We start from the raw sequence: 72,089 nt of genomic DNA on the forward strand, positions 1-72,089 counted from the left end.
TTGCCCCTAAACTTTTACGTAATTATGATTTTTCCCATGGGATCGGAAATTAAACTTTATTCCTTTTTCTTATGTTTCATGACATGATGAACATTTTTCCCTTCTATGGCAACATCAAATTCTTGCTCTAACATGCACTTATGAACAATAATATTTTTTACCGATTATGCCGTTTCACTCGTTTTCACTGAAAAACGCTTAGCAAAAATCGTTTAACATAATTCTAAGCTTCATATTCTATCATGAAACATCAAAATACAGACTTTTCATCTATGGGTAATTTTCCAAATATAAACCCTAGCTCGAATTAATGGTAATATTAGCTTAAGCAAGTTACCGGGATTCTAAAAATGTAAAGAACATGAAAAACGAGGCTACAACGGACTTACTATGAAGCCTGGAAGATGAAAAAACCCTAGCCATGGTTTTCCCTTGCTACATTCGGCCATGGAGAAAAGAAATAAAGAAGATGATAGCTTATTTCATGTTATTTTGTCTTTTTTCATTAATTAAGGCATTTTACTAAAATGCCCTTAAATAACTTACTTACTAACCATGTCTATTTTTGTCCATCGAACTTTCATGATCTAATTACTATTTAAGGACCTCTACCTTAAACCCCCATTTCAATTAAATACTTTATGAACTAGAACACATATTTAGCAACTTTTGCTAATAAGCCCTAATAGACAAATTAAACATGCAATCAATAAAATTTCTTATCAATAGTCTAACACATGCATCCAATCAATCGGTAAATCATGATAATTCATCGTAATAAACTTTTCTATTTCAAATTTGTGGTTTCGCAACCACTATTTTGTTTAGCCCCTATTTCAGGATGTTACAAGTAGTGTATGCATTAGCCACCCATTTTTTTAGCAAGGTGAATAATAATATTGCCCATGTCTTGCATCCAACACATGTTCCATTCAGAAATTGGCATATCTGTCAATCCCATCATCTGTGACATCTTTGCTTTAGTCTTCCTCTTACTACGCCTTTAGGTGTCCCCTAATGCTTTTTTCCTTGTTCGGCTTCTTGATTTTTCTCTAATTGGATTTTAACGAATTGGTTGTACATGTTGTCTCCAATTACACTCCTCGTCGATCGTGTGAATGGTTCAACAGGAGACATAGGAACTTTTTCTTGTCTGTATAGGTGTGACACCCCTAAAGTGACCCTAGTCGGAAATTGGTTTCGGGACCACGAAACCGAGTCTTATAAATAATTAAAGGTTATATTCTGTGTTTATGATGTGAGTAAATGCTTGGGTGATAGTTTCATACTTCAATTTGGTTAGTGTATGTGAAAATTATTAGTAGGGACTTATGTGAGACAATTTAGAAATATGCTAGGCAAGTGCTAAAGTGGCCTATTAGTATATGTGGGAAAGTGCTTGTCCTTGCATGTCAAATTAGCCAAACTATAGGTAGTGGCCGGCCATGCTACAAATTATATAATCAAATATGAATTTTCTATTAACTTTAATTAGCTAGATGCCATATTATCATGGGTAAATGCAATAAAATAAAGAAAGAATAATTAAAGGAAGGAAATGGGTGAAAGGAACAAAGTCTTCATCCATGTTTCTTCCTAGCCGATTCTAAAGGAAGCAAAGAACAACCATTCGGTGATCTTGAACTCAAGAATAAGGTGAGTAGTTCATGCTAATTCTTGAAATTTTAGTATATTTTGAGTTAGTTCTTAAGTTCCTTGCTTAACCCATGACAAAATTTTGAGTTGGGTAATGTCTTAAGCTTTCGGCCATAGTAGAAATTAAGGGGTTAGATTGTTGTTTTTTTTTGTGGTTATTTGAAGTTTAACTAGTTAATACTTAAGTGTTGGTATTTGTATATGAAATAGATGAATGTGAAATGGTTGAGTTACTTGAACAATTCGGCTTTGTAATTGATTTTTTTAGTATAGACCTTGAGTAATGCTAGACATAGATTTTGGTTTTGATAGTGCTTATATGAGTTTAATTAATTCAATTTTGATAATATAATGATAGCTTAAGATAAACAACATTCGGCTATGAATTTTTGTGTTGAATCGAAAATGGATGCTAGTTGAGCTATGAACAAGTACTTAATAACGAAGAGAATATAAGCTTAATGCTAAAGTAGCATTCAACCTCGGAGTAAGTTAAATTAGTAGGAAAATAAATTTTGAGATGGAAAATTTTGTGTTTGACTAAAGAAAAGAAATCGTTGAAGAGTGTTTGTGAACATGGTAAGTGAATTCGGTTAGTGAGCAAATGAAATAAAAAAAAATTTTGGAATTTGATTTTTGTTTTGGGTATGTATGACCAAGTATATTCGGCTACAATAATAATATAATTACATGATGTTATATTATGATTATTGAGCTTATGTATGTGGGTGCATGTATATCTAGTAATATAATGACATTTGGCTTTGATAGTCGATTGATAAGTTATTACTTTAATTACAAGAGCATTTGGTGAAAGTAACATTTGTGTATGAACATATATTAGTTATGAAATCGGTAGGTTTAAGACTAATTGTGGTAATGATAATATATTAAAATGAGATGGATATTTCATTACCGAATGTGAATAATAAGTAAACACTATTGATCAGAATATTAAACATCTCTATCTATACTTATTTAGCTCAAGAGCAAGTGGGGTCAAAGTTGGATAAAGGAAAGGAAAAAGTGATCGAATAGCCGCCGAAATCGTTCGACAACATCCGAGGTAAGTTTTAAGTGATTAAACGTTGAGTAAATTCAATTATAATAGGACATGATGAGTTGATTTAATAAGATATGATGTGGCCATGATATGTTCTAAGCTCAAATGGTAAGTTCTTAAGTGTTTGAGCTTGGGAATTTAAGGGTAATTTGAAATAGTCTGCTTAGGACAGCAGCAGTAACGTGAATTTAGAAAATCACCATAAATTTATGGATTTGAATTAGAGGCAGAATGAGACATGAAATTAAAGATTAATGAGTCTAGTTTCTTATAAAAGAAACCGTGTAAGCAAAGGAATTTCCGATAATGAGATACTTAAAGTTGTGTGAGACAGCGCAGAATGACACTGTAATCCTCTGTTCTGTTTTTAGAAAATCATTATAAATTGTACAAAAATGGTTATAAGATAAAATTTATATGCTTAGACTCCTTAATGAGTCTAGTTTCAAATTAAATCAAATACAACACATTTTTAATTCTGTAAAATGAGAAATTTGATTCGTAGTGAAGAGTGGTCAGATTAGTCAAACAGTGAAACAGGGGAAACTTTAAGAAAAATCTGGTATTGATTGGCCAAACCTAAAATTCTGGAAATTTTATGGATGGAAGATATACGAGTCTATATTCAGGAAAAATTAACAGAAAGTGATTTGGAGTTTTGTAGCTCCAGTTATAAATAATTTAGTGACTATTGCTCAGGAAAAACAGCTTGTGCTGAATTTGAGATTGTGTTGTAAACCTTGATAACTTGTTTTAGTTGCTCATAAGCTATTGATTAAACCCATACGTGAATTCTAAATTGTGATATTGGAAAATGATAGATGTAGATTCAGCCAAGACAGTGTGTATACGTGAAAGTATATGTGGTATGTGAAGTATATTTGGATAATTGTGATGTGAATACATGAAAATCTATATTTTGATTTAGGATTCTATGTGATGGATGTGAACATATATATATGTGATAAGGCCTAATGGCCGATGTGATGAATGTGAAAGTGTATATATGTGATAAGGCCTAATAGCCGATGTGATGAATGTGAAAGTGTATATATGTGATAAGGCCTGATAGCCGATGTGATGAATGTGAAAGTGTATATATGTGATAAGGCCTGATAGCCGATGTGATGAATGTGAAAGTGTATATATGTGATAAGGCCTAATGGCCGATGTGATGAATGTGAAAGTGTATATATGTGATAAGGCCTAATAGCCGATGTGATGAATGTGAAAGTGTATATATGTGATAAGGCCGAATGGCCAATGTGATGAATGTGAAAGTGTATATATGTGATAGGGCCGAGTGGCCAACGTGATGGATCTGAAAGTGTATAAATGTGATAAGTCCCGAAGGGCATTTGTGTCAGTACTATATCCGGGTTAAAACCCCGCAGGCTTTATGCGAGAATATTATCATTGATTAATGTCCGTAAGCTTCGTGCTCGTACTATATCCGAGCTCTAAAGACCCAATGACAACGTGTGGGGATTTTGTCCGGGTAAGACCCGATAACTTCGTGTGGAGATTATGTCCGGGTAAGACTTCGTAATAAGAATTGCTTATAAATATATTCAATGTGAAAGGTTAAACAGGTATGTACTCCAAGTTTATATGTGAGCTTGATTTGCACTAAATCATAAGGTAGTTATGTGACGCATACGAGAGCAATCTATGAGACTATTCCTATGATTATGTGACATCGGATCAGAGTGAGAGGTTATGTGAAATCATACGATATATCTATGTCACATGAGCTCACTTTTATGTGAAAGTTTATCTGCCTATTGTATATGATGAGATGTGCATATTCGGTAAAAGGGATGGTATGCCCGAAGGAAGAGTGAAATAAAAATACGAACAACTATGTTATAATTTGATTGTTATCTGTTGACACTGCTTAAAACTTACTAAGCATTGTAATGCTTACTCCATTTACTCTATTTCCTCTGTTTTATAGATCTCATTGCGAAGCTACAGGCTCGGGGATCGTCAGCAACTAGTCACACTATCACTATCCACTGTTTGGTACTGCTATGTTTTGGATTATCTTATGGCATGTATAAAATAGACTAGTGGCGGAAGAATATTTTGGTTAATGTATATAGCCATGCGAAAATGGCTTATATATGTTTGAGCATAATGTTATAATCATTTGGTATGGAATGGTTAATCACTATCATAAATTGTGCTATTTATGCTAAAAGGGCTAGTTGAATCATGGAAACTATGAAATAAGTAAAGTCTACCTTAAAGGCAGATGCTGGCAGCAGCAGTGATGTAGATTTGGAAAATCACTAAAAATAGTAGGATTGGAATTAAATAATTAATAAATTATGTAAACGAACCTTGATGAATCTATTTTCATAATAAAGTAACGAAACGATCATATGGACAGTATGTTAAGAGATATTCAGGTTCTCGTGAGACAGGGCCAGAACGGTTTCTGGATTCCCTGTTCCGAATTTTGAAATTCATTATAAATTAACCAGAGATAATTAGGAGTCATGCCATACATGTATAGATTCCTCTCTGAGTCTAGTTTCTATAGAAACAAACGGCATCAGTATTGAAGATCTGTGCAGGGAGATATCCAAGTCGTAATGCGCAAAGGTCAGTGTAGTCGATCCCTATAACATGGGAGACTTTGACTAATAAACTGTACTAATTGGCCCGACCAAAACTTCTAGAAAAAAATATGTAGATGGGAATATGAGTCTAGTTTCAGGAAAAAATTATGAAACTGATTTTCGAGTTGTGAAACTCAAGATATGATTTTTAAGGTGACAGTGTCGCAGTTAGCCAACTGCCTGGAAAATTTTAAAATGGACTGCGATAGTAAGCGAATTTAGTCTGTGAACCCCTCGTGTCCGACTCCGGCAACGGTCTCGGGTACGGGGTGTTACAATAGGGATGTAATCAAGTGCAAAAAATACATACTTTGCTTGTGACTCTGTATGCACTTCAACATCTCTTCGTAGATCTAATGGCCGATGCAAATTTGACCTTTCTATAAAATCAAGTAAAGCATAACAGCCCTATATGCGATGAAGTCAAAAGTATTGTCTGTAGGTGCTAGGTGAGTGCAAATAAATTACATCCATATTTTCGCCATTAGAAACCTGATGGTTATGTTGGATTTTAGGGGCACCCCGATGTTGGCATGGTGAGTCTACTCGCCACGACCCTCCATCAAATAATTAATTATTCCCTCCATATCTAGCTCCTCAAATGTGAATAAATCTATATTTTCAAGATAATCATAGGAATAATATGAGAAATCATAAAATCTGCATATTTCATGGGACGCAATTAGCACTTCTTTTCCCTAAATAGTGACGTGGGTAATTGTATCACCCTGCTTTCTACAATTCTCTCGATTTTCAATGCGACATCAAATTCATAAACTATTGCATCAATCATCGGTTCGGTTGGGGTTGTGCAAAAGTTATTACAACTGTGGTATCACACCAAATCCCAAATCTCATCTATGGGAGACATGGTGAGGTCGAATTCACGTTCTTGAGTTAATGATAGGCCACTCATTTAGAGATACTACCTCTCCACTTCTGAATTTGAGAAGCGATTGGCATAGAAGTTTATTGGTGCCTCGATAATGCATTGTTGTTTCCTTAATGTCATCATGACAAAATAACATCAATCCTAATGATAAAATTAATGAAAGAAAAAGTTAGAGTGTGAAACCTCAGGTTGTTGCTGACAAAGATCATTCTTTCAACCTATATGGAACATAGGTTTGGAGTAATAGAAGATGGGTAAACAATGAATCAAAGAAGAGGAGAAATAAGGAGAGGTTATTTGTAGGATTTGAATATTAGAGATGTTGAAGATCGAAACTACAACTTGAGATGAAGGTGTGGCGACTAAAGCGAAGTTTTTTTCTCTTTTTGGGTGTTTAAAAGTTGTATGTTTAGGGTTAAGGTCGGTAGGTATAAACAGAACTTTCGACAAGCTTTTAGCCGAATGATGGGCCCAACCCTACTAAAAAACATCGGTATGTCGCGCCATGGCATGTATATGGCTCGACAAGACGAAAAAATTATCCAAGTTGGCTATGAGATTGTTGTGTTGTCCCATAGAGATTGTATGTCCCGCCGTGACGACTAATTTCTAGGGTTTTGCCTTTGGAATGGCCGTGTTGCTCCATGGCCTTGGTGTGTTGCAACATGAACTTCCTTTCACTCCTTCGAGATGTGTTGAAGTCCTCCAATCATTTTTTTTTTCTTCAATTGGTTTCTATCTCTTCTATTGCTTTCGGAGACATGTTTTCTTTTAATTCTAACATGCAATTTAACAATAGAGTTCTAAAATCTAACTAAAAAATAATAATTCTCCTAATTTACAATATATACAACTTAATTTGCTTCTATTTGGGCAGATCTATGTGATGTTATTAAACTCGTCTAGTGTATGGTTCTAATATTCCTCAAATTCCCATGCCTCACCTTTCGATTCTGATATAACTCTACATTCTAAGGCTTGCTTCTCGACTTCGGATACAAAAGTACCTCCAAAGTATTGTTTCGATCATCGTCCATTCACTAGGAAGTTTCTGCCATCTTTGGTCATCAGTTCCACAATGCCATGGGGAAAATATTCAGTGTACCATAAATGGTCTTGTCAATCTTGACCGTAATTTTCTTGGAAAGAGTTTTAATCTAGAGTTTAAGAGTAGTACCTACTAATATGAGTCTCAAGGCCAATTTTAGGCTCATAGATGTGATGAGCTTCCACTACCTCAAAGCTTAAAAACAAGGTCAAAGGTCAAGCAAATCAAACAAAGATTCAAACAAATCCAGTATGTGAGGATGAATCTTTTCGAGGAAACGATGGATGATACATCCACGGAATGGGTTAAATGTATTAAAGTCAATTCAACCAAGTTGTCAATTTTTAAGTTAAAAAGATTAGTCAACTTGTGAAATATTTTTGGATGGGATCTAGGCATTTATTGTAACAACTTGTTTCTCAATGGTGTCAGAAATAGTGGTTTCGAGGCCACAAAACCGATGAGTGAATTCGTAAATATTATTATTTAATATTTACGAGTCAAATAAAGTATTATAATCAATTTTTATTTGATAATTTATGTTATTTGAACAAATAATTAGGTTCAAATTGTAAATCAATAAAGTTAAGTGGTTTTGGAAAATGAGGTTTCGGGATCTTATTTCTATAAACCAAGCCTATAAATATTTTATTAAATATTTACGGAGTGTTTTTTTGGTTATATTAAGATTTAGTTAAGAAATTTTAACGTTTAAATAGTTAATTAAGCAAAAAGGACTATATCGTAAAAGATTCAAAAGTTGAATTCTATATGTTAAAGGGGTTAAATGGCTATGAAACCTTAAATTAAAGGACTTAATGGGTAATTATACCTTTTTAGATAATAGTGGACAGTCATGGAAAACAAAATTTCATAGTTTCATTTAAATTATTTAAGGGCATTTTGATAATTTGGTTATTAAAGGGTTAAAAACAAAAGAAAATAAAAGTAAAGCTATTCACTTTCTTCTCCAGCCATGTAGCAGCTTATAAACAGCCAATAAAATACATTTTTGAGCTTTAACTTCAAGCTCTTGCATGTAAGACCTTCTAAGCTTGATTTCTCGTAATTTTTACGTTTTTGTAATCGTTTTCTTGAAATCTATCTATGGTTTACCTCTATTTTGAAATGGTTATGGTTCATAAAATTTTCCATTGATGTTTGTGAGTATTTTTTATGTTGAATGAAAGCTTGGTAGCCATGGTTTTTAGATAGGACTGGTTTATAAAATGATTTTTGATAGTTTTGCGTTTAAGGACCAAATTGAAAATCTATAAAATTTCACTCAAAATTTCTAAAATTATGCATTTTATGGAATTAATAAAATGTATTATTGAGATCAGAATAAAAACGGAGTCCGTATTTGAAATTTTTGTTAGTTTCTATTTTAGGGATTAAATTATAAAGATTTTAAATTTGAGGGTAATTATGAAAAGTTTACCAAAAAGAGTTATATGCATAATTCTGAATATTAAATGAATTTATAATTTATGATTGGTATTAATTATCATTTAGATCTAGAACCAAAACAAAATCGAGGAAAACAAAAAAACTACGATTTATCCTTGACTTTTGGTTTACTATCATTTTGGTGCCAAGTAAGTTCGTAGTCCTTAAACTTTAACTTTATTTATTTATTTATTTATTTATCTATTTTAGTTAACTTAATAGTTACTCGATATCTAATTTTATGTATTCAAGTGATTAATAGCTTGAATGAAATAATATAGACTGATATATGTAAATGTTTATAAAATAGACCATAGAATTTAACATAAATGATTAATGCAAAAGATTGAATTGTGAATGGATGAATTGTGGAATTATACAACTACGTATGTAATGTTGGTATAACCAGCTAGTGCTGGGCACACATTTGACATCGTTAGTTTATCCGACTAGCGCTAGGCGCAAGACGTTGTCGATTTATCCTACTAATGCAGTGCAAACCTATCGTCATCTATCTGACTAGCACTGGGCGTAAACTTTTTTACAGTTTATTTGTCAGGCACCGAGTGCCAATAACATGTTGAAGAGGACGATATACAAGGAATATATCAATGAAAAAGGGTCGAAAAGGATACTAAAGTAAAGGTCGATATTTCATTCTTCAACCAGTCGCTATTCATGTAACATATTTCGGTGTGAAATTTAATATAAGTTTGAATATGAGACGAACGTTTTGATTAGTATGGTATGATAATGAATATTAATACTATGGTGTGATTATATGTATTGTATTTCTATAAATATGTTTTCAAGTTATTATTGTAGTGCATTTAGAGAATTAAATGGTGATATGAGTATTTTCTGATTAACCGAAGTTATTTCATTTGGTTCAATAGGTAATTAAGGTTGAAACAAAAATATATATTATTAGCTATGCTATTATAGAAATGAAATATATGAAGATGAAGTGCGAAATGTAATGTTAATGCAAGTGCAGTATATGATGAATATGGTAGAGGAAGTTCAAACTTTGATATGTTTTATGCCATGTTTTAGTGAAGTTTATAAGTTCAATGATTCACCAACAAACTCTATAAGTTATTGTGTATAAGAAAAGCATTTAGCTAATAAGGAAATTAATCTATCTTTACTTGTTTTATCTAATGTATATGGTAAGTTTAAGTTCTATTATACGAGCTTACTAAGTATTACTTACTTATGTACTTGATTTTCTTTGTTCCAGTAGGTCATCAGAAAGCTCAATTGGTTGGATGAAATCTCATCAGAGCATGATCGCACTATCCAAACCTTGTTTTGGTATATTTTTGCTATATAACTTCCAGGTTATAGATGACATGTATAGGACTGGTTATAAAGGGAGTTTTTTATTATGTTATTTAGTCAAAATGGTATGGTTATACCCTTTTGTGTATATGTGTTTGATTGGACTCGTACTGTTTTGGCATGTTTGTGTCTTTTGGTAACTTTAAGTACTATGTAAATATGTGGCTAGATACAAGTTTATATAGGTAGTGGAAATGGTTCAATGGTATGTGTGAATATAGAGATATTTGTTTAGGTTATAATGTATGTTTGAATGAATTGGATAGGTTGTGATTGAGGTGCCATAAGAATAACACATTGGTTAGATATAGGATGAGCATGAAATTGGTATGTTTTTAGATGTTTGATGTATGTTTTAAACATGTGAAGGATGGTTGCATTAGTGTATCTTGGTGTGCAGGGTTTGTGTTTGAAATGGCTTTTAAGGGCAACACATGCTGCACAAAGCCTGAGAAACGGGCTGCCACACGGTCATGTGCCACACACGGTCACCTCACATGGTCATGTGTCTTTTAAATTTTAGGTGCAGGTTTCACACGGCCGTGTGACCATATTTCGAATATAGGCACGGTCTAACACACGATTTATGACATGACCATGTGACACAAATCAGTGAGTTACACGATTTAAGACACGAGCTGGGACACGGTCGTGTGTCCCTTAGTTTGAATGTCCACATGGCCTGGGTTAAGCCACACGGTCGTGTAACCTTTGTTTCTGCAAATTTTCAATTTTGCCCTGAAGTTTCTATTTTGATTCGAATAAGTTCTTGATTGTTCCCAAACTATTTTTAGGGCCAGTTAAGCCCGATTTAAGGCCCCTAAAAGTACTTATATCATATTTAAATTATGTTATCAAATATAAATATGTGAATTGCATGTTGGTTCATGTTGCAATGTTTAAGGGTCTGCTTTACTGTAATGCTTCGTAACCCTAATATGATATCAAAGACAGGTTAGGGTGTTACATTTCTAGATTAAAATGTCTTGATAGAATTCAAATATCTATCTCTTGGTTTCAAAACACATTTTGAATCACTCAATTTCGAGTTCAAGAACTCCAGTAATGACTATTTTAGTGAAGACTGCGTGAGCAAAATTTCTAGACAGGGTTACTACGGAAATTACGAGTTTCAGGTTTTTAATTCGAGTTTAAATCATATTAGATTCGGGTTTTAGGCTTAATTTCTATTACATATAACCCCAATATTGTATTTATCAATTCTTATTATTTTATTTTATTTTTATTCCAAATTTTTTATAATTATTAAGTATTATAAGTTATTTAGGAGTTTTACATCAACGAGAAAGTTTAATGTAAAACTATTTCTTATTTAGGTTAATTATAGTTCTAGTATATTAACGATATGGATTCGTCTAGACTCATACTACTTAAGGTTTTCCCATCATTGTCCTGAGACATGCAAAGAACCCCATTGGATAATAACCTTCCTTCAGTTCCTCTTCAGAGGATGCCATGGCCATAGACTTTTCCTTTCAAATTCCGTGTTTAAAGTCTTAATGGATCCCTTTAAACAATACTGTGAAGATAGACACAAACTCGCTTCACAGACCATTCATGCATAACACAAATTACACTCATTTTCTAACAGATCATACCTCATAACACACATCTGAGACACGTATATGTGACTGAACCTAAACTTCTCAGATACTATATCATAGCACGCATTCTATTTCAACAATCACTCATACAGCTACATTACCATCATACTACACTTTTCTAGCTTTGCTTTCATTATTCAATCAGTTTCTACAGAAATATTTCATGCAAGAGCTAGCATAAAGATTCACCTGACAACCACAAATAACAGTTTGAACTCTAGATCCAACTTTCATCAAGATACTACAGCAACCCCTACTTATGAAACAAAGAAACATAATTCAAGCTCGTTCGAGTAACCATACTATTATTTCAAACCTAGATGAACCCCATACAAAGCCTTACTCCTTCATCTTACATTTCATGCACTCGTTCAGACCCACTACATAGCACAACATGCAGAGTCATAAAACTGCACAACATGCAGAGTCATAAAACTTACCTTGACATGGAGCAACCATTGATAAAATCTGAGATCTCAACTTCAGCTTAGATAAATGTCTTATGTTCCTCAAGCCTCAGGTAACCTTATCTTAGAAGGAAAATAGAGAGAACTCCCCTTTCCTAACTTGAACATCTATTAATAATCTAAATCCTTATTGGAACTTGACAAATGTCACATCATTATTGAATGTCTTATCAAAAGTCTACAACTTCTGAGAACCCTAATTGAGTATTTACTTATCTTTTAAATATTCTAATTCACATTTAGTTGGTTCCTGACTATCTTACCTTGCAATTTAACTTGCACATTATCACAACTAATCGGTCACACCATAATCCTGGCTCGAACTTAAACTCTCAATACCATTTTACGCGATCGCTTGTCTTATTCCAACTAATATAGCCACCTGTCAAGGAACCTTTATTAATTTAACCACATATTTGTATACCCCCACTCTCTTCACCAAAAAAGGCACTTAAGCAAAGCCTACTCTGCCCATCATATTACCTTAAGACCATGCGCCAAACCTTGTACTCGTTTGAATTGGGGTGTTACAACTCTCTTCCACTTAAAAGAATTTAGACCTCAAAATTTTCATCTCAACTGGAATTCAATTACCTGGATCCAATTGGTTATAAACGCCAGACACATGTCAGTGACGATACAAATTCCCTTTCATACACCTCAAATTTTCCTTCTCAATGGCATACTCCTTAAAAGTCTTATTAAAAAGATGTCATTATATTATTTCATTGAATGAAATCAAAATTTTGGTGGTTAAACACTCGAGCGTAGACATCACACTCCTACCTTTTTTACAAATGTCAAACCTACATTGGAGAATTCAAATAATTTCTCACGAATTGACTTCTTGAGCAGATTTATATCTATCAAACAGAGACTCCAACCCCTCTTTAAACACTTTTGCTAAACTCTTAATTTTTCTTAACAGCTTTTCTAATTCCTCAATCTACCTGCATCTTCTTTGATTCCATATTTTCTTAAAGGTAATCATATCTCCTTTTCTTTTCCATACTTTTTTTATTATTTACATACAAGAATGTCGAGGATGGATGTTCACAATAAAGGTCGTACCCAGAGTAGCCGAGTTTAACCCATAAAAATCACACCATTTTCAAACCCCCTAAACTTGAAAACATTCTTCCATGATTTTTAACAGCCCGAGGCTTCCGTCGTCCTAACTTGCTTATGATATTGAAATACCTTCAAGGTGTCGTCTAAGTGACAACACCCAAGGCTTTATCCTTCCCCTTATTCTATTAGAGGTTGGATTCCACTTACCCTTACACCCCTTTTTTTGCTCAGTTTTGACTGAGTATGGTATTGCACTGGGACAACTATCAACGTTATCTTGGTAGATTCAAGTAGTTTATTTCATCGATTGTTGCCCATGAAACTTGCCACCCCTCTTAAGAGTTCTCCAAAGATTTTATCAATTGAAAATTACTAGACAAGAAGCTAGTGTTGGTTCCACCCACTTCAGTGTTCGCCAAGGTTATAACCCAATCATTCAAAATAATCTCTCCAATCTAGGTTAGAAAAAGAAAATTTTTATAAGGGTCATTTGCAAGCTCGATGATGGATTTCATTTTCCTATTTTCTGGTCACTTCCCTAGGAATCCATTTGCTCTCAACTCCAGCCTGTGGACGCGAAGATTACCAACAAGTAATTCAAGTGTCTAAACAGGAGACGTATTCTTGAGTTGGTAGAATTAGCTAGGGGCAAAAACATTGTTCAGTACTGCCTACGAAATGAAAGTCCCAATGGCTAGTGAAATATTGACCTCATCAGTTGGTTTGACAACTAAAATGTGCCTTCAACTTCAAAAGCTTGGCCATTAAATAGCAATACTATTTTAGCACAGACTTTAACTAGGTGTACAGGGGAACCCCCATTCTATTTTTATGAATTTTGTGGGATTTTTTCCCGCAATTGGCTTATTACTCCTAATATTCATCCTCCTACTTCTTCTTTTTCAAGCAAGGCAAACACTTACATTAATGGTGCAGGGCTCAATCAAAAATCTCACACTTCAATCATCTCGACACTGAATATGGATATCAAAGCTATCTTGGAGAAATATAGTGCTAAGGAGAGTGCTTTAGTTGCTCCTTTTAAGAAACCAGTTACTAAGAAGTACCAAAAGAGGCCTAGAGCTAGTGAAGATGCTTTCGTTGTTAAGAAGAGTGAGCCCCCTCAGCCAAAGTGGCGTAGACTTAGGAAGGGATTTCCTGACCCAAAGGTCCCTTCTCCTACTATCACATCATTGTCTATTGTGACATCATTGTCTATTGTGACATCAGTCCTAATGGAGTTCGCCCGTACTGCAAACTCACTTGCTCAAAACACGTGTCCTTCACCTGTTAGCATCCCATCAAGAACATTACCATTGGATTCACCTATGATCTCCAAAACTCTGAACCACAACCCTCTCCCACTATTGAGAATGATAATTTTTTTCCTTGGCGTGACCTTTATGCTTCAAGGTCATCCTCTGTTTTTCTAAATTCCATATTCTAGAGCCAAAACAACATGATCCATTAGCAAATAAAAGAGGTCTTCCAACTTTACATTGTGCCCAAGTCAGACTCATCTCCTTTCTCACAAATGGCCAAATCTACCCATGTTTTATCTGTGGAATATGGGCTATTGAGTAGAACTCTTCCGGAGTTCAACAATTACCACAAAGTAAAGGTTGCCAGCTTGGAAAAGTCAAGTAAATCAAAAAGTGAGACAATATAGGAGTTACGTTACAATGAACAGGTCCTTAAAAGAAAAGTTAAACGTCTCAACTCATGCATCATAGCTTGGAAGCTCAAAGATAAGAACCCAAACAATAAGTGCAAACTGTTAGAGAGTAAGGTGAAGTCATTAGAGAAGGGCAAGTCCTCTTTAAGAGATCAACTCCAAGCCTAGAAGCTACACTATGAGGCCAAATTGGATAGCCTTTGTCAATCCAATGATGAAGCCTTCCGAAAGTACCAAGAGGACACAACCAAGAGCTTGACCAAGGCAATGCCAAAGTTAAAGGCTAACTTGGTTCTCCACGTCCAAGTGGTTGCCGCTCCCATGGACTTGAGCCAGGTAGACTTCGACTTTCTTAAGGATATCTCTACAAATTCATTAGGCTTCGATGTTTACAATCCCAATGGTGAAGTGTGGGAAGACTTCCAGTCAAAGTGGAAAAAAATTACTAGTTTCTTCATCCCTAACTCGCCCAAAATAAAGGGTGAAAAAAGTCCCGAGAAGCTCAATGACTCAGAGAAAATTCTAGAGGAAGTGGAACAAATAAAGGAGCTCCTCTTACCAAACCCGCCGCATCCATAGAACATCTCACTGAGGGAGAGGACTAAATTTCTCTTTATTATGTCTTTCTTCTTATTATCCTTTATCTCATGTAACATCCCTTTTTGTTCATATTAATGAATCGATCATTTATCTCTTTTTTATCTTTTTTTTATTATCATTTTTCTTCATTAAGCCATTTTTAACACATTGATCTCATGATAAGATAGTTATCAACATACTTGAGGAGCTCTACCAGGTTCAGCGTACTATGCATACAGAACTTCTTCATATTCATAATCTGAGAACCGACTAAATCAGGCTCTGATATCAAACTTGAAACACTCGCCACCTAATCAGATTGATCGAACCCAAACCTTTAGTATTACGGCACAAATACAATCACAAGATTGATGCACTAATGTAGTTTAAATATAATGATAACTTAATTGCAAATTTCAAACTAAAATACATAAGTAAATACAAATACAACACGAGGTAATTAAATTACAATGATATCCAAATTGAAACCCAAATTTATTACAAATACCCAAGTATGGATTTCTAAGGAGAATTTTAATCTTTGGACCCCCCACCAAGCTCGTTCTGTATGCATAATAACTTGATACACCGCTTCTTGGCGTAATCCTAGCATCGTCCCTCTTAGTGCAGATCCAAAACATCACACCTGTAACATAACACATATAGAAGTTCATAAGAACTTAGTGAGGGCAACATCTTTTACCTGGGTCATATTCACATATAGCAACCGATATTTTAGTCCGACAATCTCATCGTTCTTAACCTTTAACTTTTCCTTTGGCGAATATTTCCTCAAAGTCTATTTTCTTATACACGTCTGTTGCCATACCTTATTCTGAGACTATTTCCTTCTCTTCATTGTCTCTGATACTTTACTTAAACTCTCTAAATCTCTGAGCCATCACCTCATCGTGAATCAAGGAGAAGCCCATACATAGGTAACAGGTACGTCCTTTGAATGTACAAAGGTACGTCTTTGTTCAAAACCCATCTCAATACTAGTTCATTAGTTCACCGTATCTCTTCAATTCACTATCTCCAACCGAGCCTTAGTCTTTTTGGCCTACCTTACTATATACTCTATATGTACAATTCATACTTCTGACTTCCCTGTTTATGTTTAAGGGCAATACAAAGCTCGCCAATTACTTAGCACAGAACTCGTCACAAGGATGTCCTTCGTAGTTCAATACTGAAAGCCTTTCTAGAACACGCCACTAGAGCAACCCATCTGGAGTGCGCCATAAAAGTTATTCTTGCAGGACTCGCCACAAAAGTCGTTCATTCATAATCTATCACAAAGGCTTTCATGTCAGAATTTGCTACACAGGTTGTTTATTTACGGGTCGCCGCTAAGGTGATTCTTAAGAGTGCGCCACAAAGGCGTTCCTCCTGGAGTTTTCCATAAAAGAATTCCTTTTATAATCTGCCACAAAGGCGTTCTTTCCATATTATGCCACAAGGTGTTCCTTTTATATTGCAAAAAATGCATTCCTCTCTTATTACACCACAAAGACGTTCCTTTCCAAGTGTGTTTATGATATGGATTCGTCTAGACTCATACTACGTAAGGTTTGCCCATCATTATCCTGAAACACACAGGGAACACCATTGGGTAATAACCTTCCTTTCCTCTTCAGAGGGTGCCATCGCCATGGACTTTTCCTTTTAGAATTCGTGTTTAAAGTCTCGATAGCCCCTTTTAAATAATATCGTGGAGATAAACATAGACTCGCTTCACAGACCATTCGTGCATGACACAAATCACACTCATATTTTTGACAAATCATACCTCATAACACATCTGAGACACACATATGTAACCAAACCTAAACTTCTCAGATTCCATATCATAGCACGCATTCTATTCAACAATCACTCGTATAGCTACATTACCATCATACTATATCTTTCTAGCTTTGGTTTCATTATTCAATCAATTTCTACAGAAATATTTCATGAAAGAGTCAGCTTAAAGAGTCACCTGACTGATAATCACATATAGCAATTTAAACTCTAAATCCAACCTTCATCAAGGTATTGCAGTAACCACGGTTTATAAAATAGAGAAACACTATTAAAGCTCATTCAAGTAACCATACTATCATTTTAGACCCAGATGAACCTTATACAAAGCCTTACTCCTTCATTTTACTATTCATGCATTCATTCAGACCCACTCTTACATAGCACAACATGCAGACTCATAAAATTTACCTTGATAGAGAGTAATCACAGATAAAATCCAGGATCTCTATTTCAACTTAAATAAATTCCTTATGTTCCTCAAGTCTTAGATAACATTATCTTAGAAGAAAGAAGAAAAGAACTCCCCTTTCCCAAATTGAACATCTATTTTAATAATCTAAATCTTTATTATAACTTGACAAATGTCACACCATTACTGAACTATCTTATAAAAAGTCTACAACTTTTGAGAAACTTAATTAAGTATTGTAACACCCCAAATTCGGCCTAGAACTTAGGCCCGAATCTAGCGTGTCACATTGAAGTGTTTTTCGAAAACCATGTTTTCATTAAAACCCTTCTTAAAATTTCAAACTTCTCGTCATTTAAAACTTGTATAAAATCTCAGTTTGCGTTTGTTTATTTTCAATCGAGGTTTATTAAAAAGTTATTACCTTCAAAACCTTATTGTTTTGGAAGCTTAATTTAAAGCAAATGATTTACGAAAACGTGATACTTAGAAATTGAGGTGCGGAAACTAGCGTAAAAAAACAGTTATTGTTTTGGAAAACCATGTTCTACTTCTAGCAGATATAAATCACAATCACATCAAAACCCAAATTTAAAATCTGGAAATTATAGAGGCCTTATTACAACCCGAATCAAAATCAAATTGCTTAAGTAAATGAGCAAAACAGAATAAAACATGTATAGTTGTGTTGCCCTCTCCGTGTCCCTCGCAGCTCTAAACCGTCTAACTTTGGGGATTACCTGAAAGGTTAAAACGGGGTGAATTTACAAAAACTCAGTGCGTAATCCCCTATCATTCAGTCAGTAATATAAGTAGTAACAATTTGGGCCTAAGCCCTTTTCAGTAACAGAACTATGTGGCTTTAGCCCAAAACAGTAAAAGTGTAGTGTGGGTCATCTTAGCCCATTACAGTATCAGAATTAGAAATAGAATACATGTGGGCCTAAACCCAATACAGTGACAAAATCAGTAATAGAAATGCAACAATTCAATCATGCAACCCATCCCAATCCAGCCAACACACCACCCCTACCAACCAACACACCATGTGGGGATAAAATCAACCCACCCAACTAACACACCAATATTAGCACAGATTGCGGTACTAATCAGTATCGCAACAAAGCTGCTAGTAACCAGAATAGCTAAGAGCTGTAAACAGGATAGCTATAAGCTATAAATAGAATGGCTACAAGCCATAAGTACAGTAATATGATTGGCACAAAGCCATCAGTAGAAGTGATATGATCGGCACACGGCCATTAGTAACGGTAATATGATCAGCACAAAGTCACTAGTAGCATCGCAGCAAAGATGCCAGTAACAGTATCGTAGCAAAACTACCAGTAATAGTATAAGTGGCCAAGCCACCAGTAACAGTTATTGTGGCAGAGCCATCAGTACAGTACTTCCTCCATAATAGTATCATAACAGTATCCCAACCCCATGCAGTATGTCGTTATGCAAAATGCCATGCTTAGAATCAGTCATACAAATCACAGATAAATCAGTCATACCAATCACAGACAAATCAGCCATTTAAATCACAAACAAATCATTATTTACATCACGGACAAATCAATCATTTACACTCGAGGGGCAAAATAGTCATTTACCCTCTAGGGGCATTACAATCATTTTACAAATATTAGGGTCTCGGTACTTATTACGACCTCCTAAAAGGTCTATCGTCACTTTGAGCATCTCAGATAACCTACACAGCCAGAACAGTGTATATGGGCCCAAGTGGGCCTACACGCTCGTGTGGCCCATTTAGTTCAGATTCACATACGGCATCACGAGCCTCATAAACCAACCTATCAATGATCACTTACCGAGGATTTTACCTGTGGGGGCCCACAAGCCCATTAAGCCCACGCGGCCCATTTCAACCCACTGAAGCCCATAACATCCCTAGCCATGCAAACGTCACAGCCCATTTCGGCCCATCACATACATTTTATTCGTGTGGCCCATAAGCCCACTAGGCCCACACAGCCCATTTCGGCCCAATGAGGCCCAGAACAGCCCAAGACCACGAGAGTGCTCATGGTGGCCTCTACAGACTAACGCCCATGTTCGTAGGCTCAGTTCACGACACGCACGATCGCATGCTCGTGTGGCATCATAGCCATATTTCTGAATTTTCGATATTTTATCGATCTACAGTCATAGCAGTGTAACAACACATACTTTCAACTTTTCAGCTGATCATTAAATACCGCATACAAATACACACCTGATTGCAACAACGAAGAGTGCGAATAATCTGGAGCACAAAACCTATAACCAACACAATACAAGATTACGCATGCTCTTAATCCATAAACTTTATTTACTAAACCACAAAAACTCACCTTGCTAGATCTAACAGATACTAGCGCCTCACTGCTGATCAAGGGCGTATCCCCCTCCTAACATGATTCGGTAGATCAAAAGTTGTTAAAAAAAACCATACATTCGGCCCCCAAGAGAAAGAAAAGGGAAAACCGAAGCTTTTTAATAGAGCCAAAAGAAATTTAACTAAGAACGAAATAATAAAGTGGTTGTAACACCCCCTTACCAATAAAACAAATGTATTTCGATAATAGTTAGTCAGGAAGATTCGGCCCGAAACAAGAAGAACAAAGAGATTTGAGAAGGAGAGAGTATGAGAATTCGGCCTAACAAATAAAGGAAAAATAGAATTAGAAAAGAAGTAGAGATGAAAGTAAAAGAAAGGGTCGACTATAGCAGAAAATGATTAAAGAAGAGATGAGTAGGAAGTTTCAAGCAGAGAAAAAACAGTATTCGATTTCTTTTAGAGAAAGAAAGAAAAACTAAAGTTAAAAAGGAGAGACAAAACGGCAACATACAAAAGAGCTAGCCAAGAAAACCACTCTAGCACTTCGGATATACCAAACAAAAGCCCCTAGTCGAATTTCCAAGAGCAAGAAACCTATTTTGGCACAACTTCTCAAGCCTCCAAACTCCTTGAAAATCTCCACCTCCCTCTCCTTGATTTTCTCCCCTTATCCCTCATTGATATCCTCTACAACCAACTCACAAGACCAATTCAAACTCTCCAACAACAGAGTTCAAATCCAACACCAACTCTGCTTCCTCATGAACAAAATATATAATCTCATTTGCATACAGTAAGACTCAAACTCTAGTCCCCTACTAGAAATAGCACGCCAACTTGCCACCAAACCATCCCCTATCTTTGCGTCATAAAATAACCACAAATAATTATAAATCCTGTAAGCTAACATCCAAGTTCCCTTAAAAACCCAAAAATTAAAATTTTTCCAAAGGCCAGACTTGAGCCAGGCTTCTCAAGCACTCACAAATACGCTCAAATCACTTAGCCACTCAACCAAACATGCAATTTGTGTTACTCACTTGCACACTAAAATATCTAAAAGTAGTCTCCTATCCTCTTCCAAGCTCAAGGCTCAATACTTCTAGGCCCAAAATTCGAGGCATTACAAGTATTCACTTATCTTTTAAGTATTCTGATTCACATTTAGTTAGTTCCTGACTAGTTTACCTTGCAACTTAACTTACACAGTACCACAATAATTGGTCGCACCATAACTCTAGCGCGAAATCAAACTCTCAATACCATTTTACGTGACTGCTGGTCTTATTCCAACTAATATAGCCACTTGATAAGGAACCTTTATTAACTTAACTACATTATTTTATACGCCAGCTCTATTCGTCGAAAAAAGGCACTTAGGTGAAGCCTTCTCCGCCCATCATATTACCGTAAAACTATACATCAAACCTTATACTCGCCAAAACCGGGGTGTTACACAACAATTGCAGAGACAACATTTTCACTTGTTTATGGGGCAGAAGCAGTGATCCCTACTAAGATAATCCTGCGATCTCACAAAACAACTTATTTTGAGGAAAGTTCCAACCAGGAGGTCATTCAACTCAACTTAGATCTCATCGATGAAGTTAGGGAGACAACAGATATTAGAAATGTTGCATGAGCCAAGTTGCTCGATATTATAATTCCAAAGTCAAGAATAAGCAGTTTCAAGTAGGTGATCTTGTTTTAAAAAATACTGAAGCCAGTTTTCTAACACCGCAATAAGGAAAAATGACCCCAAATCGGGAAGGACCTTATAGAGTGGTAGAAAAGATAGCCTATGGAGCTTACAAAATAGCAAAAAATGGAGAGCCATATTCTACCACATACATGGCATGCACGCCACTTAAAGATATATTATGTATGAATGATCTATCATTTTTTTTAATAAAGATACATTTGCAAATGTTGTCTACTTTAACTATCATGAAAAATTCTCTTTGAGATAGCTAATTTAACATCGCTACTCCAAACAGCTTGTTGATTTAATATCGTAGTTGATATTATTAGGGTTCGTTGATTCAAGATCGCAACCTAAGTTCATTCAATTCAAAATCATGACCAATTTTATTCGTGTTAGCTTATTTAATATTCCTACTGCAAACATCTCGCTGATTTAATATCTCAATTGATATTATTAAGGTTCGCTGATTCAAGATCGCAACCTAAGTTCATTAGATTCAAAATCATGAACAATTTTATTCGAGTTAGCTAATTTAATATCGTTACTATGAACAGATCATTGATTTAATATCGTGGTTGATATTATTAAGGTTCACTGATTCAAGAAAGCAACCTAAGTTCATTTAATTTCAAGATCATGAATAATTTTATTTTAGTCAATTGATTTAAAATCACTTCTCCAAACAGCTAGCTGATTTAAGATCGCAACTAATATTATTAATGTTTGTTGATTTAATATTGCAACCTAAATTCATTCAATTTAAGATCACGAAAATCCTATCCAATTTAGTCGTCTCTATGTTATATTTGTTGACTCATTTGTGATGACAACTTGATTATGCAGTTTGCTAAAATAAGTTTACAATTAAACATCACATCGTTTCAATACAAAATAAACATGGATTTTTCATTTTAAATAAAAAAGAGACAAGTACAATAAAAATAATAAAATTAGGAGTTAGTGCTGGTATCTTGGGGTTCAACGACCCATTCATCCTCTCCTTCACCTTCTCCTTCTCCTTCATTTCCATCCTCTTCATGTCCAGTAATGGGAGCTACATTTGTTTCAGCAGGATTCTCAGTAAAGTAAAGCTCGCTGAAATTTTTCCATTTTTCTACAAATTCCTCCCAAGCTACTCCAAAAGGGAAGTGAATATCAAAATCCAACGAAACACCTGTGAGGTGACTAAGGGCGTCAAAGTTTACCCCGCGAGCAGTGAAGGGACCACTTATTACTTGGGCATGCAATAGGAAGTTAGACTTCAAATATGGTAAGTACTCTTGAAAGCTTTGCATGGTTTCATTTTTATACTTCTCCAAAGCCTCTTCGTGCTCCTTCCTCATATTAGCCATGGTAACCTTTTGTTGCTCATCTATCTTCTTCATGATTGCTTCCAAGACATCCTTATCAGCTCGCTTACCTACGATCTCTCTATGTAACTTTGCAATATCTTTCTTAGCAAGGGTGAGACGCTCATGTAGCCTTCTATTCTGCTCCACTAGCTTTTTGTTTTCTTCATCCAAATTATTATGTACTTTGTGAACCTTTTTTAGTGCTCCCGTAGTAGACTGATAAGCATTTTCCATCTCTTTCTTCTTTGCTTCTACTTCGCCAATACCTTCAGCGAGCCCTACACTATACATGTCAACCTCAGCCAAAATCACTTGGAGAGGCAGTATAAGCTCTTATAAAGAGGACTTCATTGTACAGCTGGATGAGCTAGAAAGGCAAACATGCTCTTTTGCTTCCTCAGACATAGCATTTTTCCACTTCTTACTCACCTCATTAGGACTGTAAGGAAACTTTTGTATGCTGAGATGCTTGCGCCATAGAAACAATTTTCCCAACTTACCACCAGAAGCCGTGAACTTCGTGGAACCACCAAGAGGGAAATAATCAACAATTACCCCGAATGTATCATCAGTTGGTGGTATTGATGGTGGTTGAGGATTAGCAGGAGAGTTGGGATGAGATGGAATTGTAGCAAAGACTATAGCAATAAGGGCCACATCGCTAGATATTGCAACACGATCTTTTTCTTTCTTTCAACAAAGCTCCCTTGTTGGACTACCCTCATCTTCTACTCAGTACGATGTTAGCAGTTCTTGTAATAGTCTTCAATTTCTTTCTACTGTTCGCACTCACTTCCCTAACAGCAATACCAAAGGGACCACCTCGCACATTCTGCATAAAAGATTGTACGTCCATGTATTCACCGATCTCTCTAGATAAACTAATAGATTCTTTTAAACTTTCTTCAACACCGCGAACTGTGTCTGCATTACCAACAAGTGTATTATCAACATCAATAGTTAGCATAAGGCGATTCACACCATTTTCTAGATCCCTTGAAGGTTTCGAAGACCACAAATGAGGCTTTAATTTACAAAAGCTATAAAAATAATTCTTAGGTTCCTCTTTTCTCTCTAACAGTAAAAGCCCCAAGTAATCAGTAGCTCCGTGTGGCCATGCGAACTGTGCGAGTAGCACTCTAATGGTGTTTGCATCATTATCAGCATCAACTTACCTCCATCCATTGGGACTTAGATTTAAGAGGCAGTGCTGAAACACGTTTCTGACAATTAGCACTTCCTCCAAATCTAGTACATAACCATTGCGAAGTATGTAATATTGTCCCTAACCTACTTCAGACATAATCTATCGCTTCTTCATACATATACCCTTACTAGATATCGACCATTCAGTTGGAAAGTCAAAGCCACCATTAAGCTTGTATTTAACCTGTATGTACTTGCAATAGTTTAGGTGAAGGTTCGAATACCAGTTTGAAATTATTGATTCTACATCTTCATGAGTAGAAAAATAAAATAAACCTACTGAACCCCCTCAATTGCACGCTTTCTTTTGGTACAAGTTCTGAAAAATGGTGATTAATGACATTTACTCCCGCTGACTGCATTCAATGAAATATGTCATTGCGAGCCATCACGAAAAGCTAGATAACTATCCCGAAGTTATCATGTATTCATCGAGAATATGAAAGGAGTAAAGTGGTAAATGGAAACATGCCTCTATCACATGCAGTGGGAGTAAAAAAACTCTTATCGGTGGTATCGCTCAATCGATTTAATCCTTCAGTGATTGAGAAGTTGGAAGCAAAGTTGGGTATTTGAATCCCCCGAGCAACCAAAACATGATTCATTTATTCTTCCTTCATAGTGCAAACATAAGTCTTTGCTTCCACCGGAGTACTCACTTCACGACGTTGTGAAGGGATGTCCTAAGTAGCACGACTGCTTCCTCTAGTCCTAACTATTGTATTCTAATAAACCTAAAAAAAATCGCAAGAATTATGGAAATTTTAAGGAAATTATCTCTGAAATTGTTCTTCTCAAAAATGGTTTCTCCTCCAAAATCTCGAATTCAAACAGTGTAATTTTTAGGGCTCAGGTAACTTCTTTTTAAAAGGGTTTTTGCACTTTAACGATTCATGTATCCGAGAATAAGGGCGCAATTAGTTACGTACAGTTGTACCACTTCTTAATACGTGGCGAAGTGTACGTTACAAGTTAAAACATAAGGTGTATCTAATAAGCTTCTCCTTCTATGACCTCTCATCTCATAAAATCAGGTTCAAAGAAAGTCACTTTATAACTCTTCTTCGAACTAGGTAGGGGAAAATTTGTTATGATACTCACTATTACTGATCTGTTACCCGACTGGGTCTTGACCCATACTCTACATGATTCGCACTTCAAGTTCGCATACCCTTCTATGAGACTACACGATGTAGGTTCGCATCATCATATAGGAAAACCCACATCGTATAATTCTATGAGACCGCACGATGTATGTTCACACCATCATAACGGCAAACCCACATTGTATAAACACGTGTTAACCCTAGAGTAAGGTACGTGTCGACGTGCATTGTAACCTACCTACGATGTCACATATATGAACGGTAACCATATCATATAAATATAGTTTAACCCATATGAAAAGGACTCTCTAAAACGCTCAACAAGTATTTTATTTTTTATTATATTATTACATTTATATTTGAATTTTATTTTATTTTTATTTCATTATTTTTATATACTTATATGAGTTCAACTTTTAAAAAAATTCACCAAAAAAAAAACTTTAAAAATTTTCTTATATTTTTCTTTATTAATATTTGTATGTAAACTATTAAATTACTTTATTTTAATAAAACCAGTACATATATCCACCAAAACAATGTTCTATAGGCCCCATGGGCATCTTTGTCTCCTTTATGAACTTTCAATGATCATATTTTCAATCCATAAAAAGCAAAATTTCCACCCTAACAAAGCACCGCTTTAATGGCCCCTCCACCTTACTTTGTCTTTCGTTCTTTCATCTCTTAATGGAGGCAACAAGCACAACTCTTCCCAGGCAACCAAAAGAAAAGAAACAATTCAAGTACACAATCGTCACCGCGTTCATAAGTTTAGATAATAGTTAGTACTTTTGCTCTTCTACAATTCTACATCACAGAGATAGAAGTAGAAACAATAAGTCCGGTTGAGTCAACTAGTAGCAAATTCGAGTCATTTCCAATGTCTATTTTAGCAGACAAACACCAAGGAAATGCAATAAGATTGTCAGTGTTAGCCAAAGATTCTACACGAAGAGATTGAAATTTAAGAAAAAATTTATTGAATTGTTCAAATAAGTGAAGTGGAGTCTCTTGACTTTGTGAAATATTACAACAGATCAGGAACATTATATATATATATTAACCACGTTATAACTTACAGGAATTTACACTTAATAACAATAAAGAGCAACAAGTCTTTGCAGTTTTAAGAAAACAGAATAAACATTCTTTAGTGCAGTCACAAGAAAATAAGGGAATAAGTGTTTCCCTTAAATTAGAAAACTCACCAGAAACTCAAGATAGGAAATTAATGTCCAAGTCAATGTAGCCATTTGCGTCGGGTGGAACCAACTCACTCATCTCTTGTGCTTTCGAAGACTCATCTTTGAATTCCAAAGGAGAGTTTCCATTCGGGACATTGTTTTGATTCTTTTTGTTTGCTGAACCGAATGTGGTGGCAATAATGGCTTCTCTTTGACTACCCAAACTGTGACGATTTTTGTGATGAGAAGTACCTTTTACCTTGTCTCCCTGACTTGAACTGACTGGACCACTGCAGCTCTTCCTTCGACCTAGCTTTGGGGACTTTGCACGAGTTGGTGGCATCTGACATCCACACAAAGCAGCATATCAAAATTTAAATAGTGAATTAGCTGTTTGAACCAGGCTAAATGTCATATAAAGATTAATACAAATCTGCAGTATACCTTTTTCAGTTCAACTTTTGGTGGTGGTCCCTCATGGTAGAAGCTTGGCATGGGGCTTGCCTTGAATGTCAAACTCTTTCTGAATTGCTTGATGGCTGCCTCCATCTCTTCCTTGAAAATTTTCAAAACTTTTTATCAGGAAAAAAGCAAAAAGGAAATAACAGAATTACCATTCTTGGGGTTATTTCGAACTATAATCATCTGCCTCAAACAGTAAATTAAAACTAGTAGACAAAAGAGAGATGTGTAAGTAGCATGGTGAGCTGTTGCACCTTAGTCCTTGCTTCACTTTGGGTTTTCTCAGCTTCCAGAGCTTGGTGTTTCTCCTCCAGTTTTGAATAGAACTACAAGAAAACAACAAAGTGAGACAAGGATTTGCAAATGCACATGCATTTGGATGCTAAAGTTAAGGCAGATGCATTTTAGCATGTCAAAGTCAAGACAATACCTCCTTCCTTTTCTCTGCACGTTCAGAACATCGAAATGTAGGTGCTGATGCAACAGTTGACTTCGGCTTGGCAGTCTGGGAAGACACCAAAGTGCTTTGTACAGTCAAGGGATAACATCAGTGATTATCGTCAGAGAGATGATCTCATGCTTTGCCATGGGCATGCAGTGTCCATGTCCAATCTAAAAGCATTTTTCACAATTTTATAACTATAAACATTTCCATTTAATTATAGGTTAGTGCTCGTAATTTGACAAGCTTTTCCGTCAATTGAACAAATCTTTTAACAATTACGACAGCAACATGTGTGGACATGTTAGAATATGATATCAAGAATTCAAAATCCCCCTTTTTCAAACAGAAGAAACCCTACATATAAGAAAGTATATGAATGCACAGGAGGACTGCATGTCAAAGACATATAAAACCAAACACGTATAGAAAAAGCATGTATGAACTTAAATCCAGGAAGAAAGAGGATACAGAGAAGTAACAGAATAAGATTCATCATCATCAGAATGCTTCTTGTTATTAGGTTGCAGAGGCTTCCTCAAGACCAATTGGGGCTGCTGCCAAACATATAGACGCTTCATGAGCAACTATGAGGGAATGAAACAAAGAAAAGGAAAATCTTGAGTAGTTGATCAATCTAGATTTTCTGCTGAATACATTATTACCTTTTCGAGCCATGATTTCCATTTCGAATTTATACTTCAAAAGAAAAAAGAACAGAAAGGACAAGCTACTAATCGAGGCACAGTGTGATTGCTTCACGTTTCCATTAGGAACAATTACAGAAAAATGATGTCAATAGAAATCAAAGTTCCAGAGGAGAAGTTTGTAGTTATTATCAATTTATGCAGCTTCTAATACATTTAAAACATCATAAAGCCTGTGCCTTAAGTAAAATTTATTACTATGCACTCAAATGAACCATGGACTTTAAAGAAAAAGATATCTTTATGAAGAAAGTTACCTGATTCTGTTTTCTTGTGTTTAGATGAAGTGCACAATTTATGCTAGAAGATTTGTTCAAACCAGTTCCAGCATTAGCTTCAGACACAGCAGGACGAGGTCCAGATGAAGCACGCTTTTCAGTTGCAAGGGCAAATGGCTGCGGAACAGTGTGCTTCGTTCGAACATTTGCTGCAGCAGGTTTTGATACATGTTTGGATACTCTCGTTTTATTATTCTTTGTTCTGGCAGTTTCATGTTTGACCTCATCCTCAGGCAGGCCAGCGTATAGATTGGAGTTTAACATGCTCTGCTCTTCCTTGGCATTCTCAATTTGACTTTGTTCAGATTTCACAACTGAATCTTCAGTAGTGCATTCCTTCACCTCATATTCTTTTGCTTCGGTGCCTTCATCTGTACCTTGGAGCTCGGGATCCCCATCCGTATATGACCGCATGGCATTGTGATGACTATGAAATGTTTCATCATTTGAAACACCATTCGAGTAAACTATAGCACAATCTGATTGCTTGTCCATGCAGATGTTTGTAACTTCTACACCCATTGAGCTGCACATTTCAATCGCAACATCCGCATTGCCATAAGAATCTCTATATTGATGCTAATTTACATAAAACCATCAACAAGTTCAATCACCATTTAGATTGATAGAAAACATGCTATTTCAGAGCAATCAACCAATAATCTTTAGACGCAGCTGGCACATAAATTTGCTTCTAGAAAGATGATCTCAATCATCCCAACGAAACATGGAATAGAAGGAATAGTATAGATATATATCATTAAGATTTGGTTTATGCGGCCACTCTTAAAAGTTAGAATTTAGATGGTCTGGATTCAAATCTCAACATCTACAATCCTTTCCATTGTACAAAAAAGAAAAAATCATTTGCATTTATTAAAAAGGCGTGCTTTGTCCATAATTATCATAAGAGTCCAATTAACCAACTCAATTAAATAAATAAACAACAATCATAGGTCAAAAGCCATACCAAAATATCAAAACATAGGAAAAAGAATAGAGAACACGATTTGGAGTTCTGTCAGAGCAAAATCATTTGAATTTAGAATCAAAGGAAATCCAAAATTTCAGATTGGTTCCAAAATCAACACTGTTCACACCAAGACTGTAATACGTAATCATATATAACACTAAAGAAAATTAATATACTACCTAGTTAAAACACAGATATGCACTTCAAGGCTACTGGAGAATCAAAAGAAGAATAGAATCTGAAATGCTATGCATAAACAAATCTGGGTTTCTTAAAACAATCCAAAATTTCAACTCAAGTAAACTGGCATTTCACATCATAGTTATTAAAATTCAAATCTAACACAAACCAACATTCCATATCCCTCAAAAAACTTTTAGATTATTGTAAATACTGTAAAACAAAACAAAGGTGTAATACCCCCAAATCAAAAAGAAGTTGAGATCAAACAAAGAAACCGTCCCAAACAAACAAACAAACAAAAGAACTCACATTTTTTTTTCACATGCATGCAATCAATGTGGTAAATTACTTACACTTATGGTCCGATCTAATGAACAAACTGAAACCACTTTGCTTTTGTCTTATCGCTCTGTCTCAGTGTTGTGGGTTTTGGTATATGTTTGAGAATGTTTATTGATTGAAGTATTGTTAATAAATGAAAGCTGGTTCGTCGGTGTTAACGTTGTAACTTAACGCTGTTATTTGACTTTCCAGAGAAAAAGAAAAGAGGGTTCTTTAGGCAAAACAATAAGAAGGAGAAGAAAGGTGTCTCAAAGGAAATTATGTAATCTTTTCGAAAGACATATTTCCCTAAATTTTGGCTTTTCATTTGGATGCCTCCGTTGTTGGACTGACTGCTTACTTTGAAATGATTTTTTTTTAATTAAAACTGAAATAACCGGCTCCTAAAATCTCTTTTTTATTATTATTTTCGTATTTTTATTTTGAATTAACATGCACATTCAACCTTGAGGTCACGTATTTAGTTAGACAAAAAAAATGTTAGGTATTTAATTGAGTCTTGAAGTAAAGTTTAGGTACCTAATTGGATAAAAAATTTAGATACCATTTAAATTTGAAGCCAAATTCAGGTACCCAAAATATATATTTAACCTTTTAAACTTAATTTATATTATTTTTATGTTTTCATTTTTTATATTTTGATTAATTAATTATTGACATATATTTTTTAATATTTTTAGATTGGTTGAATCTTCTATTCGGTATATTTTTTTAAACCATGACTACTTCTTGTGTTTTGTTAATACTTTCTAAAATCTATAATTAATAAAAATGAAAATCGAAGGAACAATGTAAACCTAACAAAAACTTTTCTTTAATTTCTTTAATTTGGAGACTTGGCAAGAAGAGATTATTACTATTAATTAATAGAATTTAATTTTAATTAGAACGATAAATTCTTTTAATTTTTATTTTTGGTTCTAATTTTTATTATATTGGTCCTTAATTTTTTTTTAAATTTAGTTAAGTTATTATTTTTGTGGATAAAAAAAGTTGTTTAGATTTTTAAAATTTTAAAAGGATTGATATGAAATCTCAAAGTGTACTTCACTATTGACGCGATATTTTTTTTATTTTTTGATTTATGAAGTGCACTTGGATTATCACACAGACTATCACATTAGCATTGTTAAAATGTTAACGGTACAATCAATTATTTTGTCCAAAAACAATAATTTTATTGAATTTTGAAAAGTAATGACTAAAGTGTTGAAAGTTTTATATATTTCAAAGAATTGCGCAAGTTTTGCATTACCTTGAGACCCTTATTTATAAATTATTATATTTAGTAAGAATCAAGTTGAGAGGGTGGGACCGAAAAGACTAATGTAATGTATATTTGAGTCCTTTTGTTTTTGAAATTACTTTTTCCTGAATTTTTTGAGAGTTTAAGAAAAGTGATTTTCTTTGACTTATAATACCTATATTTAGCGAAAGTTAAAAATAACTTAACTCAATGAAGCTATTTTTAGTTAAGTCTTCAAACTATTTTTAACTAATTCAATAAACTTACTTTTGTTATATTTAGCTAATGAAACTCCTGTAAATACCCTGACAGCCTTCAAAATCTTTCAACCAATTTATTCTCCACATTCACTTTCAAACACTTCCTATTTTCCCAAAAGTTTCCTTTTACAATTTTAGCTAGTTAATAGAAATGTTTGTTAAACTCTGGGAATACGTAAATCCACAAAGTACAAAGATATTCATGCCTCAGACAATAATTCTAATTTTCTAAACCTTTTATTTCTAACACAAAATTCAAAATGACAAAAAAATAAATATTAAGTAGTAAATTTATCCTTATGCTTTAATTATAATACTAGCATTAAAAAAATCAATTCCAAATTCTTATCTAATATAGCAATATGAAATTACAGATATTAGGAAACAATTCAACGTGTCATAGTTTATATATAATTATTTGACAATTTAATAATTTATTATGTGTATTTATATTTCAGTTTTGAAAATTCAATATTAAATAATTTTTAACTATTTATTAATACATATTTATTAAAATTTAGGAAACTTTATGCATTTATTTTAGGCAATTTACATTTGCACAAAAAATATTTTACCCTTAAAATCTATTTAAGATAAAGATTTAAATAAAAATAAACATAAAAACAATTCACACAAATTAAAAGCAAAGAATTCAAATTCCCAATTTTCTGCAGAACTTTTTTGTTTACAGACTTAAATTATCTGAAAGTAATACATTTTAGGGGTTATAGTTTTGGCAGATTAGTTGGTAAGTTTAGTTGATATATGAACATAATGGAGTTGTCAGTCAGATTTGTCCAAAAGATGTTCATATCTTAACCAAAAAGTCATGAAAGAGAAGCTGAAAAATAATTGATGAGGTCCCCCCAATCCATCTTTGATTTTTCCTGCTTAACCCCTTTTGATAAAGGCCTAACACCCTCTCTTATTAATTTGATTTCATAACCACTCCTTTATTAGCTTTACATTTCCCAATCTGACCCATATACCCTACTAGTGTGGTGAATAAGCGGGCTCCTTGCTTGGCCACCAAATTTGTCTCATATCTCTTCTACTTTCAATTCCCAATCAACCTCTCTTTCCTTGCATCAAAATTTACTCTTTTTTACCCATAAATATGCGATACAATAGAAATATACATTACATTCCCAACCTCAAATCTTAAAAGTAAATATTGTTGAAAAATATAGATATAAACTTTAGACATAAATTGTAAAATAGATATGAACGATAAAAAAACCTACTCATTTCTCATGCAATTTAATAGATATAATATATACTTATATCTTAACTTGATAGAACAATAATTAAAGTTCTTATTAAACATCCGTTTGGGATAAATTTAAATCATCATACCCCATCTCCCACCCCAATCTTGTATGAAAATGGTACACTTATAAATGATAAGAAACTAAAAATTGACATATGGCAGTCTGGAATTAAATAAAGGAAAGAAAATAAGCATGATCCACCTTTTTAATTTATTTTTAATGGTGTTTCACAAAATATATTTCTATAATATGTATTTCCAATTTTCTTGTATTTAATAATTAAAAAATTCAACTTATAATTTTTCATTCAAAAATTTTAAAAAATATTTTAAAGCTCATCAATACTTTTAGAAATTAAATATACTATTTAAAATGAAATAGATATCTAAAAATATAAACAATGTTACAACAAATTATTTATTGGTCACGTTATTTAAATTTAATTAATAATTTAGATTTACTAATTAACAATTAAAATTAAATTACAAACTACATATAAAAATAGAATTTCACAAATCTACTATTATATTATTTGTATTTTAAAATATTATTTATTTAATATCAATTATCATGTTTTAAAAATTAAATTTTTATATTTTTATATTTTAATTTCATAACTATATTATTAATAAAACATTACAAAATTGTTAAAATTTTGAGAAATAGTTAAAAAGTAATTTAATTAATCATGGTTAAGAAAACTAGTATACTTGTTTTGGCTTCACTTGTTGATATTTACATGTCATTTGCTCTATCACATGCACAAACTTAGGTGGTCTCTATTTCACGAAAAATTACCTAGGGAAAATGTTTTGCGGTTGTTTCCTACAAAATACCTTGGTCAAAGAAAAATTATTTATCAGTCAATAGAAAATAAACTCATTTTCTTAAAAAAAATGATTTTTCCTTTTGAAAAAACGCAAATTATTTTTCAAAAAATAAATTTTGATGGGTAACTTAATTTTTATATAAAATTTAATCTTAAATAAAGCAAAATATTACTAAATTAATAATCAAATTTAAAATTTAACAATATTAAAATCAAATGTTATAATTTTTAATATTATTAAACATACCTATAAATTATTAATTTAATAAAATTATTTAATTTTATAATTTTATTTTAATAATAAATTTTAACATGGAATTTTTTAAATTTTAAGTAATATTCTTAATATTTTATTGAAAATTTATTAAACTTTTAATAATAAATATATTTTAAAAATCATAGATATTTCATAATAAATATTTTATAGCAAAAAATATGAATATTTTAAATATATAAATACGGGTATTTGTTTAAATCTTACTTAATTTCATTTATCTCTTCTAGCTCTAATGTGTCACTATCCACTCTCATATATGATATATGTAACTTCAAATTAAGTTTTAACTAAATATTGGTTATTGCTAAGTCTATATTATTATATGTGTTCATGGACTGACCCGGAAGGGCTTCAAGCTGGGGTTATGTATTATATTAGTATACTTTATATTTTATTTTATTTTGTAGATAGGAGATGAGAATAAAATTTAAAAATATTTGTGAACAAACTTTGGTTGTGGAGCAGAGTCTCCATATACGTAGGTTTGGTAGACTAAAAGTTGTTTTTGTTTATTGCTTGCCTCAATTGATCTCTAGGTATGTTATTGTGGTTGGTCAAGAGACTTGTGGGGAAGGATTGGTATTCTTTGCAATTTCCTTTTATGATTATGTCTCCCACATATTTGCATAATTCATTCATATATAGCAACTTCCTTTCTTTTTCACTTTGCAAAGTCTCCTCCATTCCATTTGAACCAAACCTATGAAACATGGATCAATATTTTCATCCTCTACTTGGATTAAATTTGTTATTGTTATCAAAACAAAGAAAAAAATATTACAAGATTCAAATCTAAAATTTATTAAATATCTTCCATTTTGATATAGTAATAAAGTGTATTTTTGCCTTAAAAACAAATTAAGCCATTGTTCATAACAACAATAGCAATCTAATTCATATTTATTTTAGAGATTATATACGCTTGATTTTTTTTTACTGAAAATTGATTAATCAAATATATAACTAAGTAAAAATAACACAAGTGTCACATTTATCAAACTCAAATACCAAAATTAAACTCATTTCAAATTAATATTTATTTTGAATTTTTTAAAAATAATATTAAAATTTTAGATGACATTTATGGATGTATTATTGATTATTAGGTTAAGTATGGTATTAAGAGGAGAAAGTAGGGGCAATTTTAGATGATTAAATTAATGGAGAAGATGTGAGCAGTGAAACAATGAGATTAGGTGTGGAGGAAAAGGAAGGGTGTGATTTAAGGCATGATAAAAATTTGAGATATCATACTGTGGGCGCCTAGGTCAATGATAGATCACTAAACATACCAACGGCTACGATTGATGAATCTCACCTCTTATCATCATCCACTCCTTATCTTAAAATTATTACTCAATAAATATTTTTCAATTCCAACTTATCATTTTAAAATTAAAATTTCATAATTCAGCCTCTTTACTTTTTCACAATCCATTCATCAACCTATCAAAACACAATTTTTTTATTCACTTTTTTTTTGTAAAAGATTTTTAGAAAGAGAATGAAATCCTTCCTCTCCGCCAAAACAAGTTTGGGGCTTTCCGCCATTGGCCCTTGCAAACCAAATTGGTGTCTTACACTTTTAATTTGTTTATAATGGTTGGATTAATATTCGGTTTTGTATATTTAATTTTGCATTTTTATAAAATAAACAACAACTGATATCAATAAGTGTTAGATAATTACATTTTAAAAAAAGAACACGTGTTCGAAACTTTAAAAACAAGACAATTAAAACTTCTAAACATATTATAAAACGAAAATGGAGATTTTTTTAAAAGAAAAAAAATAGCTGTCGATGGTAACTATGCAACTAAATCCGAATTCTTAAGTATCATGCAATCAATTTTACGTTTGACCTAAAACCTTAATTTAACTCTTCTTTTTTTTAGTAATGAAGAGATGCACTTAACATTGCCCAATTAATTTAAATTTTCCAACATTAGTTGCAAACCCCCAAAAAATATGACTTATGTTTAGTAAATGTTTCTATTTACATATTTAGGCTCATATCGGGGAGGACAAAACATCAACCTCCTCGACAATAATCTAAAAGGGGTAATGATGCTTAAAAGTGGAAGGTTTGGTTTTGTTTAAATTAGTATTAAGCAATAAATTTTTCTATTCACATTTAATTATAAATATAAAAGGCAATTATTTGATTGAGTTTTTTAGATTTTACAAGCAGATTGAGGTTGTGACAAGTGTTACGTTTGTTTATGTAATTAATTTATTATACCTTATAATACATTTGTCAAACCCTTAACTCACTATTCACTTGTAAAGTCTAAAAAATTCCATTCATAGTATATCAAATAAATTATCAAATATAAATATAAATGTTTTTTTAATAGTTTAATAATTTTAATTTTACATTAAACTTTTATCAATTAATTGAATTTAATCGAGTACTAGTATTTGATTTATTCTATAAATTCCCTAGCATTAAGTTGGAGCTTGGAATTATTATTATTTTTTTATATTTTCTTTATTTCTGATTTATATTTGACATTTGTTAATATCCCATCAAATAATATTATCTCCAAAATTTCAAAATTTGAAATTATAATATGGAACAACTTAAGGTAATTAGGAAGAAAAGAAGAAAACAAAATTTAACATTATAAAAAAGCCCATAGAGACAACCGCATGGTTTAAGCCCAAAGATCAGCTACTAGCTGTTGTTACCTTTGTCAGTTACCTTGCGTCTCCAACACCAACAAATCATTCTTCTACTTGGAGAACTCAGAAATTATTTTTGGAGGCTTATGTAATTTTTTAGAATAAAAAAATGTTATTATTATATATGATTATATTTTTTAAAATATTAAATTAAGTTTTTATTATTTTTGAGGACCTGTTAAGGAATGAGTTGTAGCAGCAGTTAAGCAGAATGAACTATTACAGCAGTTAGATTGTTAATAAGTTATTGAGTTAGTTGATTTAGCTTGTTACTCATCTTCTTTGTTAAAGCTTACAGCGTGTTTGGATCGCTGTAATAGGTATACCATTATGCCCCGATTACGCGCCTATTACATTAAAAGTGGAAACATCAACCTCCCTCTCTACCCGAAATCGACCTCCACCCTCTCCCTCCCAACATCAATAGAAGCTGCCAGCAAAGTCACGTCCACCGATTCTCCCACGTTTCCCTTCCAGAGGTAATTTCCCTTTCTCTTCCATCGATTTCTGCTTCTTCTTTTTATCTGTGATTCATTTATACTCGTTCGATTTCTGCTTCCAGAGGTAATTTCCCTTTCCCCTAAAATCGATTTTTGTTCGCTTCTTCTTCTTCTCGTTCGTTTCCTTCTGCTCAAATCTGCGATATTGATTCTTTTCTTATGATTTTCATTGGGCTTTGATTTTACTATTTGTATTGCATGTTTGATTTTCTTGTTTGATTTCCTTGTTAACCCCTTGGCTGATAAAAAAGGATCAGATTTCTTGTTTGCTGTTCATGATTAGTAATACTAACACGGTTTGGTTTAGAATACTGACTTTATAGGAGTTGATACCAAAGCTTGATCTTGCTAAGAAACATATATCATCTCAACTCCATGTAAATTTGCCAGATATCGAAGTAAGAAATTTATTTTGTATTTGTTGTAATGAATTTCTTTATTATTTTGTTATATTAAGTTTGTGTTAGTATTGCATGCTCGAGTTGTACTTTTGTTTTCTTAAAAGGAGACTTTTTCACACAGGTTAGACAATTAGTTGCAACTGCCATCATTTTGAAAGGACTAGGTGCTATTCTGTTTGTATTTGGCCATGGATTCGGAGCCTTACTCCTGGTTAGAATTTCATTTCATTCCGATTATTATTTCAATTACATTTGGACTAAAAAGAAAGTTTGAAACTGCAGCTAAGAGTTTCTTCTGATTCTACTTTTATGTCTCATTTAATTGTCTTTTTCTTTTGTCATAGTTTGTCTACTTGTTAGTTAGCACACCACTTCTCTATGACTTCTACAACTATCGTCCCAATGAACCCCAATACTCTGTTCTGCTTGGTGATTTCTTGCAGGTATTTAGAAATGCATACATACCTATTGTGCTGTTCCTAGGGTTGCAATGTCTGAACTTCATTGATCTTTCTCTTTTAATCAATTGCAGTGTGTTGCGCAATGTGATGCATTAATTTTCTTTGTGGGGATGAAGAACTCGATGCCAAAGAGGCAACTAAGGAGGAAGGCCCCGAAGCAAAAAGCTACTTAGATGTAATCAAAGAAGTAAAATTTTGGCAATCTCCAGTAATGTCCATGTTTCTTTTATTTTTTGAAGCTTTGATTTTTTTTTTTAAATTCCAATGAAATGATGCTAGCTTTCCCTTGGGTTTTATTTAAACTTCTTTCTGTCAATGGGAAGCTTATTTTTGTGGCCGTGTTTGATTGGGTTTTTGGTTTATTATTGTCAACGCTAATAGCATCAGTTGTTGGTTTCATTATTTGAGATTTATTAGTATGATTTGGCACATGGTAATTATTTTTTCATTGGATGGTAGCTTGTTGAAAATGATTTTATGCAAATTATATGCTTTAGGATTATACTTAAGACATGGACATGTTTTCATTTCAATTTGGGTTAATTACCTTGGTTACAAAACTTTTGTCCCAGAGGAAGGATATCCTTTTATCAGTAGCAATTATTTTGTTTTTCTTTTTTGTGATAACCAAACTTTTTTTTTGTGATAATCAAGTATTTCTCATGCGTATTATTCTTATATACAGATAGTGAGGAAGAAAGTAGCGAGGATGAGGAACTTCCTGTGGCTGCTGAAAACAGTTAGTTCTCTTTGTGTACTGGAATTTAGTATTAATAATTGAAGATTCTACTAATTTGCTCTTTCAACCTGCAAACATTTTCTTCCATTACAGGAAAAGCTAAAACAGATGCAAAAATAGTCAAAGCTAATGCTGGGAAACCTGATGCTGTAAAACAAGCTGTCAAGATAGCAAAACCAAGCAATAACAAGAAAAATGAGGACGATGATGATGATAGTGATTCTGAGGATGGAAGTGGTTCTGGTGATGAAGATGATTCCGAGGATGAAGACGAAGAGGTTCTTTTCTCAAAACTAAGCAAAACCATAATTTCATAATGAATGCTTTCCCTTTGTTCTGAGTGGTGTTTTGTTTGATATGACTTTAATTTTATTGTCAGTGACTTCAGTTTGATAATTTTTAAGGATTTGTTTTTCTCTAGTTGAAGTAGTGATTGAGAAATTTGGATTGAGTTTTTCTATTCTTCTGGACAGATGTCTGTGGATGAAAGTTCAGATGAGGATGAGGAGACACCTAAGAAGGTACATTTTGTGGGTTCTAATTGGTACTTGATTGTTCAATCTGACCAGATTCCGTTGATGTAAATTTATGTCTCTGGATTTCCAGGTTGAGTCGAGCAAAAAGAGACCAGCAGAAGCTGCAACACCTGTTTCTGCAAAGAAGGCCAAACCTGTTTTATCTGTTCTTTATTAACTGAAACATTTGTACTATCCTTCTCTATTTTCCATGACAATTTGATTGTGTTCAAAAAAAATTGAGGGGTTTAAATCAAAAACTTCTATTTCCTTGTTTGGAATATTAATATTTGATGCAACCATTTATGTATTCAATAATGGAGCTAGAAATTGCTTATGATATGATCAAAATTCACTAGATAGGTTGGATTTATATTACATTTCAGTGTCAGGATCACAAGCTTTGCTTTTTATTGCAATTCAAATAATTGCATCCCTCTATTATCTCTTTATATATGTTGTTGTTCCACTTGGAGTCATGAATTTGTATTTGGAGTGGATGTTTTGAAGATTTAAAAATGGTTCAACCTCAATCAGCCGGTAAAAGTACTCTGAAAGCCCCTGAATAGAAGATGAAACTGATTCAGATATGTATTGCAGTTTAAAAATAATAAAGTAGATTATACAATATTTTTATACCATTATATATTATGATTTTAGTAAATTCATATAAGAATATAATATTAAGAATTTCATTAAATTATATATTTTTATTAAATTATATTTAATAATAATTATGTTAAATTATATTTTATAGCATTATATATTATGATTTTAGTAAATTTATATCATAATATTTAATATTAAGAATTTTATTAAATTATATTTAATAATAATTATGTTAAATTACATTTTATAGTATTATATATTATGATTTTAGTAAATTCATATAAGAATATTTAATATTAAGAATTTTATTAAATTATATATTTTTATTAAATTATATTTAATAATAATTATATTAAATTATATTTTATAGTATTATATATTATGATTTTAGTAAATTCATATAAGAATATTTAATATTAAGAATTTTATTAAATTATATATTTTTATTAAATTATATTTAATAATAATTATGTTAAAATATGATTAAATTATTTATTATTTATATTAATAATCTTATTAAAATTTAATAACAATAACAATAATCATTTACCTAAACAAATTTCTGCTAAATGTATTCTAGTCATTTTAGTTTTTTCCCTTATGCTATTATACCTCCATTCCATTCAACCAAACACAAGAATACTATTACGCCTCTATTCCATTAGATTCAACCAAACAATTAAATTGCTATTACACCTCTATTCCATTACGACTTTATTACATTATAACGAACCAAATGTGCCCTTAGTGACGAAATCATTCTTTATTTCTTTTTTTTTATATTCTCTTTGTTTTTTTCTTTGAGGTTCATGTGTTCTTTCTCTACCTATTAATATTTCAGCACAATCAAAGTGTAATTTGATCTTTTATTCATTTATATATTTATATTTCATATATTAAAATATTAACAAATTATGATAGATTATTTTTTATATTTTTATTAAAATATCACAATATTAATTAATTTAAAAATTATTTAAATATATATTTATTATTTTAGTTTAAAATGTATATTTTATTTTTTAAAATATTTTATTGACAATCATACTATACACTTAAAAGTCAAAATTTTTAAAAGTACTTGTTAAAATTATTGAGGAGTTTATGTACCTAAAACGGCGTAGTTTATAGCTTTAAATTACAGAGAACCTCGCATAATGAGAAGATTAAAACCAAATGCCCTAGCCGACAAGAATCAGAAAAAAAACGCAAAACCCGGTTCAAAAAGAATCCCAAAAAAAACAGTCCCATGAGTCAATCAGATTACTCATACAGTTCGCTACCAAAAGAGATATCTCTGAAAATTGCATCTTCCCTCGAGGTTCGTTTAATTGCTATCTCATTTCATTTTTTTCTTTTTCTGGGTATTGAATTGAATGTAAATCAGATGTTTGATTGTTGGGTATTCGGGGTTTTAGGCACCGGCTCTCTCTTCATTGGCTTGTTGTTCTCGGGATTGGCAAGAAATATGCGTGTCGGATTGTTTATGGAAGTCGCTTCTTAAAGAAAGATGGCCTCTTTTATGCGGAGCTGATAAAGACCCTAACTTCAAGGTTGTATTTTTTTGTTTTCTTTTTTGGGTTAAGTTTTTAATGTCTGTAAAATATGGTGTTTTTCCGCATTTAAGTCGATTTGGACTAATTGCTCTTGTTTCATAGCTTTGAACTGGGTGTTTTTTTAGTGAGGTTACCTTGGGTGTAAATGAAATATTGGTGTTCATAAACTATGGAGATTGAATTGGAAAACTCGAATTTGATCCGGTAACTATAGAGCAAAAAATTCAATTCCTTTGGATTGGTGTTTGAAACTTGTGAGATGTATATGATATAGGACTGGCGAGGATTTTATGTAAAGCAGCACGAAGAGCAGAAGCGTCAAGCCGAATCCGTCATTAATTTGGTGGAACAACGCTCGCTATTCGGTTCACTCAATGCTGTAGACTATCTGCATGCGATCAGTTGCCTGGAAAGGATTCAGCTCGGTTTCAGAGATGTTCAAATGCTGCTGTTGAAACCAAAGCTGAATGTTCTGCTTAACTTGATCGGACTACATTACTACCTTAACAACCTTCAAGTGCCGGTAAACTTCTTTACTATTAATTTTCGTCTTGGATCATGTTGAAATAGTGTTTAGTGTTGTAGTGAAATATTTTGGTTTAAGTTATTAATTGATAGATATTGGTATTAGTTGTTCATGTTGCGGAATTCGTGCTTATGTTGAATATCGGTTCTAATAAGCTTTGAAGAATTGAAATTCTTCGATGACCGGTGGAATGGAAGCTTCTTTTATTTGATGATGATAACATGAGATGACGTGTTAAAGAAAATTAACCCCTTAAATTTTATTGACATGAATGTTTTCTTTAACACGCCATATCCGAGTAGATTGCGAGGTAGGTACACTTACATGTTTTAATTATGTTTGATGTCATATTGAAACTAACATTTAATGCCTAAATTGACAACTAGAATGACAGGATGACCAGTAAAAATATCAGGGAGGCCCCTATACTCTGTGACAGATTCCAGTTTACTCCTCTACTAAAAAAATGGTCAAACTGTTAAAAATTTCATCTATTTCTAGTGTTAAAAACTGGCATGGTTGACAAAATGACTAGTGACACGTGGTGTGCCATGTGTATCTCATATTGACGTATAAGGACCAATTTTCAACAGTAGAAATGGATGAAATTTTATCAGAATAACCAATTTACTCCTTGATCTAACATAGACGGAATAATTTGTTCATTTTTTAAGTAGAAGGGGCAAAATGCAATCTAGTTCTTAGTACAAAGGCCTCCATGATACTTATACCCAGAATGACCTAATTGATACAAGATTGATATTTGAGTATTCAATTAGAGTGTTTTGAAGTCTAAGGATTAATTTGGAATCTTTATGATAGTTTGAGGGTGTTTAGTGCCATTAACCCTAGATTTTAACTCCATGGTTTTCAATGTGTTTTGCAATCTTCTGTCTTCTCGAAGATCTATAATACTCTACGTATATGGAAAACTTAAAGTTTCGAATACACCTTTGTGAGATATAAATCGGTCTTACTTGCCTCCGATTTTAACATCGTAATTTTACAGGCTTTTCATATCACGGAAGCACTTTGGAGTGGTAAGATAGCTGATCGACAAGTTTGCGTAAAGTGGCGATCGACCTACAACTTCCGTACCCGAGGTGGAGATCAATCCCGTTGTGTCTATCTCAAAGATCTTGTGAAGGGAGAAGATGATGGCGAAGTGCTGACGGTACTTGAACGAGGAGCTACTTATGAACTTTCACGAGTTCAGGTATCTGACCCTTTTAGTGGTTCCGGTGATGAACACGAACTCATAACGATAATATAGTTTTGATCTTCCAAAGTAGCACGTAAGTAATTTAGAGAAGTTGACTCTTCTTCTCTAAAAATGGAATGTCAACACAATTGTTAATTTCTCTCATGTCTGAATTTTTATGTAACAATGATTTAGAGTTTTTTTTTTTTTTTGTGTGTACAACTTTTGAACTATATAAGTGGCAAGTGTTTTTGTGATGGCTTAGTTTGCATTTTGTTATTTTCTAAGATTTGTTTGTATGTTTTTTTTTATTGCATAGTAAATTGAATCGTTTGACATTTAAATCGTTTCAATCAGATGATTAAAATATTTTATTCACAAAGTGAGTGAAAAAATAGGTTAAAATATAGTATATGTATTTTTTATAAATTAAGAGTTTAGTGTATGTATTTTTATTTTCAAGAATTTAATTTTTTTAAATTTTAAAATTTAATTTCAATTGTTAATTCTATTAATTTTATTGGTACTGACATTTTAGAATAAAAAAATACTCAGTTGGTAATAATGTAATTATAAAATGTCGTTGTAATAAATTTGAATTTAACAAAATAATTTTATCAACGTTAACATTTGGACTTCGATTTTGAAATTCGAAAAATAAAAAGATTAAATTCTTAAAAATAAAAATATAGAGATTGAATTTCAAATTTTCGAAAAGTATATATAACTTGAAATAATTTGAAGTTTAAGATTGATTTAAAATAAGTTAAAGTAAATGAGAGATCCTTGTATTATTGGAACTAGATCAAATTAGTCTCTCTATTATAAAATAGATCAATTTAGTCTTTATACTATTAAAAAGAATCAAATAAGTCTAAATTGTAACAAAGTTAACATTTTTTGTATAAAAAAAAATCTTGAAAACTATATTTTTCAATTGCAATTCAAATCTAAACAAAAAATTTTATTTAAAAAACCATAAATATTTTAAATATATTAACTTTATTAAATAGTAAATGACATTTTTTATACAATAATATTAATTTAATTTAAATTTGATCTTGTTTAATTTTTTAATAATATAAAAACTAAAATAATCTATTTGGAGTTAGTTTAGCATTGTTTTCCAAAAATACTTTTAAGGAAAGTTTTGTGCTAGCTTAAGAGACAACTTTTCTAGATTTTGCTTATGGCAAAAGCGCATTTAGAAATAAAGGATAATTTTAAACCTATACATTGGGGATATAATTACTTTCCTATTAAAATTTATTTTAAATATGTAATATTATATATTTAAATTTTATTGGTTATATTTTAATATTTAAAATATAGTTTATATATTCGAATTAAATTTTGTAAATAATTAATAATATATTGATTAATAATAATAAAATATTTACATTTGCAGCAATATTTAAAATATTTCCTTATTAAAATTTTAAAATATTTAAAATATTTCCTTCTTAAAATTTTATTGGCTATATTTTAATATTTAAAATATGGTTTATATATTCGAATTAAATTTTGTAAATAATTAATATTAATTACTTAAAAATATTTAAAATTTATATTTCATATATTAAAATATTAACAACAAATTATAATAAATTATTTTTTATATTATTACTAAAATATCATAATATTAACTAATTTGAACATTATTTAAATACATATTTGTTATTTTATAACATCATGTTTAAAATGGATAATTTATGTCTCAAAAGTATTTTTTGACAGAAATACTAAACACTTAAATCAAACTTTTCAAAAGTATTTCTCAAAATCACTTTTTCACATCACTTATTAAAAGTACTTCTCAAAAGTAATGTTAAACTAACACTAAATGATATCTCGAGACATTTATAGAAGAGGTGAGGGCCCAACTGGGTCCACAATAGGTGCAGGCCCAACGGAGAGTTCAATAGAATCCAAATTTCGAAAGGGATATAACACGTCTTTAAAATTTAATAAATATTTTAAAATTGAATAATGAAATATAAACAAAATATATAACATATACTAAAATTCTTATCACATGCATATGCGTGTGGAAACTACAAATTTAGCATACAAATGTGTGTTTAAAACTAACATATGATAAATAATGAAACGTATGTTTTAAAATTGATTAATAATACATGAAATATTTACAATATTAAAATTAAAAAAAATTAGATTAAATGATTTATTATGGTGTTGTTATCAATATTGAGTCGGTGTCAAGTTAACTTGTGACATCACCTCAATCAAATACATTATTAAATATATATATTTGGTGAGGTAACAAAGCCTGCATAATAAAATTAAAATGAATAAAAACTTCAAAATTAAGTTTTAGTTGAGTGCTGAATTAAAATTTTTATCAAAGTAATTGGTTCGGGTTCAAATTTTACCATATGTATATTTTTTTAATAAAAAAATCATATTACCCTCTAATAATATAACTTATTTTAATTATAAAATTTTTTTTATAATTTTTTAACCGAATTAATAACCTGATTGAGAATAACACCATCTTATTAACGAGCTTAAATTATACTATGAATATTGCATACATTTGTTTTAAATAAACAAAGTAATAATAGTTTATCTGACACAATCTTGAAATGATGGAATACAAATATAAACAAACAATACATGCTCATGGGTCGGCCCGAATAAAAATGCTAAAATTTGAACTCGATTTCGTTTGTTAGGCCCAAGCCTAATCTAAAAAATGAGATTAAAATTTTGCCTAAGCCCGACCAAGATAAAAATGCTAAAACTCAGGCCCGGTCCGAACTACCCGTATCATTTTTTATATAATTTTTAAAAAAATATATAATCATAAAAAATACTAAAAACATTAAAATAAATACTTCTCAACAAATTAAAAATAAATTAAAAAATATACTTAAATAATACTAACATAGATGCAATTTAATAAATAAATACCTCTAAAATAGTAACAAAATTAACAATTAAACAAGAGTTATATAACATCAAAATAGTAAAATTGTAGCAAAATAGTGAAAAAAAAACAAAAAAATAGCAACAAAACAATAAAAAACAGCAAGAAAACAGTAAAAAAAGACATCAACTTTTTTTTTTTTGCATTTTCGGGCTGGGTTGGGCTCGAGCAAAAAAGTCTTACCCGAGGTCTGACCCGTTTTTTAAATGGGTCTTATTTTTTGTCCAAACTCCTTTTTTGAACCTATATTTTTACCCAAACTCTCCCACTTTTCGAGCGGACCTTCGGGCCAAATGGCCTGACTTATGAGCAGGTCTAATATAAATATAGTAAACATCTTATAATATTTTTTAAAAAATAAATAAAATTAATGCAAATTATATATCTTAAAATTTATTCACTAAATACAATTATATTGAAATCATTAAATACAAAAATCTATTAAGTTTACCCGATCCTAAAAATTTATATACACATTATGTTTTTCCAAACTCTCAACTCGATGTTATTTAAAAAATTGGTTTTACGTTGTGAAAATAGAAAAATATTTAATTTTATGGTTCATTTACTTAAAAAAAAACATGTATGTTCAAATTAGGAAATAAAAGCCCATGTATAGTTTTTTAAAAGGAAAATTATATCATTAGTCCTTAAATTAAAGGTAAATTTTCGTTTTGATCATTTAACTAAAAAAATTACAATTTAGTCATTAAATTATTTGAAAGTTTTCATTTAAGTCGCTAAACTATTCAAAAGATTTTATTTAAATCAATGGGCTGTTAAGTTTTTTTATTTTAAAAAAATTCTATTAACGAGCTACAAGCTACGATTCAACGATTAGTACTATAGATTAATACCCATCAATGAGTAGAATAACATACCTTAGATATAAGTCGATCTGACGGTCAGTGTCAAAGATCGGTGAAAAAATTTGTTTGAACTATAGAAAGAAGGCGAAAAAAAGCTTTCAATTGTTGCAAGCAAAGCTAACGGAGAAAACCATGTAGCATCGGGTTTTACAGCCTAATAATTTAAATAAAAACTTTTGGATAGTTTAATAACTAAATTGAAACTTTGTTAGTTAAGTGATGAAAACGAAAATTAGTCATAGTTTAGTGAGTAAAGAAAAGGTATTTTATTTTTAAAAAACCCATAAATCGTTTTTTAAATCTTCTATTTAAAACAATTAAAAACAGATGTATATTTTAGAAACAGATCTGGAAATGAAAACTCAGAAATCGTTTTTTAAAGCTTTTATGTAAAAAAAGAAAAACACAAATAAGTTGTTTTTTTTTAGAAAACGTGCATTTAACATTTGAAAATTAAACAATAAAATGAAATAAGAAGTTAATTTTGTCAGGAAAAAAATCTTTTCATATTCACAACACCGCATTAAGAAGGGGAAAATATCATCATAGACCCTTCCACATGAATCAATTTTTCATACATGGTCTTAATGCTTTACAAAATTAATAATCCTTTTAAATAAAATACCTTTTGACATTTTTTTATTTCTTTAAAAAAGTTTAATACAAAACCTTATATATTTTAATTTTTTTATTATTTTAAAATAATTTATATGTACAAATTTGGGATTACTTTCTAAATTTATTAATCGAAATCATAGAAAACTTTCCTTATGAAATTCCATAATTTACATTTGCAGCAATTTTTTATTTTAATTTTAAAATTAAACTATTATACTCATGAATTATTGCATTAAGTATTTCGATTTTAAATTAATCTTTATCTTTAGAAAACAATTTTCAATTCAAATAATTGTGTTTGTGGACATTATTAAATTTAATAGTTTATTTCAAAAACTTAAAATTATATAATATATCACTATGATACATTTAGATTGTCATGCACCAACAAGTTCTACCTAAAAATAGGTAAAGAAAATTAAAATAAAATAAAATAAAATCAAGATCATGACTCAATGAATTATGAGCACAAGGTAGCCGAATGTTGGAAAGAACATCTTCAATTAGGGGGATCCGTAGCCGGAATAGGCACTCGGTCGAGTGGTACTGAAGCCCATTTTTTGTTTGGACTTTGGTTTGAGTTTTTATAGTTTTAGGGCCGAATTTCTAGAGAAGAGCAAAGGTAGAGCTTCTGTTTGACGGAGCCCGTGGACCGGAGTGGACAGCAGATGCCACCGAAAAGAGGAGCCGTGGCTAGGGCAAGGAATGGAAAGAAGAAGAAAAAGATTGAGGAAAAGAAACTTAATAGTTGTTGGGTGACTTTCAATATAATTTATTCAAAAATAATTGAAGTTTTAGAGTAGTATAAGTAAATAGTTATACAATATTTTATTAGTCAATTGAATATTAAGCATAGACATTATTGCAATAATTAAAAAAACGTAAATTCAATCGGTTGGATTTAAGGGTTTGAAAGGAAGCATTGTTAGGATGGTATATGGAAGAGCAGAGTAGTTGCATCGAATTTGGCTGCATTCCACCTTGTTCTGCACTTTAAATTGGCATTGCATTCATCAATGTTATTGGGAACCCAAACATTTGTTTAATATGGTAAAGAAGTTTGATTTTGTTCTACACAATTTCAGTGTATTCTTCAATGCTCACATGGAAAACCATATATGAATCTTTATCTTATTATCACAACAGTCTTCTGAATGAGGATTCCTATGCACACAAAGTTTTGTTCAGCTTTATAGATTTTCCAAATGCCGATTAGCCAATGCAGGGTTTCACTATATATTTTATGGCAACTGTTAAAGGGTGGGTGAGAAAAACTATTTAATTTCGAAAAAAATCGATAATTTTTTAATTTTAAGTTAATTAAATTGAGTTATTTGAATTATTCGATTGTTCGAGTTAAATTTTATAATTCGAGTAATTCAAATAATAAATTGATGTAAATACCCTTTTGCTCCTTATTAATTTTGAAGAATGAGCATATTAATTTATTTCAACAAATATTACCAAAAAGAAATTTAAAATAATTTTCAAATATTCCAAAATTTCATATTTTTAAAAAATTATAAAAAATTTAAAAATTAAAATTCTAAAGAATATATAAAATGTTAAAAAAATTAAAAATTTTCGAAAATAATAATTTTGAGGACTTAAACAAGTAAATTATCAATTCAAATTTATCATATTAAAGTCTTTTATTTTGCTTTGAAAGAGTTGTCAAACATGTATGGTTTCAAATTTATGTGCTCTAACATGTAATTAGTTCTATTGTAACAAGATTTTAATTTAACATATTTAATTCTTTTTAATTTAACTCGAATGATTTAATTTGAATTTCATTTCACTTGACTCGATTTGAAAAAATTTAAATAAAAATTTAATAATAAAAGACTCATTAATTTAACTAACTCAAAATTTTTCACGCGATTCGATTAAACACTTACTCTCTTTTTAATGACCCATGTGTTTTCTCATTTGTAAACTTGCGCTAAAAAGATTTGTATGTTGTCTTTTAATTTCGAAAAACAAATGTTTTCCTCTTGATAATAAACTTAGGAAGACAAAATAGAAAAGTTCAACGAAAATAATTTAAAAAACAAAACAAAAAAAAGCTTCATAGAGAAATAGAGACCCTCATGGGCGGTGTTACATTTTAGTTCAAAGACAAAAGTAACAAGTTACATTAGGTCCCCAACGAAAGTAATTTTTTTTGAAAGAAATCGATAAAATGTGGTTTATTGGTAGGTATTCTGCTTCAAAAATAAAATCATAACTGTATCAATAAAAAACAAAAATGAAAAGGAAAAAGTATGTATAATTTTGTTTTACATATTTTGAATTATTTTAACTTCACTTCAATCCTTTTAGTAACACTGTTAAAATAAGATAATATTGTTACATGTAGTACACATGTCCCATAATTTAATTGAATGCATGTCAGTAAACACATTAAAAACAAAAAAAAAATTATAAAAAGTAAGATTTCCTTTGGTTTTAAGAAATATAGGTCATGTTCGTTTTCATTTTCCTGAAAAATGAAAAACATTCAAAAATTAAAATTTTTATTTTTAAAAATCGAAAATTAAAATACGTGAAATTAGAAAACAATTCACTGAAAATTATTTTTAATTTTAAAAATGATGAAAATAATAATTTTAAATATTAAATTTGGTACACTGGTTCGAATTTATATAAATGGATATAAAAAAGTTTTTATTATTAAAAATAAATTTTTATTTATTAAATTTATTTTTTAAATTTTAAAAAACTGGTGAATGATAACTGTTTTCTGAAAATAAAAAATAGAAACAGAAAATGTAAAGAGAAAAGAAATTCCAGAAACCAAACTAAAATGAGTTAATTTTTTAGAAAATTAGAAAAAAATTATTTTAAAATTTATAAAAATAAAAAAAAATTAAAAATAGAATTTTCCACTAAAGTTTTAAACAAATTTTAAAAATGTAAAATTTCATTGAAAATTACGAAAGAAAAATCAAAGATTCAAAATACATAAAAATTCAGAAAATATCAACTTTGAGCTGCTTGACTAGCATTGACTAACTCTGACCATGTTGACTGACTATTTAAATTAGCTATCGATCAAACTACTTACTTTTGGCTCAAATTTTACTGGAAAAAGATTTTGGTCGATGATCAACATCAATCAATACTAGTCAAAGTGGATCAAATTCCATAATTTTTTTTGAAAATTTTTGAAATTTTTTATTTTGTAAGTTTCAATAAATGTCTACTTTCTTTTAAAATTTTTTTGAATGTTCTAAAATTATTTTTTATTTTTTTAATCTATTAAAATTTAATTTTAATAGTATTTTTTATTTTTGAAAAATTCCAACAATAAATAATTCTTTATATTTATGGAAAATTTTAATTTTTTAAATAATTTTTTGTTTTTAACAGATTTTTATATTTTTAATGTGTTTGTTGGCATTTCAGTTGATAACATGTCCATATGTGCCACGTGTAACAATTTGATTAGTGCTCGTCATCTCATTTTAACAATGTTATAAAAATATATTAAAATGTTTCACGAAAGCTAAATTCAAATATTAATTTGAAGTAAAAAAGAGAAAAAATCTTAAATATAAATTTAAACAATAAAATCAAATTTACCCATATAAATTTTATAATTTTTTGATTAAAATAGTAAAGTTGAAGGTTTGGAAATGGAGATTGGAATTCATGTAAGTTTATTTTTTTGATTTATTCCAAGTTTACATTGTTTTCTATATATTTTTATATAAAACATAAAAAAACTTCATAGGAATATTTATTATTACTTTTTTTTTCATATAAAGGATGAATGAAACTCTAAACTAAAAATTTAAATATAGACATTTTTTTTAAAGAAATGAATACTTGTTCGGGTTGAATTGTGAGTTAAAAAAGAAAAAGTTGAACCCTCAGAGTGTGTGTGTGTTTAAAAGGAAATCTCAAGGGCACCTTACATTTCTTCCAGGGCCTCCATAGTAAAAGTAAGTTCCCCAAAGGTTGTTTCTTCCCTGTGTGATGTCATAACAATTAGAGTGATCAGCCAAGAGGCGAAGGTTTGTTATAGGCAACAAATTATTATCCCAATCAACCCTCTGCAGGTTCCGGAAATAAGCTGCTTTCCCAAAGCCTTGTTGGGCAAAATGGCCGCTGCCCATTTGAGTTGACGTATGCAACCCTGACGATGATGATCTACTGTTCATTATCTCTCCTCCAAATTGTATCATGTTCGCATGGCTTCTTAGGTGACTGAACAGTATTGCTGGCCAGTACCCCACCAGTATTCCTGATCCTAATTCTAACCACCAATTTCCATGTTTCGGATCCTGAAATAAAACACACAATCTTACATGGAAATTTCTGTAGAAGGTCCCTGTACTATGTATATAATTAACAGAGTATTTATCAAATAATAATTGAAGTACTAAATCCACAACATTGCATAGTGTAGGGACCTTGTGTAGAGTTCAACCAATAAGATGATTGAAACTAGTAGTAAAAACTTAATGGTTAATGTGTAGTTTGTCTCCTGAACTTGTCTAAAAGTACCTAGTTGGTACTTAAATTTTTTTTGTCTACTTAGTTAGTATTTGGACTTATATTCCGTCACCAAAGTTGGTACTTCCGCACTAACATCATTAGTTTGTGTTAATGTGACATTGATGGTCAATTCTATAATAACGCATGGCATCCTCTCAATATAACACGTGATGAACATGAATTAAAAGTTAAAAATATTTTTAAAATATAAATTAATTTAAAAAAAGTATAATTTTTTGGACAAATTTAAATACTAGTTAATTAAGTATTTTTTAGACAAATTTAAGTATTAATTAAATATTTTCGAATAAGTTCAGATTAACCCTTAAAAGAATAAAAATATTAACAAATTCAGGTAATATATATGACGGAATATAAATCCATGTGCTAACAAGTATAAAAATTTCAAATATCAACTATGGTAGTTTTTAGCAAATTTAGAGGTAAACTACATTTTAAACGAAGCTTAAAAGTCTAAGGTGCATTTAATGACGCGGCATTCTCAAGGCTAGCTAGTCAAACAAAAGTGTTTCTTCTAGCTAATTAAAACAACAAATACAAACTTGCTTTCTCGAAAACTAGGCATTGCCACATTTGTTTATTTTATGATAATTACTTTTTAAAAATATTCTTATTCATTTCATTTTTCATTTCTTTTAATTTTTGAATTTTTTATCAAATTATCTAAAATTCAATGAAAATATTAATAAATATTAATTTTGCTAACTTGTCACATTAATATAATATAAAATATTAATTAATATTTTTAAAAATTCAAAAAATATAGAAAGTTATTAAAATCATTCAATTTTTTTTGTAAAACTAGAAAATATACATTATAAATTTTTTTAAAATATTAAAAATTAATTAATTGGTGTGAGACATCTATTTGGATCAACAAATTTTTAATCTATTTTAGTGGTTTGAAAAAAATTTCGCAAATTCAACAGTTAAAACAAAGAAATAAAGTTGAAGACATTATGCCTTTATTTTATTGTCTTCTCCCTAATAACTTTGTACCTTCCAAACAATTAAGCCGATCTCGAACTGTCTGCCATTATAAGATGAGGTTGGAGAGATTGCAGCTCCAATGGCAACCTTGTTATTGGTTTGGATAAAACCAGAGCAAAGCAAGTTGTAGCAGCCAGTGGCTCGGTATGCATCAGTCTGTAGATTCAAACTTAAATCATCATTAGAAGACACTCTTGTGTTCAACACTAAAGGATTGGTAGATATTATTTATTATACTCACAGTCCAGTATGTGAAGAACCTAGGGTTATTATCTCCATACAATTCAGGGCTAACCTGAAGAAACATGAATGAATGTGATAATTATTCATATATGCCATGCTGCTGATGACTGAAAGTAAAAGTAGTTTAGGCCAGGGACATGCCTGCCAACCAGCTTCGATGGTATTTAGATCATTGCCGAAAGAACCCGAGATTATCCATATCTGTGATAAGCTAAACTCATATTCATTGCACACACGAGGTGCCCACACGTTTAAGCTTGCCTTTGCTCCATAATACTCGTCCCCTTTTTCAAACGCAACAGCATGCTGCAAAAGGGATATATCAAGTTACATTAATTAGGCTTTGTAATGCAAAACTAATTGCCTTTACTAACCTCATGGCCGCTGCCTGTTGAGTCTCTCCTTACGCGTCTTCTTCCATATCTTGTAATAGAACTTGCTCTTTGTATGTCTTTCTGCCTAGTTCTTCTGATTGGAACAGTCCCTTCGGGGCAGGATTCACCTGAATCTGCCCATAACTGGAAGCTTTCAGATTCAGCCACTGCTTCTGTATATTTATAGCCATTTGGCCTCTCCGGCGGATCCTCCTGCACAAAATGAGGTTTCTGGCCTTGAAGCGCAGGATGATCAAAAGCAGGTTGAAGATGAGATAGAACACAGTCTATGACATCCCCGTCCGGACTCTGCGTGCAAACAAGCCATGTAATTAACACAAGCTGCAGAAGGGAAGAAACCAAGACTAGCACAATAGTTAGCAGAGAAAGAAGATGCCTGAATGGTCTTGAAAGCAGGCTTATTGATCTTGTTCAGATAAGCATTGATTCTCCTCAGCTTCAGCTTCAGCCTCTGAATCTCTTTAGTATGGTTCGCCCTTTGTCGGTCACCTGAATCAGATAGCAATGGTGACGAAAAGACATGGCCGAGAGAGGAAGCGACAACAAGGAAAGCAAGAAAAACACGAGCCATTGAGAAACAAGAAGCCATATTTGTGGACTGTTTTTGGTGCCGTCCTAGTTTTTTGTTTTGGCAGAAAAAGATTGTATATATATTTGTAAAGGATAAAATCTGCTCTAAATACCTCTGCATTTTTTATATTTAGAATTTAATCCCAACTTTTTCGAATTTAAAAATGAATCTCTTTTCGGGCTTGTTCTTCACTGCTGTTATAATAGAAAGTGCTTTTAAAAAATCTAGTTAAAAAGTGCTATGAAAAAATATGCTCCATTGTTACCAAAAATTATGGTTAAAGATTAAAATATTCTTTTTAAATAGGATAGTGGAAAGTTAAAAAATTAATTAAGTTATGCATAAAGTATAAATTTTAAATATATTTTAAGTAATTAATATAAATTATTTATAAAATTAATGAAACATAAAATATTTTAAAAACTTAAATATAATAATAAATGATATCTAAAAAATTTAATATAATGATACATGAAATATTTAAATAATTTAATATAATAATACATAAAATATAAATTAATCTAATTTTTATATACATTTTAACGGGCTAATATAAATAAATGCTATTTTGATAATTTACTCATACAAACACAAAAAACCAAAAACACCTAAATCCCCATCTTTTGGGTTTGGGTAAAAAACACTTTCTCATCGGAATTTAAACCTAAAAATTAGGTACTCTTTGTTACTTTTAGATAAAAAAAGCATTTTTAAAATTTCAAACGCAATGAAAAAGGGATTATCTCCTCCTCCTTGGTTATAATTTCATATCCAATGCATCTAACTCCCTTTTAAAAATCAATAATTTAATTTAATCTTTATTTAAAACGTCTAAAAAGTTTAAAATTCATTTTAAAACCATAATATTTCAAAACCTTCAATTTTGATACTCTAAAATTATTTTAATTTTATTTAAACCCCATCACACATATTGTGGGGTAAAAAGAAGATATGGGTGATTTTTTTTTCCTTTTCTTGTTTAAGAAAAAGAAAGATGATTGGAATATAAGGAAAGTGGAATATTGTGGTGGGCTATGACAACTTATTTTTATGTGTAACATATATTCTTTATTTTGAGAAAATTGATTGAGGAATGAAATAGAATAGAAAGAGATTAAGAACCTTTCTTCTGCTTTTGTAGTTGGGTACAATTTTGTCAAAAGAAAGAATAATGCTTCATGTTTCCCACACTTTCTTGTTAGCTTGCAGCAATTCCATTAGTTAAAAGAAAAAGAAAAAGAAAAACTGAGTTTTTATTTATTTTTTAGCTACTTGATTTAGATTTTTTTTTTTGGTAAAGGATAGAGTTAGGGGCTGTCATGTGGTTGAGTTCATAGGATAGGTGTCAATAAAAGATTTAAACATATATTTTTTTGTCATTCCATCTTTGGTTTGATTCACAAATGTAGATATATATATTTGAATATATCCATATTATATATTAAATTAATTAATTGGTGTTATAAGTTAATTAAGCACTAATTTAATTGAGTAATTATAAAAATATTCTTTTATAAAATAAATCATATTATTTTAACGGGAAATGTAACACCTCATACCTAGCCTAAAAGTTAAGACTATGTCTGAAGGTTACATTCAAATTATTTTAGAACAACCCAACATTTAATTACTTGAAATTCAATTGTCGAAAAGCATGTAATTAGTTAAATCAAACATAAAATTCAACTTCTGAAACGTAATCCAAAATAAACACACACTAGCATAAGTTTATAAAAGGAACGATAAAATAACTAAAGAGTAATGACCGAGCTCCTGCCACACCGTCCCGCCTAAGTTTGTGGGTTACCTGTAATCCAAACAAGTGGATTAAATGAGTTTACAACTCAGTGTGCAACTTACATTTTCGATTAAACAATAATATAACATATATGATTTCAGTTCGTCTTTAGTCAGTAAATTCTTAGAATCAGATACAGAAACAGAAACAAAAGATATTAGATACAACTGCAGAACAGTTCAGATACAAATGCGGATTCCTACCCCCAACCACTACGCACCATCTCTGTCCATCCCTACACACCATATAGGGTATCAAGTACCCATCCATCCCTACACACTGCATAGTGACTGTGTCATGTTTCAGAAATACTGCGTCAAGCTACCGGATCAGAATGCGATAACTCGCTAAAAACAAATATAAGTTTCTAGCTTAGCCACTAATTCGGCAGATTACTAAACTACTTACACTTCCTCCTTTTCACAATCCCAACCCAATATAGATGCAGATTTAACAGACATTAGATATGAGTATATAGAAATACCTATTCAGATCATGCTCACGTAAAGCTATCACAGTTGCTTTTCAGATCTCATGTCAACTATACATATATAAATAACAAATTATTCAGTAACAGATCGTCAGATAACAGTTTCATTGTCTAATTCAGATCATACAGACCTTACGGTAGGCCTACATTCGATACAAACTAGGGGTGAGTATTCGATCGAATCGAGTCGAATTGAGTTAAAAAATTTTGAGTTAGTCGAGTTGGCGAATCCTATTTTAGCAACCGAACTCAATTTGAAATTTTTCTGATCAAATCAAGTTGAGTCAAAAAATTTCGAGTCGAGTCGAGTCGAGTTAACGAATCATATTATTTATACTCAATGTTGCGTTTACATGGATTGATTATTTAACTAGTAGACAAAGTACAAGATTATTTAACTACATAACAATATAATGGTTTTGCCTTTTAACTTAACGAGTAAATAATTATCAAAACATCATTGTTTTGCCTTATAACTTAATAGTTTTGACTTTTAACTTTAGAAAATGTAAACATTTATCAAAACGACATAGTTTTGCCTTTTCTTATTTGAATTTTTGGATAACTCGAATTGTGTAATTCATATTCAAGTTAAACAAAAAAATGATTTTTTATTCGAGTTGATCCGAATAACTCGATTAACTCAAATAACTCAAACTATTTAATTCAAAATTTGAAATTTTTATCGAGTTTTTCGAATTGAATCGAATTTTACTCACCCCTAATATGAACATCGATTACGGCCCAAAGGAAAAATTCTTATTTTTGGCCCACACACCTATGTGGATTCACACGGTCTGGGTGGCTGGCCTGTGTGGTCTACACGACCTAGTACACGTCCATATGGCCCTCTTAATATTACACACGGCCTAGCACACTGTCGTGTGGCTCAACATAGTGAGTTACATGGTCTGACACACGACTAAGCACACGTTTGTGTGACTCATAAACCAAATTTCCCTCACACGGCCTAGACACACGTCCATGTGACCCTAAATCCAAAATAGTGAGTTCACGGCCTGGACACATGCCTATGTCCCTAGCCCATGTAACCCTAAATCTAAAACAGTGAGTTATACGACCTGGACAAACACCCATGTGCCTCAAATTCGAAAAAAATAAATTACACGGCCTACCACATGGCCTGGCACACGACCGTGTGGCATCGACAACCATGTTTTCTGGTGTTCGCAAATCACAGAAATTTGGGTTTTCGTTACACACCTAACACAGTTTCGACGTATAAGCAATCGGGATGAATCCAAGACCAAAAAATGACAATCTAGTGATCGATTACACACTTAATCTGAAAAAATTCGCTAGAAATAACAAGCAAACCAAAACTATGTCGAAGCTTTTTGACATAAACTAAACTCGAAATTCACCCACTCACCTTGCATATAAAATTGAAAGACAAAACCAGTGTGTTGGAGGAGCGTCTCCAATAAGACCTTCGCCTAGAATGGAAACCAATCGAATGCTTAAATAGAGAATCTGAGCAAAATGAGCAAAAAACCCATTTTGACAAAACGAATAATAACAAACGAAAAATCGCTAAAACAACAAAGAATCACTACAGAACTTACACAATAACATTCCAATTAACATAATGAGCAACGTAGAGCTCCCAATTCAACCCAATAACAATTTACAGAAGCAAAAATAAAAAGAAAGAAAGAAGAAGAAAGAATAGTAAGAAGACGAAGGGAAATGAGCGTTTTGTTTTTTTTTAAAAAAATATTTAATTCAGGAAAAATTATAACTAAAATTTTTACCAAGTAGCATTAAAATATTTCCTTATTGCATGAGCAAAGACTTGAACATAGGACTTGGTACTATACATAACTTAACCATCAAACCAACAGACTCATTCTTAGCATAAATTAACACAAAAAGAAACTTAAGTCAAACGTTCAAGGATAAGAGTTGAACCAAAAGAATAACAAAATTTTCTAAAAGCGAGACTTGAACCCCTGACCTCAATCACACAACAAAACACTTAACCACTGAAGCATATACTTAATTATTGACAAAAACTAACAACAACAGTTCAAAAATTTAGAGCGTTATAGGAAACATCAGTTGACCGTTAGTCAAGTGCCGGTCAACAAAACTATCTATATAGTGTGCCAGGTTGAAGATGAAGTGTAAAAAAAAGAATTAAATATAAAATTAAAAAGAAATAAATAATCAAAAAAACTCCCCAAATCGCCCTAAAAAACTTTGTTTCCATCTTTCTTCTCTCTTCCCTTCTAACTTCTGTTACAGAAAAAAGAAAACACAATGACCAACCACCACCATTTTGTTAAACAATTTTTCACTGTTGGGAGTCTCTAAATAAACCTGTACAAACATTTGAGAATAAATCAATTAAACACAATAAAATTCAAATCAAATGAGCACTGAAAGTTTGAAACTAGCAAAACTAGTAAAATGAAGTATAAAAAACAAAAGAAAACATGCATGAAATAATCCTATCATATAATTTCAGGGAGAATGTGATGAAATAAGTGAAAATGAAACTTTATAAGAAGTTCTGCTAAAATGTCAAAATTTTAAAAATGTTAAAACTATTAACATGATTTATATACCTCAAAGCGACCTGAAAAAACAGTCTCTGGAAATGGGTATCTAGACTTATCATTAGAAACTGGTTACTTCTATTTATTATCAGAAACTTTACCACCACAATGAATAATAAGGTGACTGCAATGGTTCCTTGAAGACCTTTGAGCGCTAAACTGTAACACCCCTAACCCGTATACGTGGCCGGAATAGGGTTATAGAGCATTACCAGAGTTTTCATTTCAAAACGAACAAAAATTTTAAACATTTCAATTTATAACATTAATCATATCAAAACCAATCCATAACATGCATATCATCTCTTAAACGAGCCCTCGGGGCTTTAAAAATACATTAGAAACAAGTTGGGACTAAATCAGAAACATATAGAATTTTTTAGAAAACAATGAAAATTTTCAAAATTGCAGGGGTCACCGGCCAAGAGACACGGCCGTGTCCGTGCCCGTGTAACTCATTGACTTGGGTCACACGTTCAAGCCACACGCCCGTGTGCTAGGCCGTGTACCCTTTGAAATGACCTCACACGGCCGTGTAACAGCCTGACTTGCAACCTTTTCAAAGCTATAGGAGACACATGGCTGTGTCACTAGGCCATGTGTCACACACGACTGAGACACACAGCCATGTCTCTGCCCGTGTGGGCAAAAAATAGACAATTTCTAAGCCATTTTTCTCACCCATTCATACATGTACCTACAATCACTTTTACGCAATTAAACAAGCCATCAAAATGCATCAAAACCATGCATAATCAAGCTAATCAAATATGTTACATTTACATACAACCAATATGCCCAAAGACACGTCAATGAAAATAGATAAACATATATAACCATGTGCATCTTTTAACAAAAAATTATCACTTTGATCACATATCAAATTCACATCCACAAATACCAAATTTACCATTTAGCAAATAACATCATAACTGATATATGCCAATTACATTTTCATACCAAAATGACTATATTCACTTCCATCATCTAAGCATCCATAAACTATAAGTTCAACCATTATAAGGCTACATACACATAACAACCTATTCAACCATTTCAAACATTCAAAATACCAAATTCACAGGCCAAAACATATTGGCTAAAACAAATGGCTACTTCAATAACCAAAAATACCTATACATGCCATTATAACCAAACTTAAAGACATCCAAAGGTACAGATATAGCCGATGGATAGTGTGATATAACTCTGACAAGCTTCCAACCTGATCGAGCTTCCAATTAACTACAAACACGAAAAATTACACAGAGTAAGCATAATGCTTAGTAAGTTCGAATAATGTAAAACACAACTTACCATTTCAACACATAATAAGTAATTTAAACATGACATAATCCAACTGTAACTTAGCCAAAGCCTAAGCATATACACCAAACATGTTAGCCATTTAATCATATAACATAAGCAATATTGTGACAGCCCAAAATTGACCCTAGTCGGGAAGTGGTTTCGGGACCGCTAAACCGAGTCATAAAAATAATTAACCGTCATAATTGATGCTCATTATATGTACATGTGCATGTGTGAAAATTTCGTGTTTGAATTTTGTTTAATTGTAGGTGAATTTTAGTAAATAGGACTTATGTGAGAAAATTTTGAAATGTGATAGGTCAAAGCATAAGGACCTATTAGTGCATGAAAAAAAAAGGGGGGACTTGCATGTCAAATTCCCCCCTAAATAGTAGTGGCCGGCCATGACAAGGTGGATAGACAAATTGTGATGGGTAAAACATATTATGAAAAGTTTATGACAACATGTTGTGTTAAGAACAATAAAATATGAGGGAAGTGGGAGGAGAAACCAAAGTTGTTTCATCCTTGCTCCCCCATTTTGCCGAAACTAGAAGACAAAAAAAGGCTTCATCCTCTTTGTTCTTCTTGACCGAAAAATCAAAGGAAGAAGAAAGAGCTCTCTTGCTTTATGTTCGGTTTGGATGAGGATTAAGAAGAGGTAAGTACCTTGAAATTCTTGGAAATTTTTGTATAAAGAAGGTGGTTAGTTCAAGTTCTAATCATTCCATGGCTTAAGTTTTGATTGTTAGGAGGTTTGATAGTTGGCCAAGTAGTTTGAAGCTCTTAGCACATATATTTTTTCTTCTTCTTTCTTGAAGGTTGAAATTTGGGTTGTTATTAAGGAGGTGCCGAATGTGGTCCTTGAAGGGCCTTGAGGAACAATATATGTGGCTTGGTGATACGGGGTTACGCGCGGACCAAGATCGAGTTGCCAAGTCACGAGAAACTCCTACGAAAACCCTAAACAATTAGATCTGAAACGAAACAGAAAATTAAAAGATTAGATTTTTGAATTTTCAGATCTGAAATAAAATCTTCAAATCAGCAAAGAATCAAATTGAGAATAGAAATAAGTGTTAGGGTTCTTGAAACCCTCAAGGAGATTGTGATTCTGCCCAATTGAACACCAGGATAGTTTTCCCCAAATTTCGACAATCTAATTTCACCCAAAAAGAGTATGGAAAAACCCTAGAAATTGGGGATTTTTGGGCTGATTCCTTAAGATAGAAAAAGGCTGAAAACACAATAAGAACAGAAAATAGATTAGATAATGATTCAGCACAAGTAGAAATAAAGAAAGAATTGACAGTAACAAATTAAAAGATAAGTCCTAAGAAGCCTTGAAATCTCGAAAGATCTCACAACTCCCTTCAAACGGCTCTAATCTCCCCTCCAAAGAATATCAATGGCAAGAAGAAGGTTGAAGATGGCTCCCACAATAAAAAAGATTGTTAAAACAACTTCTAAAGAAAACTCAAGAGAAAATCCTTGAAGAACTCAAAGAGAATTTTCACTCAAATCAAATCTGAAATTTTAATAATAATGATAAGTGTTTAACAAGGTGGACAGCCATGCCTTTAAATAGGCCTTATAACTAGTCCTAATCTAATTAGAAAACTAAAATAAAAAAAACTCCTAATTATTTTAATATGGAAATTCGGTCAAAGGTCATTTTATCTAGGACTCTTGGACTGAATATTGACATAAAAATTTAAACTAAGTAAATAAATAAATAAATAAAATAAAAATAAAACTTTACAACTTGGGCCACTTTGACAATTTGGCCTGATTTTCAACTAAGTATGGATGGATTTCTTGATTGGGCTGGGAATTTGCTTATTGGGCCTCGCCTTCAAGAATTTGGGCTTTTGTGACTCGTATCATTCCCCCCTTCCTCAAAAAGATTCGTCCTCGAATCTGAAAAATCAAATGAACTCGACTTTCCTCTATCGAACGGGACTAATGGCAATTGAGTCCACTGAAAAGAATAGCCATGAGATAGTAAATAGCAACGGAAACAAGCTTGTAGTCCAATCATAAGCATAACAGAACAGGTATAACGTATGTGAATGGACAGATTCAGATTACCATGCAAACAATCTAATTTACTCACCACTTCCTCGTCAAATATTTGAAACAAAGATGGACATGTTTTAAGGCATTCAGTCGTCTCATATTGTTCCCACAAACCATGAATAAATTGCGAGTAATAAATCAAATGGTAAACATAATCATCACAAGTAGGTATTTGAAAAGATTCACATGGTTCACAGAGTTGCATAATCATACCATGCATTAATCGACGGTCTATAGATTCACTCACACATGCATTATCAAAAACAAGAATCTTTTTATCAACCATCAAAACAGATAGATCATCAATAAATAAAATAGGACAGTCAAGCACGTTTCGATCCAAGTGTTCATCAACACGATCTTTATCACTATCCGAGGAGTACAAAAGTGTTTCAAAGGTTTCAAGCATCTTACCTCGATAAGCAGAAGAATAAGGGTCGATTTTACCTTTTTCATTTAAAACAAACCTTCGCTCATCGGGGGCATAGTGTAGTCGAATCTCCGTTGTTGAGTTAACCTTTGTCAAATGGAACTCAAACTTCATGTACAACCACATAAACTGTTTAAGGCACGAATATAAATTGAAAACAAATTTGGAAAATTTCGTTACCTTATTCTCCAAAACAGATTTGGACAAATTCGAGGATTTTACACAAGGTAAATCAAGAGAATAACAAATCACGCTTCTTTTCGTAATGACTTTATCAACCACAATCGAAGAGTAACAATTAATCAGATCAAAATGAGGGGATCTTTTAAGAACTAAGTCACCAAAAGTTTTATCAATAATTTTCAAATCTGCACTGGACTCGGTTTCTAAAATTTCCTTACCTCGCTTACCTTCGGGATCATGTAGTGTGATTTCATCTTTGCCTAAGTTGATCGTATGAAAGCGTCTTTCATTTGAGAGGTATTGAAGTTGAAAGTTATCTTTCGATCTTTCGGGAACCTGAAAAGTAGCAACACAAGAAAAATTCATATCTTGGTTAGTGGAAACATTCCTCACTACCCTTTCCACGTCTTTTTCTTTTGTTTCTTTTTCTAATTCATTTTCTCTTCTTTCTTCAATTTCTTTTTCACTCTCAATCTCTTTTTGCTCTTTTTCATTCTCTTTCTCTTTTTCCTCACTTGTTTTAACAGAATTTTTCAGTTTGATTTGGTCCTCATGGACTTGTTCCAGAGTGAGCGGTACTAAGGTGAGTTTCTTTCCTTGATGCTTGAAAGAATACCTATTGGTACGACCATCGTAAGTGACTTTTCGATCCAGTTGCCACGGTTCTCCTAGCAACAAATGGCAGGCTTGAATAGGCATTACGTCACACACAACTTCTTCTTGATACTTACCGATAGAAAAGGCGATGCGCACTTGTTGAGTGACCCTAAATTGGCCTTCGTTGCTAAGCCCTTGTAGTTGATAAGGTTGTGGATGCTTGGTAGTGGTTAAGCAAAGCTTTTCCACCATCGTCGTGCTGGCTATGTTCGAGCAACTTTCACCATCAATAATAACTCTACAAAGCTTACCTTGTACGTGGCAGCGAGTATGAAAGAGATGTTCTCGTTGCTGCTCGCTCTTTGGTTTTGCCAAAGATGATTGTCCATGATCATGACAATCATCATCCATTCTAGGGACACGTTGAGGGTTGCGCCTATGGGGCTGGTTATTCCTATCTTCTTTGATTGGATTTCGATATTGAGGTTTTTGATTCACTCGTACCTCATTCAAAGTAGTATTCAATGCTTGAAGTGTAGCATTTATTTGTGTGATTGCAGCAGTATGTCTGTCTAACTGTTGTTGGACTTTCATAAGTGCATCATTATTATCACCTTTAGACATCTTCAAAACCTGTAAAAAATAAACACTCAACACTCAAAAATAAAAGTTAGCAAACCTCACCATTAATCACTCAAAAAGAAAAATCAAATTCTCAATGAGGTCGAATTCAATCTTGTGAGTTCTTTATCAGAGTTTATATCAACCAATTAGAGAGTGTGAACCAAACTACCAAAGAATCCTAATTTGCACTAGGATGCCAAAAACTGACGAGACACCAAGTGATTCGTGTTGCACCGAGGAAGGATTGTGCACACGTTTAAATCCTACTAACACAAGAAACAAGAAGGTGTTAGATATTTTAAAAGGATAATAAAAAGCAAACAAATGAAAACCTACAGCTAAGAATCAATAAAAATTGCTGAAAACAGAAAACCCGAAAAACCGTGGAGTAACTTGACAACTTCGTTGAGGTGTTCCCGATCTCCAAAAATCACGAAATTAAATCTGAAGTGTCCTTATATATTGAATTTTTGATCTGGAAATTTTGGGCACCAAATTCAACCCGCTGAATATTTTTTAATTTTTTATTGGATTTCGTCTTTTTTCAATTTTTTGAATTTTTCGACTTATTTTTTTGCGGGAAATATTTTTTTATATTCAATAACAGTGCCAAAAATATGTATGTAAAATTTCAGATCAATCAGAAAACGTTTACCCACTCAAATGAATTTTTTTCGAAAATTTTTCTGGGTAAAACTGCTGTTTGTAATTTAAAAAATAGAGATCAGTTTAGAAATCAACCAAGAACACCCAAAACGCCCAAAATCTGATACCAAATGATACGGGGTTGCGCACGGACCAAGATCGAGTTGCCAAGTCACGAGAAACTCCTACGAAACCCTAAACAATTAGATCTGAAACGAAACAGAAAATTAAAAGATTAGATTTTTGAATTTTCAGATCTGAAATAAAATCTCCAAATCAGCAAAGAATCAACTTGAGAATAGAAATAAGTGTTAGGGTTCTTGAAACCCTCAAGGAGATTGTGATTCTGCCAAATTGAACACCAAGATAGTTTTCCCCAAATTTCGACAATCTAATTTCACCCAAAAAGAGTATGGAAAAACCCTAGAAATTGGGGATTTTTGGGCTGATTCCTTAAGATAGAAAAAGGCTGAAAACACAATAAGAACAGAAAATAGATTAGATAATGATTCAGCACAAGTAGAAATAAAGAAAGAATTGACAGTAACAAATTAAAAGATAAGTCCTAAGAAGCCTTGAAATCTCGAAAGATCTCACAACTCCCTTCAAACGGCTCTAATCTCCCCTCCAAAGAATATCAATGGCAAGAAGAAGGTTGAAGATGGCTCCCACAATCAAAAAGATTGTTAAAACAACTTCTAAAGAAAACTCAAGAGAAAATCCTTGAAGAACTCAAAGAGAATTTTCACTCAAATCAAATCTAAAATTTTAATAATAATGATAAGTGTTTAACAAGATGGACAGCCATGCCTTTAAATAGGCCTTATAACTAGTCCTAATCTAATTAGAAAACTAAAATAAAAAAAACTCCTAATTATTTTAATATGGAAATTCGGTCAAAGGTCATTTTATCTAGGACTCTTGGACTGAATATTGACATAAAAATATAAACTAAGTAAATAAATAAATAAAGAAATAAATAAAAATAAAAATAAAACTTTACAACTTGGGCCACTTTGACAATTTGGCCTGATTTTCAACTAAGTATGGATGGATTTCTTGATTGGGCTGGGAATTTGCTTATTGGGCCTCGCCTTCAAGAATTTGGGCTTTTGTGACTCGTATCACTTGGGTTATAACATTCGGCCATGGTAGTTTGAGGATTAAGGATTTTATTTCTTGTTAAAATTGGATGAGTCTTAGTGTGTGAAGTGTTTGAACTAACTAAGGATCAAATAGATGCATGAGTACAAAGTAGGAAGAATCGGCTACTATGGTTGACACTAATGCCGAATGTAAAAATGTTATATTAAATAATGTATGTGATTTGAGTTAATAATATGAAAAGAATATTTAGATGTATTATAATTGATTAAGTATTAAATTAAAAGTTGCTAAAATTGCCATTTCTTTAGCCGAATATGTGTTTGATCAATGAAGAATTTGTTGAAGAATATAGGTGAACTTGGTAAGAGTATTCGGCTTAGTGTATAAATGATATAAAGATTTTAGAAATTATTTTGGTTAGGTGTATGTATGATTAAGTATATTCGGCAATATACTTAAAGTGAGTACATGATATTATATTATAATTATTAAGCTTAAGTATATGGATATGTGTATATGTGGTCATATAATGACATTTTGGGTTGAAAATTTAATGATATGTGATTGCCGAATGTGATAAATAAATTCATATTATTGGTTTAAATATTGAATACTCCTATTTGTATTCTTTAAGCTCAAGAGCAAAGGGGAACTAAATCCGACAAAGGGAAGGAAAAAGTAATTGAATAGCCATTAAAGTTGTTCGACAACATCCGAGGTAAGTCTTCGAGTAATGACCCTACTTGAATTATATTGAAATGATTAGTCATACTATGACGGATAGCCGAATGTGCATAGAGCCTATGTTATAAAGCCAATTGAAATCATGCTCCTTGTGTGTGGCTATTGAGCCGAAATTGGAAAGGTTAAATAAATGCTTTGTGTTTGAGCCTTAGTAACGAAAATGAAATATGGATGTGTCATGATTGTTGATATATGTGTGAATGAGCATTTGAATGATATCCGGGCTAAGTCCCGAAGGCAATTGTGCTAGTGATTTTATCCGGGCTAAGACCCGAAGGCATTTGTGCGAGTTGCTATACCCGGGTTAAGACTCGAAGGCAATTGTGCTAGTGATTTTATCCGGACTAAGATCCGAAGGCATTTGTGCGAGTTACTAAATCCGGGCTAAGACCCGAAGGCATTTGTGCTTGTGGTTATATCCGGCTAAATTCCGAAGAAACTTGGGTTCGAAGGTGAGCGTGTTGTGCTGTAATAAATTCAATTAAAACGCTCGAAAAACCCAAATGATAAGGTATGTGTTTGTATGCATCGGAAAAGTCGATTCGTTTTTAATAGTATTCGTTCAATCGACTAACGAACTTTCGACTTTTAGATAGGTTAATACCTTGTGTGTATATGTTGATGAAGTGTGAAGTAAGTATGTGTATGAGAATGTGTATTAATAAAGTGATCCATTTAGCTATGTGAATGTAATACTTTAGTCACAACCGATTTCATTACTTGAAACTTACTAAGCTTTAAAATGCTTACCCCGTTGCTTTGGCTCTCTGTTTTATAGATTTTGTTCGTCGGATATCAGATTCGGGATCATCGAAGTCGAAGTCATCCACACTATCAAAGCCCTTTTGGTACTCTTTTAGTTGAACTCTGGATATGGCATGTATAGGACTACCCTTTTTGTTGTGGGTCATGGACCCTTTGGACTTGTATAATTTTGGATAGCCATGCGAAAATGGCTTATATATGTTTGAGCATAATGTTATCATCATTTGGTATGGATATGGTTATTGAGAGGTGTGGATATACTTAACAAGGATTGGCCATGGGAATGGTTAATCACTATTATAATTTGTGCTATTTATGCTAAAAGGGCTAGTTGAATCATGGAGACTATGAAATAGGTAAAGTCTACCTTAAAGGCAGATGCTGACAGCAGCAGTGATGTAGATTTGGAAAATCACTAAAAATAGTAGGAATGGAATTAAATAGTGAAAAAAATTATGTAACGAACCTTGATGAATCTATTTTCATAGAAAGTAATGAAACAATCATATGGGTAGTATGTTAAGAGATATTCAGGTTCTCGTGAGACAGGGCCAAAACAGTTTCTGGATTTCCTGTTCCGACTTTGGAAATTCATTATATATTAACCAGAGGCAATTAGGAGTCATGCCATATATTCATTGTATAGATTCCTCTCTGAGTCTAGTTTCTAGAGAAACAAACGGCATCAGTATTGAAGCTCTGTGCAGGGAGATATCCAAGTCGTAATACGCAAAGGTCAGTGTAGTCGATCCCTGTAACATGGGAGACTTTTACTAATAAACTGTACTAATTGGCCCAACCAAAAATTCTAGAAAACAATATGTAGATGGGAATATGAGTCTAGTTTCAGGGAAAAATCACGAAACTGATTTTCGAGTTATGAAACTCAATATATGATTTTTAAGGTGACAGTGACGCAGTTAGCCAGCTTGCCTGGAAAATTTTAAAATGGATTGTGCAAAGAAGTGACTTAAGTCTGCAAACCCCTCGTGTCCGACTCCGGCGACGGACTCGGGTACGGGGTGTTACATTTGATTGGTATCAGAGCTACGGTTTAGTCGATTCTAGGACTACCGTAATGCGTTGGGTCTAGCTATACATGCCATTTTATGTGATTATTTGATAGTGTGGTGATTTCTGACAATTGTAAATGTGTTTATTTATAGTAATGGATCCCGATCCCGACCGAGCGATAGCTGATGATCTTGAGAGTGTAGCGCCTGCTCCCGCACAAGGGACAGCGCCGGCGGACTCTCAACCTAATGCTAGTAACCCGAATGATGAAGCTAGACAAGCTTTCTATAGCGTGATGAATGATTGGTTCAACCAATACATTCGAACTAATACGGCTGTTCCACAACCTCCATTCCCGACTAATACCACCCCCGCACCTACAATACCTCCGGTAACTGACCAAATAAGGTCAAATAAGCCCCCAGTTGACAGAATCTGAAAACATGGGGCTACTGAATTTAAAGCTACGGATAGCGACGATGCCGAGCAAGCTGAATTTTGGTTGGACAACACTATCCGGGTACTCGATGAGCTATCTTGTACACCCGATGAATGCCTAAAGTGTACTATCTCCTTGCTACGCGATTCTGCCTACTATTGGTGGAGTACTCTGACTTCTGTGGTGCCCCGAGAGCAAGTAACTTGGGAGTTTTTCCAAACTGAGTTTCGAAAAAAGTATATCAGTCAGAGATTTGTTGATCAAAAACGGAAGGAATTTCTTGAGCTTAAGCAAGGTTCTATGTCAGTTACTGATTACGAGCAAAATTTGTTAGACTTAGTAGATACGCTCGGGAATGTGTTTCGTCCGAGGCTATCATGTGTAAACGCTTCGAGGATGGGCTGAATGAAGATATAAAAATGTTCGTGGGCATTCTTGAAATACGAGAGTTCGTAGTACTTGTCGAGCGAGCTTGTAAAGCCGAAGAGCTTAGAAAAGAAAAACAAAAAGTTGATGTGAGAACTGGAGAGTTTCGTAAAAGATCCTCGGGAAAGTCTCTTCAACAGGCATCGAAGAAATTTCGAGATGATGTGGGCCGGTCTAGAGGCACTTCGGGCCTTTTTAGACGAGATCGTGATCGACCCCCTGTAGGTACACGAGGCACTTCGGTCGCCAGTGTTGGGAATGAACGTCGAGACAGAACGAAATGTCGATATTGCGGTAAATGGCATTCGGGGAGTTGTAGATTCCCTGACCGCTCCTGTTACAAGTGCGGATCAGTTGACCACTTCATTAAAGATTGCCCGAGGTTGTCTGAACAGAATGTAAATCAAAGTGGGAAACCGGGTGCTACCACTGCTCGAGGTAGACCATCTGGAAATACGGGCAATGCTAGTGGTGGCCAGAGAGGATCTAGAGATGCTACGACCAGATCCGAGGCTCGTGCGCCTGCTAGAGCTTATGCTATACGTGCTCGCGAGGATGCTTCTTCGCTTGATGTTATTACTGGTACTTTTATTCTCTTTGATACTAATGTAATTGCTTTGATTGACCCCGGTTCTACTCATTCTTACATATGTGAAACCTTAGCATCCAGTAAGACTTTACCTATTGAGTCTACTGAGTTCGTAATTCGGGTGTCAAATCCCTTGGGTCGTTACGTGCTTGTCGACAAAGTGTGTAAGAAATGTCCCCTAGTAATTCGAGGTTCCTGTTTTCCGGCGGACTTGATGCTTTTGCCGTTTGATGAATTTGATGTTATTCTCGGGTTGGATTGGTTGACTGTGCATGATGCGGTTGTGAATTGCAAAAGCAAGACTATTGAATTGAGGTGCGCAAATAACGAAGTAATCCAAGTTGAGTCTACGGACTTGGATGGGTTGCCAACTGTAATATCCTCAATGTTGGCCCAGAAATATGTAAGAAAAGGGTGCGAAGCATACCTTGCGTATGTACTTGATGACAAAGAATTAGAAAAGAAACCTGAATCTGTGCCGGTGGTTTGTGAATACCCAGATGTTTTTCCTGAAGAATTACCGGGTTTACCACCTGTTCGGGAGATAGAGTTTGGTATTGAGCTTGTACCTGGGACTACGCCGATTTCGATGGCTCCGTATCGTATGGCACCAACCGAGTTAAAAGAGTTGAAAGCTTAGTTGCAAGAATTGACGGATAGGGGTTTTGCTCGACCAAGTTTCTCACCTTGGGGTGCACCAATATTGTTCGTGAAAAGAAGGACGGAACCATGAGGTTGTGCATTGACTATCGTCAACTGAATAAAGCGACGATAAAGAATAAATATCCGTTACCGCGTATTGATGATTTGTTTGGTCAACTAAAAGGAGCCTCAGTGTTCTCAAAAATAGATTTGAGATCGGGCTATTATCAGTTGCGAATTCGAGATTCGAACATACCCAAAACTGCCTTCAGAATGAGATATGGTCACTACGAATTCTTAGTGATGCCGTTTGGGCTCACTAATGCCCCTGCGGTATTTATGGATTTGATGAATCGGATCTTCAGACCATATTTGGATCGGTTCGTAGTTGTGTTCATTGATGACATCTTGGTCTATTCAAGAGATGAGACCGAACATGCTGAGCACCTAGACTAGTGTTGCAAATTTTGCGGGATAAGCAGTTATATGCTAAGTTCAGTAAGTGTGAGTTCTGGTTAAGAGAGGTTAGCTTCTTGGGTCATGTGGTATCCGCATCAGGTATTCGAGTTGACCCGAACAAAATTTCAGCCATACTTAACTGGAAACCTCCGAGAAATATTACTGAGGTTCGGAGCTTTTTGGGACTCGCCGGTTATTACCGACGATTTGTCAAAGGTTTCTCGATGATAGCCACACCAATGACGAAGCTACTTCAAAAGGATGTTAAGTTCGAATGGACGGAGAAATGTCAGAAAAGTTTCGATCAACTGAAAACTTATTTGACTGAAGCTCCAATTTTAGTGCAACCCGAATTAGGCAAAGAGTTTGTCATTTATAGTGACGCATCCCTACTTGGGTTGGGTTGCGTATTGATGCAAGAAGGTCGAGTGGTGGCCTATGCGTCGAGACAATTAAAGCCACATGAGAAAATTATCCGACCAATGATCTTGAACTAGCTGCCATCGTATTTGCTTTAAAATATGGCGACATTACTTATTTGGTGAAAAGTGCCATGTATTTTCGGATCACAAAGTCTCAATATTTGATGACTCAAGAGACTTAAATCTGCGACAAGACGTTGGCTTGAGTTGTTGAAAGATTACGAGCTTGTCATTGATTACCACCCGGGAAAGGCTAATGTGGTTGCGGACGCCTTAAGCCGGAAATCATTGTTTGCTTTACGAGCGATGAATGTGCACTTGTCTGTTCTACCCGACAATGTATTAGTAGCTGAATTAAAAGCCAAACCATTATTGATTCATCAAATTCGTGAAGCCCAGAAAGTTGATGATGAATTGGTTGCAAACGGGCTGAGTGTGTTCCGAACAAGGAATTGGAGTTTCAAATTGATGATGATGATTGTTTGAGGTTCAGAAGTCGTTTG

At 32.6% G+C, this 72,089-nt stretch overlaps 5 protein-coding genes across 15 annotated transcripts; 3 read left to right on the top strand and 2 right to left on the bottom strand.

Moving 5' to 3' along the window:
* Nucleotides 1-25,875: 25,875 nt before the first annotated feature.
* LOC107893278 (protein WVD2-like 3) lies at nt 25,876-30,339 on the bottom strand. 11 transcript variants are annotated; one of them, XM_041102342.1, is made up of 8 exons: nt 30,013-30,339; nt 28,483-29,029; nt 27,990-28,075; nt 27,507-27,600; nt 27,331-27,402; nt 27,059-27,169; nt 26,639-26,957; nt 25,876-26,237 (listed from the first exon to the last, which is right to left on the bottom strand). In XM_041102342.1, exons 2-7 carry the CDS (start codon nt 29,023-29,025, stop codon nt 26,646-26,648), a joined length of 1,218 nt encoding a protein of 405 aa, XP_040958276.1. In that variant the 5' UTR covers nt 29,026-29,029; nt 30,013-30,339; the 3' UTR covers nt 25,876-26,237; nt 26,639-26,645. The 11 variants fall into 11 exon arrangements, with proteins under 11 accessions (XP_040958276.1, XP_016673718.2, XP_016673725.2 ...); XM_016818229.2 differs by having other exon boundaries at nt 25,916-26,237; nt 27,990-28,105; nt 28,483-29,082; XM_016818236.2 differs by having other exon boundaries at nt 25,922-26,138; nt 27,990-28,105; nt 28,483-29,082.
* Nucleotides 30,340-36,457: 6,118 nt separating this feature from the next.
* Nucleotides 36,458-39,527, top strand: LOC107957911 (uncharacterized). The gene is made up of 10 exons (XM_016893538.2): nt 36,458-36,472; nt 36,932-37,048; nt 37,393-37,467; nt 37,592-37,681; nt 37,815-37,913; nt 38,003-38,139; nt 38,617-38,670; nt 38,764-38,948; nt 39,144-39,191; nt 39,277-39,527. Exons 1-6 carry the CDS (start codon nt 36,458-36,460, stop codon nt 38,102-38,104), a joined length of 498 nt encoding a protein of 165 aa, XP_016749027.2. The 3' UTR covers nt 38,105-38,139; nt 38,617-38,670; nt 38,764-38,948; nt 39,144-39,191; nt 39,277-39,527.
* Nucleotides 38,201-39,363, top strand: LOC107957901 (histone deacetylase HDT1-like). The gene is made up of 5 exons (XM_016893526.1): nt 38,201-38,324; nt 38,617-38,670; nt 38,764-38,948; nt 39,144-39,191; nt 39,277-39,363. Exons 1-5 carry the CDS (start codon nt 38,201-38,203, stop codon nt 39,361-39,363), a joined length of 498 nt encoding a protein of 165 aa, XP_016749015.1.
* A 1,400-nt stretch (nt 39,528-40,927) lies between the features above and the next one.
* On the top strand, nt 40,928-43,341 carry LOC107893267 (uncharacterized). Its single transcript, XM_016818211.2, has 4 exons — nt 40,928-41,115; nt 41,213-41,347; nt 41,625-41,873; nt 42,886-43,341. The coding sequence occupies exons 1-4, from the start codon at nt 41,044-41,046 to the stop codon at nt 43,147-43,149; spliced, it is 720 nt and encodes a 239-aa protein (XP_016673700.1). The 5' UTR covers nt 40,928-41,043; the 3' UTR covers nt 43,150-43,341.
* A 7,896-nt stretch (nt 43,342-51,237) lies between these two features.
* LOC107893258 (uncharacterized) lies at nt 51,238-54,360 on the bottom strand. Its single transcript, XM_016818200.2, has 6 exons — nt 54,046-54,360; nt 53,649-53,957; nt 53,416-53,580; nt 53,273-53,326; nt 53,041-53,187; nt 51,238-51,806 (listed from the first exon to the last, which is right to left on the bottom strand). Exons 1-6 carry the CDS (start codon nt 54,358-54,360, stop codon nt 51,423-51,425), a joined length of 1,374 nt encoding a protein of 457 aa, XP_016673689.2. The 3' UTR covers nt 51,238-51,422.
* Nucleotides 54,361-72,089: the final 17,729 nt, after the last annotated feature.

Source organism: Gossypium hirsutum, chromosome D10 (assembly GCF_007990345.1).
Source record: "Gossypium hirsutum isolate 1008001.06 chromosome D10, Gossypium_hirsutum_v2.1, whole genome shotgun sequence".
Lineage (NCBI taxonomy): Eukaryota > Viridiplantae > Streptophyta > Magnoliopsida > Malvales > Malvaceae > Gossypium > Gossypium hirsutum.

Coding starts and splice junctions, on each gene's coding strand:
- LOC107893278 (XM_016818229.2), bottom strand. CDS start 29,037: ATGTGCAGCTCAATGGGTGTAGAAGTTACAAACATCTGCATGGACAAG. Junction 28,106..28,482: donor ACACAAGAAAACAGAATCAG/GTAACTTTCTTC, acceptor ATTCCCTCATAG/TTGCTCATGAAGCGTCTATA. Junction 26,958..27,058: donor CAAAAGTTGAACTGAAAAAG/GTATACTGCAGA, acceptor TGTGGATGTCAG/ATGCCACCAACTCGTGCAAA.
- LOC107957911 (XM_016893538.2), top strand. Junction 37,049..37,392: donor CCCACGTTTCCCTTCCAGAG/GTAATTTCCCTT, acceptor CTGACTTTATAG/GAGTTGATACCAAAGCTTGA. Junction 37,914..38,002: donor TGCTTGGTGATTTCTTGCAG/GTATTTAGAAAT, acceptor AATCAATTGCAG/TGTGTTGCGCAATGTGATGC.
- LOC107957901 (XM_016893526.1), top strand. CDS start 38,201: ATGATGCTAGCTTTCCCTTGGGTTTTATTTAAACTTCTTTCTGTCAAT. Junction 38,671..38,763: donor TCCTGTGGCTGCTGAAAACA/GTTAGTTCTCTT, acceptor CTTCCATTACAG/GAAAAGCTAAAACAGATGCA. Junction 38,949..39,143: donor CCGAGGATGAAGACGAAGAG/GTTCTTTTCTCA, acceptor TCTTCTGGACAG/ATGTCTGTGGATGAAAGTTC.
- LOC107893267 (XM_016818211.2), top strand. CDS start 41,044: ATGAGTCAATCAGATTACTCATACAGTTCGCTACCAAAAGAGATATCT. Junction 41,116..41,212: donor AAATTGCATCTTCCCTCGAG/GTTCGTTTAATT, acceptor TCGGGGTTTTAG/GCACCGGCTCTCTCTTCATT. Junction 41,348..41,624: donor ATAAAGACCCTAACTTCAAG/GTTGTATTTTTT, acceptor TATATGATATAG/GACTGGCGAGGATTTTATGT.
- LOC107893258 (XM_016818200.2), bottom strand. CDS start 54,360: ATGCAGAGGTATTTAGAGCAGATTTTATCCTTTACAAATATATATACA. Junction 53,958..54,045: donor CTGCTTTCAAGACCATTCAG/GCATCTTCTTTC, acceptor GTTTGCACGCAG/AGTCCGGACGGGGATGTCAT. Junction 53,327..53,415: donor CCATCGAAGCTGGTTGGCAG/GCATGTCCCTGG, acceptor ATGTTTCTTCAG/GTTAGCCCTGAATTGTATGG.